Genomic DNA, 72,089 nt, shown 5'->3' on the forward strand with positions numbered 1-72,089 from the left:
GGCCATCTATTTTAGTTAGAGTCTGAATTTGGCTTTCTGTGTGTGTTTTAAGGGAACTTGGATGTAGAAACATGATTCCACATGTGCCTGGAGCTAGGTTTATGGGCAGAGGAAATGCATTAAATGAACACCATTTCTATCCTAGCCTTTCTTCATTTATTGCCAGCACTTCAATATTTAAATTTTTAAAAATCAAAATGATTTCACCTATATCATTCATTTATTTATTTTTTTTGAGATGAAGTCTCACTCTGTCACCCAGGCTTGAGTGCAGTGTTGTGATCTCGGCTCACTGCAACCTCCACCTCCCGTGTTAAAGCAATTCTGCCTCAGCCTCCTGAGTAGCTGGAATTACAGGTGCATGCCACCGTGCCTGGCTAATTTTTGTATTTTTAGTAGAGACAGTGTTTCACCACGTTGGCCAGTCTGGTCTTGAGCTCCTGACCTCAGGTGATCCACCAGCCTCGGCTTTCCAAAGTGCTGGGATTACAGCTGTGAGCCACTGTGCCCGGCCCACATATTTCATTTATATAAAGATTTATTCTATCTTTATAATACTACATGGATAAATTATAATAATATTTTAAAGTCTCACACATACAAAAACACTTATACCCTAAGGTTTTAGGGACTAAGATACCCACACTGTTATACGGTAACTGCTTCTGTGGTATAGATAACATTTTGACTAGGAAGAAACTTCCATTTCTCTAGGAAGAGGAGGTGTAGGACATGCTGGGCATGTCAGTCCTTAACATTGAGACAGGATCCACTGATAATCTTTTCATCCCATTATAGGAGAAGGTTGACAGAAAAGCTTCTAGCAATCCTGACCTTCATCTGAACAGGGCGACGGTAAGACCTTTGGGGTGTAGTCATCTGAGGGTCAAATAAATAAGACATCTAGGTCTTAGCTTGTGAGGATAACTGAGTTTGCATAGGGACAAGATTGGGTACAGACTGCGAGAGGAAAGCCGTGCTATTTCTATAAATAGCTAGCTCGGTTTGGCTTCAGTATCTGGTGTAGTCACTGGAGGGAAAGGAGAAAGGGCTGAGGAGGTGGAAGAATATGTAGAGAATGGGGGGATCTTTTAGAAGACTTCTGAAATGTTAAGTAAATATTAAGGTCAAGTGACCCAAAATATACAACTTAACTATTTTAGAGTTTGGAAATTAGCTTCTTTGAAATGATTCCATCTTTGGGGTTGTGATCATCTTGGCTAGGAAGAAAGATGTAAGGTGTTACCAGCTCTTCAGGCTATTTGTTGTAGCACAGGAAAATAACAAGGAAGGAAAACAGTTTATTTCTCTAGATTCCTAGCCCATGGTGCCATTATTCCTTCGGGATAGTTTGTTTGGATATACTTATAATTGGGATATACTTCTTGTACAGTTGCATAAATATGAAGAGAATTATGGGGAGGCCCTGGAGGGCTTCTCTCGGGCTGCAGCCCTGGACCCTGCCTGGCCAGAGCCCCGGCAACGAGAGCAACAACTTCTGGAATTCCTGGATAGATTAACCAGCCTCCTTGAGAGTAAGGTAAAAATGTCTGAAGGGCTGAATTCTACTTTTTAAAAAAAATTTTGCCATGGGTCAATAAAATAAGAATAAATAGGTTTAGGAGGTAGTGATCCTATAGAAGTGGGTGGGAGGGAAGGATTAGAATCTCAAGGAAGGCAACTAGTTTCCAGCTTCTTACCTATTTCCCCTTCTTTGCAGGGAAAGGTGAAGACCAAAAAGCTGCAGAGCATGCTGGGAAGCTTGCGCCCAGCCCATCTAGGCCCTTGCGGTGATGGGCACTATCAGTCAGCCTCTGGGCAGAAAGTGACCCTGGAGCTCAAGCCACTGAGTACGCTTCAGCCTGGGGTGAACAGCGGTGCCGTCATCCTGGGAAAGGTGGTATTTAGCCTCACCACAGAGGAGAAAGTCCCCTTGTGAGTTTCTCTTGGATTTCCCCCGTTTTACCCTTTTGAACTAATTGCTCTCACTTCCTGTTCTTTCCCTGGCAGTTGAGGAGATTGTCAGTGGTCACAGATTTGTGACTTCTGATTTCCTTCTGTGACTGTCCTATGGGCAGATATTGCCTGGGTGATGTTTAACAATCTTTTGATCAGAGGCTTTTATAGATTCTGTCACTGCCCATTTTTATCCCTGAGTTTGGTGCTATGTGGATTCCTATATCCATAGTTGAAATTTGGCAGGACATATTTTTTTTTATAAGACAGAAACCTCAAAATTCTTCTGTCCCTTTGCATTTTCATGATCATAGAAGTTGAAAGAGGACAAATTCTTAGTCCTGTTTGTACTTAGGTATACTTAGGCAGTTCTGAAATGTGAGCTTTGAGTCATAATTTAAAGTCTGGTTGGGAGATTGTCTTAGATGTCATTCAACAAATATTTATTGAGTGTTTAGTATATGTGTCATAGGGAGTGAGAAAAAAGAAATGTAAAGGACCCAGATGCAGGTACGTCTAGCAGCAGAGGAAATGAATTAAGAATATTAAGAATATTTATTTAGAAAATTTTTGGATCTTGAAAAGTTAGGGCTTAGTGAATGCCACCACTCCTTGGTCCTTCACTCGCTTCCTAATCCCTGGTTGACTGGTTTCCCCTTTCTCTTTTCTACTGAAATTGTTATTTTCCTAGGATCACCATTGTCTTTCTAGGCACTGGATCCAGCAACTTCTGTTGTGTGGTTCCAAAACATTCTGACTTCTCTCTCACTATTGCCTTTCATATCCCTTCTGTTCCATCTAAACAGAAATATTCACAATTCCCATTATATGCCCAAGCTTTCTCCATGGCATTTTCTAGGGGTTTGTGTGTTTGATGAGTTGAAGGGCAAAAAGATAGTTGAGAACAGTTTAGTTAACTAGAGCAAATCCTAGAGCCGAGAAGAATTAGAAAGGGATATAGACAAAGGTAGGTTTTGGAGGACCTTGAGAACAAATAGATATTTTGCCACTCCTTGGTTTCTCTTTTTCTGCCCAACTTTTAAATCTTAGGTTCCGAGGACTCTATTTTTGTTTTTTTCCTTTTTTCTCTTTATACTAGGATGGCCTGTAGTTGCCAACTTTGATCACTTATCAGTGGTTGCTTGACATATTGTGTAGAAGGATTTCGAGGCTTTGACTGGATTCATCAGGAGAGTGCTTTGCTTGATTGCAGTGTTTCCTGTGAATTCAGGTGTGTCAAGTGACGGCATGAGTGTGATTCTTCTCCATCCTGTCTATAGATCATCTTGCCTTGTGATGTCATATAAACCCAAGGCTTTGGCAGCCTCCTATATGCTCACATATATATCTCCAGCCCAAGCTTCATTTCCAAGTGTTGGATTCCTATAACCAACTGCCTCTGGGTTCCAATAAGAAATCTCTAACTCAGTATTTCAGTATTACTCACCTAAATCTTTCTCTGTAAACCTGCTTCTCCTCTCTGGATTCCTTGTGAATGAATGGTATCAACTCTCAGTCACTTGGTGAAGACTTTTGGAAGAATAGGCTTCTCCATTCTCCAAAAAGATTTGCCTTTTTTGTCCTGTAGACTTGACTTCTCTGTGTTTACCACCTTAGTTCACCCCCTTATCACTTCTCCAAATAGGTCTCCCCGATTCTCTGGTTTCCTCCAGTGTTCCACAGTGCTGCCAGAGAAATGTTTCTTAGATGTAAATCTGACCATTGCTACTTCTTATTTAAGATCCCTTACTGGTACTATATGTAGCTTTTGGGATAAAGTATGAACTACTTAGCTTAGCATACAAAGTCCTTCATGATTTGCTCCCTGCTTCTTTTTCCATTATCTTCTGTCTCTTGCCCACCTGTGCCTTTTGTTTCAACCGTGGAACAATTTTGTTGGTTTTAGAGCAGCTGTTTTCCTGCCTCTGTGTCTTTACATGCAGTTACTCTGCCTGGATAATCTCTAGCTTCTTCTTGGCATAGCTAACATCCTCTTCTGCCCCCAACATTTTGTTAGAAAAATTTTCAAACATACAGCTAAGTTGAAAGAATTTTACATTGAACATTTGTGTTCTCAACCACTTATATTTTACCATTAACATTTTATTTTACTTAGCTTATTACGTATCGGTCTGTTTATCCTGCTATCAGAGTAAATTGCAGAGATCAATATACTTTACATACTTTAGCATGCAGTCATTAACTGAGTTCAGTATTTGTTTCAATTTTTTCTTTTTATGTAAAATTTACATACAATGAAATGTACAATTTTAAGCTTACATTTCATAGCTTTTAACAAATGGAAAATATCTGTATAAGCCAAATAGAGATCATTACCACCATTCCGGGAAGTTCCCTCATATTCCCTCCAAGTCAATCTCTGTTCCTATTCCCTCAGAGGTTTTTAAAATTTTTACCAAGGATTAATTTTTCTGTGTTAACCCAGCTGGTTTTTTACCCTTTAAGATTCACTTTGAGCGTCACCTCTTCCAGGAAATCTTCCCTGCTTTCCAATTTTGATTTAGATATTTCTCCTCTGGGCTCCCACAGTCCAGTCTGTGGCTTCATTGAATTCAGCACAAGGGAAAAGTTATTCTGGCACCCATTACACTGTGCTGTAAGTGATGACTTCATTGTCTGACTCCTGCTAGACTATAGGTCATTCATAGCTGGATTGGTGTCTTACTGCTAAACACAATGCTTGGCACATATGTAGTATTTGGTGAAAGTCTGTGGAATTAAACTACACAGACAGTGATGGTCAGAGGCTTTGGTTAAGAGTATGATAGTTAAATTGATAGATCGGGAATAATGTTACAACTGTAACATGTTGGTCTAGTTCATCATTAATATTTGTTGAATGGCTTCAGTGTGCTTTGTCCTAAGTTCTTAGCAGAGTGACTGATGAGTTTCAGAAAAATGAAGACTCAGATGTACAAAGTGGAGGATGGTACCTCTCATAGGTTTTCTGAGTAACTGAGAAGAAGCATTTGTTTATTTTGTTAGTATTTTATTTTTAAAATTTAATTAACTAAGTTAAATTTTATATTTTATTTTAATTACCTATCACTGACTTTAAGTCCAGTATTTTGCTAGTATTTTTAAACCACTGTTTCTGCTCTTCTTTCCTACCCACATACCTTTTTGTTTTCCTCTCTCCTAATCTATCTTTACGTGGCAGTACATTTGGCCTGGTAGATTCAGATGGACCTTGCTATGCAGTGATGGTGTACAATATAGTGCAGAGCTGGGGAGTGCTCATTGGAGACTCTGTAGCCATCCCTGAGCCCAACCTGCGGCTTCACCGAATTCAGCACAAAGGAAAGGTGAGCAATGGCTAGGATTCTCTTCCAACTCGTAGGCTCTAAAAGTAGAACCAAGCTTATCTTTTTATAAAAGATATAGAAATAATTATATGTGAGTATGTGTGTAGGCTATGTGTATATATATATTTTTTATATATATATATAAAATCTATTTTATATATATTTTTTATATATATATAAAATCTATTTTATATATATTTTTTATATATTTATTTTTACTAAGAAGGTAAACTGGTAAGCAAAAAAATAAAAAAAATGGAGTGAAATAGTATCACTCAGGTGTTATATTATCACTCAGATATTACTGCCTTTTAACTGTTACTGTTAACAGTTTGGTGTATATATCTAAAGTCTTTTCTTTTCACAAATATATACGCATATATTTATATCTATATTTTAAATCATGAGTGGGATATTATATGCAAATGTTTGTGGATGTTTCCTATGTTTTTACATATTTCACCACATTGAGTAGACATGGGGTAATGAAGATGGTAATGATAGTTAACATTTATTTAACACTTAATTGAGTGCTAGACACTGTGCTAAGAGTTTTTATTACCTGCCTTGCCCCATTCAATTCTTACAAAAATCTTATGAATGTAGATATTTAACTACTGTTTAACTATTTAGATCGGGGTTGGCAAAGCCCATTGACCAAATCTGGCTCACTGCTTGTTTTTATTAATAATGGTTCTAGGCTGGGCATGGTGGCTCATGTGTAAAATCCCAGCACTTTGGAAGGCCAACGTGGGAGGATCACTTGAGCCCAGGAGTTTAAGACCAGCCTGGGCAACATAGTGAGACCCTGTCTCTACAAAAAAATGTTAAAAAGCTTAGCCAGGTATGGTAGCACATGCCTGTAGTCCCAGGTACTAAGGAGGTTGAAGTGAGAGAACCACTTTATCTCAGGAGTTTGAGGCTGCAGTAAGCCATTATTGTCCCATTGCACGCCAGCCTGGGTGATAGAGAAAGTCTGCCTCAAAAAAAAAAAAAAAAAAAAGGACAAAAAAGAGAATGGTTTCTATGTTCTTAAATGAAAAAAACTGACAGAAGCATAATATTTTGTGATATGTGAAAATTACAGGAAATTCAGATTTCAGTGTCCACAAATAAAGCTTTATTGGAACACAGCCTCGCTCATTTGCTTACTGTTGTCTGTGGTTGTTTTTGCACTATAGTGTCAGAGGTGACTTGTTCTGTAACAGAGACCATATGACCTACAAAGCCTAAAATATTTACTATCTGGCCCTTTACAGAAAGACTGTGATGACCTCAGATCTAGATTAGTACTTTTATAATAGAAAAAAAAATTAGAAACACAGTGAGGATTTTTATATCTTTGCTTGTATCTATGATTAGTTCCTTAAATGAATTTCTAACGTAGACTCCTGGGTCCAAAGGGTATGCAGAATTCTGAGGCTTTTGATATATATTGCCAAATAATTCTTTGGAAAATGGTACTAGTTAGTTGTCACTACCAACAGTGGATGTAAATAAGTGTTTCTCTGTAGTTTTTTTCTCAACTCTGGTTGGAAACCTTTGAAAAGTTATTTTCTAATTTTACAGGGAAAATATAGCATGAATATTATTTTAATTTATATTTCTTGTATAAATTGCCATTTTTTGTGTCACTTGTCGATATTTCTGTGAAGACTTAAAAAAAATTGGTTTATGAGAACTTTTAAATTTACTTTACTTGGACTTAAAAGAGCCTGCCTCTCATTGCCATATTTTTTGGATGAAGATTATTTAACATGTTTTAACAACTTAAAATACACTTGAACTGATAAAGTGAGCTGATACCCTTTTTGTTATTAGGAAAATGGCTACATTCTGTTTCATGTTCTATTTCCTCCTCTTGATATAAAAAAGAGAAATAACTTTAATTTGTATTTGGTGGATTAAATTAGGACCTTATAAACATTTGGACTGAGATTTTCTCAGGATTCCCACTGGCTCTGGTCAGCTGCTATGTGTATCTAGTTAATTATCAGGAAACACCGTGGGAAAAGGCAGCTTCTGTGAGAGTTGGTTGCATTCTTTTGTTAGGCAATGCCAGGAACCCGCCTTTTCTGGATCAAAGAGCTGTCTCATTCTTGTAGTGGCACTACATGACCTTACATGCTCCATGTTTTCCTTCTGAAGATTGAAAACTTTGGGAAAATTTCGTCCCCTTTGTTAGCTCAGTTTTGTCTGATGTGAGATGGAAGCAGAGGGGGTATACAACGGGGGAGGTGGTGCCGAAAGTTGCAAGTGGTGTATCCCCATGCTGGAGCTTTTTCCATCTTGGAATCTGTAGTGAACCTTTGTCTGTCTTTTCTAGGACTATTCCTTTTCCAGTGTTCGAGTGGAGACGCCCCTCCTGCTAGTGGTGAATGGGAAGCCTCAGGGATCCAGCAGCCAGGCTGTTGCCACAGTGGCATCACGACCACAGTGTGAATGACCTTCTTTGACTTGCACGCTCAACAGGGAGTGGAGGAGAGGAGACAAGGCCCTGGACACCAGTCCGGCCACATCCAGTGATTCAGCAGGGATGGGAGGAATGTTTTAAATGAAGACTTTCTCTTTCCCTGCCTGTTTTACACTTCGTATCTCTTCCCTCTCCTCTGTCCTCATCATGTTCCAGCTCTCTACAGGGCCACATACTCTTCTGGCATATCTCTCTTGTCTCTTCCACGGCTCTCTATGTTTTAAGCAAAGAGCATGGAATTGGTAGAAGTCTTGGGATCTTGCCATGGGACAGAGTCCCCAAGGTTCCTGTTGTTGCCTCCTTCCTAAGCCTCATATGTATATATCAGTTCAGTATTTATTGCTAAAGGAGGGGGCTTAATTTTGTAATGGCTTTTATTTTTAGCAATTTTTATTTTTATTTTTGAAATTTAGGTCCTTCCTCTTCTTTGGGGCTGGAACAGAATTAAATTTGTTTGAAAAAAAAAATACCACATAGTTTGGCCTGCTTTATTCTCCCTAGGCTTGTATTCTTGGTTTTAGGATCACTTCAATTTATTGGAGTAATACCCCCGTTTTTTTCTTTATACAAAGTAGTTTATTTCTCTCCCAGTTAAAAGAATTCCGACAATAGACAGCCCAAGGCAGGAATGGCAACTCCACAAAGTTGCTAGAGACCAGCTTTCTTCCATTTTCCCATTCTGTCATTCCCTAGGGGTGGTCTTCACTGTGGTCCAAGATGACAGAGCAATACTGTTCTAATAGTGTTACTAGGCTGAAGGACCAGAGAGAGTTAGATACTTGGTTTCTTTAGAGTCTAGTGACATGTTTTATAACAGTTTATCTTAATATCCTTGTGGTAAAATGGAGAAATGTGAGTGAGGATTAGTAACCAATTGAATTGGCCGGGCACAGTGGCTCACACCTGTAATCCCACCACTTTGGGAGTCCAAGGCAGGTGGATCACGAGGTCAGGAGTTCAAGAACAGCCTGGCCAAGATGGTGAAACTCCGTCTCTACTAAAAATACAAAAATTAGCTGGGCGTGATGGCAGGCATCTGTAATCACAGCTACTGGGGAGGCTGAGGCAGAGAATTGCTTGAACCTGGGAGGTGGAGGTTGCAGTGAGCCGAGATCGTGCCACTGCACTCCAGCCTGGGCGATAGAGCGAGACTCTGTCTCAAACAACAACAACTGAATGCCTATAATATATTAATGTATACAGATGAATTGAGAAGTCTTCTAGTGAAATGGCTCAGATCTTTGTTCTTGGTCCAGTCCTGTCAGTTCTTGATCAGTGCCTTGAATATCATTGATGACTCATTAAATTTATCAAGAATGCAGAGGCCTCCTCAGAGAATGGATGATAGAAATGCATTGATGAGAGAAGTTTATCTATCTATCTATCTAAGAAGTCATAAAGCCTGAGTCTAATAAGATAAAATTTTCAGTCCATTCTTTTGGTCCAAAAAGGCTAACATTCTCAGGTATAGCTTCAACATCATATATGAAAATTACTAAGAATCTTAGTAGATAAGCTAAAGTCAGTATGAGTAACCAGTCTGATATAGTTTGCAAAAACACTCTTCGTGGACTGCACCAAAAAAACCTGTGGTAGCAAGAGACAGTTTTTATTACAAGTACTGTCTGTTATACCACATATGGAGTCTTAAATTAGTTTTCGGTGTCATTTTGAGGCCTAGAGTCATATAAGAGTGATTAGGAGCTTGTGGGGTATAAAAATAACTTGAGAAATGGCTGAAAGCAACTAGGGAAGATGGGGGTAGTAGTATGTGTAAGCATTTGAGGCAGTAGAGATGTGGGACCCAAATACTGTTCCCCTTTTACTCAAGTTCTGAGTTGACATGTTCTGTGTAGGGCTAGAGAGTAGAAAAATGGCCAGTAGGTGGTAGCCAGAGAAGCAGTGTGTACAAACAAGTAAGTATGAAAAATTTGTACATATGGCTTCAGGAATAACTAGAATACCCATAAAATACCCACCTGCCTTAAAAACTAGAACATCATTGATGACTTGGAAGCCCTTGTGTACCTCTCCATGATCTCATTTGTTTTCACAGCTATCTAATATCTCATTGTATGATTATACCATAATTTATTCATCCTATTGTTAAAGGATATTTGAGTTTCTGGTTTTTCTTTTTTTACTATCAAAGCACTACACTATTAATATTCTTGTATATGTCCTGATATGTAAGTGTAAAAGTTTCTTTTACAGCAATGGCTCTTGAAGAGTGGTTCCCAGACCTGCAGCATCAGCATCCCTTGGAACTTCTTTGAAATGCAAATTCTCAAGCCCCCTACCCAGACTTACTGAATTCAAAACTCTGTGGGAAGAGCCCAGCAATTTGTGTTTAGCAAACCCTCCAGGTGATTCTGATGCACAGTAAAATTTGAGAACCACTGTTTAAGAGTATTGACATAGAATGGAATTGCTGGATCATAGAGTATATACATGTTCAACTTTTTTGAGAAGCACTAAACATTTCCAAAGTGTTTATATTAGTTTATGTCTGTACTATCAATAGATGAGTCACCCCAATGCTCCCCATCCTCTTCTGTGCTTGGTATTTTAGGTATTGCAAATACAGGAGATTTGAGTATTATTTCCTTGTGGCCTTAATTTGCATTTCTCTGATTATTAATGAGCTTGAGCATCTTTTCGTATATTTAGAAGCCACTAATATTTTCTCTCAGTAAAATGCCTATTCGTGTCTTTGCACACTTCTGTATTGGATGTCAAATTGATTTATATATTCTCTCTACTAATCGTATGTCTGCATACAGTTTTATCTTTTTTTTTATTCTGTTGGGTCTTTTGCTGAACAGAAGTTCTTAATTTTAATGTCATTGAATTTATCTATCTTTCATGATAATGCTTTTTGTGTTTTAAGAGGTTCTTAGCTCTCCTAAAGTCATAAGGACATTTTCCCTCTATTTTATGAAGTTATATCATTTTGTCCTTTTCTTACAGTGTGACTTTATTTTATGTTATGTAGAGATATAATTTTTTCATAATGAGTAAATAGCCCAGCACCTTTTATTAAAGAATCAATCCTTTCCCTACTGATCTTTAAAGCCCAGTCTGTCTTTTTTTTTTTTTTGAAATTGTCTAGCTTTTTAATTTTTACCAACCAGATGATTATAAAATATCACATAGTAGGCATAAATTACATTTCTTTGTCCATTCCTGTTTCTTCTTCTATGAAATGTCTGTTTTCTTTTGTCCAGTTTTTATTGGGTTGTCTTCTTATTGATTCCTTACATGTTCTGGATACTAATCCATTATAAATTATGTTTTCCAAATATATTTATTCAAATTTATACAGCTTGCTTTTTCATTTTCTTAATGCTGTCTTTTTTTAATTATTATTATTATACTTTAAGTTTTAGGGTACATGTGCAACATGTGCAGGTTTGTTACATATGTATACATGTGCCATGTTGGTGTGCTGCACCCATTAACTCATCATTCAGCATTAGGTATATCTCCTAATGCTATCCCTCCCCGCTCCCGCACCCCACAACAGGCCCCAGTGTGTGATGTTCCCCTTCCTGTGTCCATGTGTTCTCATTGTTCAATTCCCACCTATGAGTGAGAACATGCAGTGTTTGGTTTTTTGTCCTTGCGATAGTTTGCTGAGAATGATGGTTTCCAGCTTCATCCATGTCCCTAAAAAGGACATGAACTCATCATTTTTTATGGCTGCATAGTATTCCATGGTGTATATGTGCCACATTTTCTTAATTCAGTCTATCATTGTTGGACATTTGGGTTGGTTCCAAGTCTTTGCTATTGCGAATAGTGCTGCAATAAACATACGTGTGCATGTGTCTTTATAGCAGCATGATTTATAGTCGTTTGGGTATATACCCAGTAATGGGATGGCTGGGTCAAATGGTATTTCTAGTTCTAGATCCCTGAGGAATCGCCACACTGACTTCCACAATGGTTGAACTAGTTTACAGTCCCACCAACAGTGTAAAAATGTTCCTATTTCTCCACATCCTCTCCAGCACCTGTTGTTTCCTGACTTTTTAATGATGGCCATTCTAACTGGTTTGAGATGGTATCTCACTGTGGTTTTGATTTGCATTTCTCTGATGGCCAGTGATGATGAGCATTTTTTCATGTGTTTTTTGGCTGCATAAATGTCTTCTTTTGAGAAGTGTCTGTTCATATCCTTTGCCCACTTTTTGATGGGGTTGTTTGTTTTTTTCTTGTAAATTTATTTGAGTTCATTGTAGATTCTGGATATTAGCCCTTTGTCAGATGAGTAGGTTGCAAAAATTTTCTCCCATTCTCTAGGTTGCCTGTTCACTCTGATGGTGGTTTCTTTTGCTGTGCAGAAGCTCTTTAGTTTAATTAGATCCCATTTGTCAATTTTGGCTTTTGTTGCCATTGCTTTTGGTGTTTTAGACATGAAGTCCTTGCCCATGCCTATGTCCTGAATGGTATTGCCTAGGTTTTCTTCTAGGGTTTTTATGGTTTTAGGTCTAACATGTAAGTCTTTAATCCATCTTGAATTAATTTTTGTATAAGGTGTAAGGAAGGGATCCAGTTTCAGCTTTCTCCATATGGCTAGCCAGTTTTCCCAGCACCATTTATTAAATAGGGAATCCTTTCCCCATTTCTTGTTTTTGTCAGGTTTGTCAAAGATCAGATAGTTGTAGATATGTGACATTATTTCTGAGGGCTCCATTCTGTTCCATTGATCTATGTCTCTGTTGTGGTACCAGTACCATGCTGTTTTGGTTACTGTAGCCTTGTTGTATAGTTTGAAGTCAGGTAGCATGATGCCTCCAGCTTTGTTCTTTTGGCTTAGGATTGACTTGGCGATGCGTGCTCTTTTTTGGTTCCCTATGAACTTTAAAGTAGTTTTTTCCAATTCTGTGAAGAAAATCATTGGTAGCTTGATGGGGATGGCACTGAATCTATAAATCACCTTGGGCAGTATGGCCATTTTCACGATATTGATTCTTCCAACCCATGAGCATGGAATGTTCTTCCATTTGTTTGTATCCTCTTTTATTTCATTGAGCAGTGGTTTGTAGTTCTCCTTGAAGAGGTCCTTCACATCCCTTGTAAGTTGGATTCCTAGGTATTTTATTCTCTTTGAAGCAATTGTGAATGGGAGTTCACTCATGATTTGGCTCTCTGTTTGTCTGTGATTGGTGTACAAGAATGCTTGTGATTTTTGTACATTGATTTTGTATGCTGAGACTTTGCTGAAGTTGCTTATCAGCTTGAGGAGATTTTGGGCTGAGACGATGGGGTTTTCTAGATATACAATCATGTCATCTGCAAACAGGGACAATTTGACTTCCTCTTTTCCTAATTGAATGCCCTTTATTTCCTACTCCTGCCTGATTGCCCTGGCCAGAACTTCCAACACTGTGTTGAATAGGAGTGGTGAGAGAGGGCATCCCTGTCTTGTGCCAGTTTTCAAAGGGAATGCTTCCAGTTTTTGCCCATTCAGTATGATGTTGGCTGTGGGTTTGTGATAGGTAGCTCTGATTATTTTGAGATACGTCCCATCAATACCTAATTTATTGAGAGTTTTTAGCATGAAGAGGTGTTGAATTTTGTCAAAGGCCTTTTCTGCATCTATTGAGATAATCATGTGGTTTTTGTCTTTGGTTCTGTCTATATGCTGGATTACATTTATTGATTTGCATATGTTGAACCAGCCTTGCATCCCAGGGATGAAGCCCACTTGATCATGGTGGATAAGCTTTTTGCTGTGCTGCTGGATTCAGTTTGCCAGTATTTTATTGAGGATTTTTGCATCAATGTTCATCAAGGATATTGGTCTGAAATTCTCTTTTTTTGTTGTGTCTCTGCCAGGCTTTGGTATCAGGATGATGCTGTCCTCATAAAATGTGTTAGAGAGGATTCTCTCTTTTTCTTTTTTTTTTTTTTTTTTTTGAGATGGAGTCTCGCTTTGTCACCCAGGCTGGAGTGCAGTGGCACAATCTCAGCTCACTGCAAGCTCTGCCTTTCCGGGTTCATGCCATTCTCCTGCCTCAGCCTCTCCGAGTAGCTGGGACTACAGGCGCCCGCCACCATGCCCGGCTAATTTTTTGTATTTTTAGTAGAGATGGGGTTTCACTGTGGTCTCGATCTCCTGACCTCGTGATCCGCCCACCTCGGCCTCCCAAAGTGCTGGGATTACAAGCGTGAGCCACCGCACCCAGCCCCCTCTTTTTCTATTGATTGGAATAGTTTCAGAAGGAATGCCCAGTTCCTCCTTGTACCTCTGGTAGAATTTGGCTGTGAATCCATCAGGTCCTGGACTGTTTGGTTGGTAAGCTATTAATTAGTGTCACAATTTCAGAGCCTGTTATTGGTCTATTCAGAGATTCAACTTCTTCCTGGTTTAGTCTTGGGGGGGTGTATTTGTCGAGGAATTTATCCATTTCTTCTAGATTTTCTAGTTTATTTGCGTAGAGGTGTTTATAGTATTCTCTCATGGTAGATTGTATTTCTGTGGGATCGGTGGTGATATCCCCTTTTTCATTTTTTATTGCGCCTATTTGATTCTTCTCTCTTTTCTTCTTTATTAGTCTTGCTAGCGGTCTATCAATTTTGTTGATCTTTTCAAAAAACCAGCTCCTGGATTCATTAATTTTTTGAAGGGTTTTTTGTGTCTCTATTTCCTTCAGTTCTGCTCTGATTTTAGTTATTTCTCGCCTTCTGCTAGCTTTTGAATGTGTTTGCTCTTGCTTTTCTAGTTCTTTTAATTGTGATGTTAGGGTGTCAATTTTGGATCTTTCCTGCTTTCTCTTGTGGGCATTTAGTGCTATAAATTTCCCTCTACACACTGCTTTGAATGTGTCCCAGAGATTCTGGTATGTTGTGTCTTTGTTCTCGTTGGTTTCAAAGAACATCTTTATTTCTGCCTTCATTTCGTTATGTACCCAGTAGTCATTCAGGAGCAGGTTGTTCACTTTCCATGTAGTTGAGTGGTTTTGAGTGAGTTTCTTAATCCTGAGTTCTAGTTTGATTGCACTGTGGTCTGAGAGACAGTTTTTTTATTATTTCTGTTCTTTTACATTTGCTGAGGAGACCAACTATGTGGTCAGTTTTGGAACAAGTGTGGTGTGGTGCTGAAAAAAATGTATATTCTGTTGATTTGGGGTAGAGAGTTCTGTAGATGTCTATTAGGTCTGCTTGGTGCAGAGCTGAGTTCAATTCCTGGGTATCCTTTTTAACTTTCTGTCTCGTTGATCTGTCTAATGTTGACAGTGGGGTGTTAAAATCTCCCTATTTTTGTGTAGGAGTCTAAGTCTCTTTGTAGGTCACTCAGGACTTGCTTTATGAATCTGGGTGCTCCTGTATTGGGTGCATTTATATTTAGGATAGTTAGCTCTTCTTGTTGAATTGATCCCTTTACCATTATGTAACGGCCTTCTTTGTCTCTTTTGATCTTTGTTGGTTTAAAGTCTACTTTATCGGATACTAGGATTGCAACCCCTGCAACCCCTGCCTTTTTTTGTTTTCCATTTGCTTGGTAGATCTTCCTCCATCCCTTTATTTTGGGCCTATGTGTGTCTCTGCACGTGAGATGGGTTTCCTGAATACAGCACACTGATTGGTCTTGACTCCTTATCCAATTTGCCAGTCTGTGTCTTTTAATTGGAGAATTTAGCCCATTTACATTTAAAGTTAATATTGTTATGTGTGAATTTGATCCTGTCATTATGATGTTAGTTGGTTATTTTGCTCATTAATTGATGCAGTTTTTTCCTAGCCTCGATGGTCTTTACAATTGGGCATGTTTTTGCAGTGGCTGGTACCGGTTGTTCCTTTCCATGTTTAGTGCTTCCTTCAGGAGCTCTTTTAGGGCAGGCCTGGTGGTGACAATATCTCTCAGCATTTGCTTGTCTGTAAAGTATTTTATTTCTTCTTCACTTATGAAGCTTAGTTTGGCTGGATATGAAATTCTGGGTTGAATATTCTTTTCTTTAAGAATGTTGAATATTGGCCCCCACTCTCTTCTGGCTTGTAGAGTTTCTGCTGAGAGATCAGCCATTAGTCTGATGGGCTTCCCTTTGTGGGTAACTCAACCTTTCTCTCTGGCTGCCCTTAACATTTTTTCCTTCATTTCAACTTTGGTGAATCTGACAATTGTGTTTCTTGGAGTTGCTCTTCTCGAGGAGTATCTTTGTGGCATTCTCTGTATTTCCTGAATCTGAATGTTGGCCTGCCTTGCTAAATTGGGGAAGTTCTCCTGGATAATATCTTGCAGAGTGTTTTCCAACTTTGTTCCATTCTCCCCATCACTTTCAGGTACACCAATCAGACGTAGGTTTGGTCTTTTCACATAGTCCCATATTTCTTGGAGGCTTTGTTCGTTTCTTTTTATTCTTTTTTCTCTAAACCTCCCTTCTCACTTCATTTCATTCATTTCATCTTCCATCACTGATACCCTTTCTTCCAGTTGATCACAACGGCTACTGAGGTTTCTGCATTCTTCACGTAGTTCTCGAAACTTCACTTTCAGCTCCATCAGCTCCTTCAAGCACTTCTCTGCATTGGTTATTTTAGTTATACATTCGTCTAATGTTTTTTCAAAGTTATTAACTTTTTTGCCATTGGTTTGAATTTCCTCCTGTAGCTTGGAGTAGTTCGATCATCCGAAGCCTTCTTCTCTCAACTCATCAAAGTCATTCTCCATCCAGCTTTGTTCCATTGCTGGTAAGGAACTGCATTCCTTTGGAGGAGGAGAGGCACTCTGCTTTTTAGAGTTTCCAGTTTTTCTGCTCTGTTTTCTCCCCATCTTTGTAGTTTTTTCTACTTTTGGTCTTTGATGATGGTGATGTACAGATGGGTTTTTGGTGTGGGTGTCCTTTCTTTTTGTTAGTTTTCCTTCTAACAGGACCCTCAGCTGCAGGTCTGTTGGAGTTTGCTAAAGGTCCACTCCAGACCCTGTTTGGCTGGGTGTCAGCAGCAGTGGCTGCAGGACAGCGGATTTTCATGAACCGCAAATTCAGCTGTCTGATAGTTCCTCTGGAAGTTTTGTCTCAGAGGAGTACCCAGCGGAGTGAGGTGTCAGTCTGTCCCTACTGGGGTGTGCCTCCCAGTTAGGCTGCTCGGGGGTCAGGGACACACTTTAGGAGGCAATTTGTCCATTCTCAGATCTCCAGCTGCGTGCTGGGAGAACCACTACTCTCTTCAAAGCTGTCAGACAGGGACATTTAAGTCTGCAGAGGTTACTGCTTTTTGTTTGTCTGTGCCCTGCCCCCAGAGGTGGAGCCTACAGAGGCAAGCAGGCCTCCTTGAGCTGTGGTGGCCTCCACCCAGTTGGAGCTTCCTGGCTGCTTTGTTTACCTAAGCAATCCTGGGCAATGGCGGGCGCCTCTCCCCCAGCCTCACTGCCACCTTGCAGTTTGATCTCAGACTGCTGTGCTAGCAATCAGTGAGACTCCATGGGCATAGGACCCTCTGAGCCAGGTGCGGGACACAATCTCCTGGTGTGCTGTTTTCCAAGCCTGTTGGAAATGTGTGGTATTAGGGTGGGACTGACCCAATTTTCCAGGTGCCGTCTGTCACCCCTTTCTTTCACTAGGAAAGGAAACTCCCTGACCCCTTGCATTTCCTGAGTGAGGCAATGCCTCGCCCGGCTTCACCTCGCACACAGTGCGCTGCACCAACTGTCCTGCACCCACTGTTTGGCACTCCCTAGTGAGATGAACCTGGTACCTCAGATGGAAATGCAGAAATCAGCCGTCTTCTGCGTCGCTCACGCTGGGAGCTGTAGACCGGAGCTCTTCCTATTCAGCCATCTTGGTTCCACCCTCAATCAATAATTATTGTTTTTAAACAGTTTTTGCACCTTTTGAAGTAACTGTGTATATATATGTATATATTATATATACAGTTTTCCTTTTATTCTGTTAATACAGTGAATTGTATTAAATTACAATCAAATGTTCATTCATTCAGTTCATCATCAACATTGCTTTGCTTGTAATCTCAAATGGATACTATTTTATTATTCTATTTTCCTGAATTTGTATTTCTCTGTTTTTAAAGGAATTTTGTATTTTTGTTTTTGAGTGAGATTGGCCTACAATTTTTACTTCTTATATGATCCTTTTCAAATTTTGAATCAGAATTATTCTAGCTATTATGTGAGTGGAGCAACGTTCTCTCAGAGGAAACAATGGCAGTCTGTTTCAGATGACACTTTACTAATTTTTCAATTTTAATTTTCAGTTTTTGTGGGTAGATAGTAGGTGTTCAGATGACACTCTTGCACTGAGAAAATCAACAGTTTCTTTTCTCCTTATGACTTACTTTACCCATTTCTTCATGAGATTATATTTTCTACAGTTCCTCATGTCCAATATACATATATATATGCATTTAATTTTATATTACAGAATTAGGGAAGAAATTATTCAAGATAGACTCCTAGAAATACAATTATCAGTTCATGAATATGGACATAATTTGATAAATACAGCAAATTGCTTTCTAAAAGTTGTTCAGTAATTTTTGACCAAATAGAGCTTTCATGTTTTCAAATTTTCCATCTTATTTAGTAATATCCTTTTGTTTCACTCTTTATTAATCTCATAGGTGTGCATTTTTATTATCAGATCAATTTTTTGCTACTTTTGTTTTCTATTTGCATCTCTTTAAAAAATATTCTACTCATAATATTTGACTCACAAAACTTTATAAGTAATAAAATAAGTCTGAGAGAGAGGGTTAAATTCTAAAAACATATATCATGAGTAAGAGAACATATGCGAATGTTCTCTTGGCATGAGTCTTGGCTATGTGTCTTGATTTTAACCTGTTAGGAGATATTAACATACCTAAAGGAAGACTATATTCAGCACCAATTATGTGGATAAATAACAGAGGGAGTAATTAAGATAACGGATAACAGTGACTATCTCAACATTGTTAAGGTAGATATTTTTCTAACAAGCGTTCAGAGTCTGGTAACCTCACACATGCCAATCAAGTAACCAAAACTTTTCAACTTAACACAGATTTATCAAACCACTCCCAAGTAATCTGACTTCTGTTCTAATCATGATGCTGTGGTTAATTAATTTCACAATCATATTTTTTAATGTAATTTGATGAATTTCTTCTTCAAATTTCTTGCAATTAACAATTTGAGGTTTCTAGGTCTATGAGTATGGGGTCAAAACTTAAACTGTCACAATTCATTAAGTTAATGTCACTGATCTGATTTTCTGGTGGTTTGCCAGGTAAATGTCTTCTCCTGGCCATGTAATTCTGCAACCCTTATACAGATTAAGTCCTTTTTCATTATACATTTCTGTGATTCTCTGCTTCTTTAATATGCAATTACTTCTACAAGGCCAAAAGTCTTTCTTCATCTCTTTTATGTGTACACATATTCTGATATAAGTTAAGTTTTAAAAATTGCTCAAATGCATTGATTTGCTTTGGACAAAACTGAGCATTAACACACGGGATTATTAGGTTGGTGCAAACATAATTGCGATTTTCACAACTACTTTTAGTTGTGAAAACTGCAATTACTTTTGCACTAACCTAAAAATTCAGTGTGTGTTTTATTATATATTCTACTTGCCTTTATTGCCTGTTAATAAACATTTTATTGCTATCCTGATAAGCTTAAAAGCTTTTATGGAACAAGGGCCTATGACTTTTGCCTCTTTACTTAGATAGCTGGCACTGCCCATTATAATTCTATTGATAGAGACCTTTAATCAATGTCAGTTTAGTAAAGTAGCACCCAATGAAGTAATTCCACAAATGGAAAACTAAATGCAAAAACAAGATCAGATTGTTACAGAGTGCAATGACCCACATAAGCTAAGACTTAGAGATGGACAATCTAGTTTTTCACTGGCTTCCAACCTCATCACTCCAAATGCCACATTTGTAAAAAAACAAGTGTAGAAATCACCTGAATATCAATTGCTCTGGGTAGCAAATCCTTTTTATGGCACTTGTTGCATCTGATACATGCAACTTTTGATACATTAACAACTATGGTAAAAGATAGGACAATATTTGCCTCAGGGACTCACAATCTATTTTAAGTAATAAAAATAAAATACATAATCATATCTTTAGTTCAAAAATTACAAGTTTGAACTGAAATCTATCGTAAACAGAATAAACTCTTCAAGCTCAAATTATATGATGCAGTGATGACGGTGCCAGATTCTGTGGCTGATAAAATACTGAATCAATCATGTGATGACCCTCTTTCTCTTACTCTTTCCAATGTTTGTTGAGCTATTTCTGAAGTTTCAATTAAAGTTTGAGAAGAAGAGAAGCATGTGATATATTTTCTAATTACCAATATATATATTTTTTGCAACTACTTTGGAAATTACACTCCCAAATGAAATTAACTAAACAAAATCACTGGCTATTCAGATACCTTGCAGTCATCGTCAATTGATGACAGGTTATTATTAGGATATAATGAGGTTTGTAATTGCTATTTCTTCCAGAGAGAGTAAGAGTAGTCTTGTAATTTTAACTATGAACTTGGTTATATTTATCATCCTGTAATTGATACTGTAGCATTTTATATATTTAAATTCTAGCACAAATAATAAGTATGACAAAAGACAGGTTTAATAAGCATTAATGGCTTATTTGTGAATATAAAATTTTACCTTTATAACATTATTAGCCAGAATAATTATGAACTGTAACTGATGAGGTAAAGCAGCACTTTTTAGAGTCTTCATATCGCCTTTTATGTCAAAGCAAATTCTGTTTTAACTCAAATAATGCTAAATTATTCTCTATGTTACCCAGAGTGAATCACATGAACTAGCTAATCTTCTTTAATATAGAGCTGATTTTTAAATGCTGCAAGAGATTTTTTTTTTGACAGGGTCTCACTGTGTTGCCCAGGCTGGAGTACAGTGGCACAATCTTGGCTCACTGCAGCCTCGACCTCCTGGGCTTGAGTGATCCTCTTACCTCTGCCTCTCAAAGAGATATTTTTTTATGGTGCCTGTATAAGGGGAAAAACTGCTTATGAGTTTTAATACATGTAGTTGCAGCTTTAGGGAGGATGATGTGAGACACAGAATATAGGAACTGGCATTATAAGATTCTGCACTCAGTTTGCCAACTCCAGATCACCATATTCAGGCCTTCTAATTTAGTCTAGTAAAAAAACTTTGTGATACAAACACAATAATAATAATCACATATGTTAATTTCAAAGCCCAAAAGTAGGAATTTGTATTACTTCTTTGTAGTTGTCTAAAAACCCTGCTTGGAACCCACATGTCATCTCCTTAGCTTCCTCATGGCTTCCTTTATATCTTTATTCCTCAGAGTATAAATCATGGGGTTAAGGAGAGGAGTGAAGACAGTAAAAAACACAGAGATAAATTTATCAATTGGGAAGCTTTCAAAGGGCCAAATATAGATGAATATTAATGGGCCAAAGAACAGAAGCACAACAGTAATGTGGGCAGACAGAGTGGGAAGGGCCTTGGACATCCCATCGGTGGCTTGGCGATGCACAGTAGCAAGGATGATAGTGTAAGAAATGAGCAAAAGGAGGAAACACATAAGTGAGAGCAGACCACTGTTAGTGAGCACCAGAATCTCAAAAACATAGGTGTCTAAGCAGGCAAGCTTGATCACTAGGGGGAGGTCACAGAAAAAATTGTCTACCCTGTTGGGTCCACAAAAAGGCAGATTGACTGTGAATGCCAGGTGGCTGGCTGAGTGCGAGATGCCAGTGGCCCAGGAAACCCCCACCAGAACAGTGCACACCTTCCGGTTCATGATGGTCATGTAGTGCAGAGGTTTGCATATAGCAATGTATCCATCATAGGCCATGGCAACAAGAAGCACCATCTCACTACCCCCAAAAACATGCAAGAAAAAGATCTCTGGAAAGTGATGGTCTTGTGTTCGTTGAGGAAGTCTGCAAACATCTTGGGAGTGGTAAATGTAGCCTGACACACATCAATGAGAGATTGCTAAGAAGAAAGACATTGGGGAATGCAAATGAGAGTCTATAATTACTGTGATGATGATAAGGATGTTTCCCAACACTGCAGCTCCATAAAATACAGAGAAGATAAAGAAAAGGAAGACTTGGAGTTCCCAAGAGCTAGACAGCCCCAACAAAATTAATTCAGTAACCACTGACTTATTACTCCATCCATTAACTGAATCTGAGCTGCTGAAGTTATCTAGAGGGAAGAAAAGATAATTGAGATGGATTAAGAATAAGCATTTTACCATTTTGCAAATCAGATAGATGCTTTGATTCTAATCAATATAAAAATAAAATGGTGAGGATATAAGACAAAGAGTATTCACATGATTGTTAGGAATTAATATTTTCCCTGGGCTCACTTAATTATATGAATTATTATTTACTTTTGCCTTTATGCTTTGCCAAGATAGATAGATGGATACAGAGAGAGAGAGAGAGAGAGAGAGAGAGAGAGAGAGAGAGAGAGAGAGAGAGTTTTTATCTAACAGATAAACCTATATAGAAAGAGAGAAATTGAGAGACAGCAATATTTGCCATTGAATTATAAAATGTTTTTGTAGAAATGTGCAATACCTTAATAGAACTTTGAAAATCATATATACTGTACTTACACATTCAGATTATTAATAGTTGAAAATGAGTCTAGCACCATTTACAGAATCTTGAAGGGCCAGGCAATTTAGGCCAGGTGTAAAGATATGGAAATCAGTCCATTTACTTTGATAAATGACATCAAATAAAGGAATGGCATGAGGCCATGTATTTGAGGTGTCTGCAGCAATAAGGATAGATTGAAATTAATTTGTAACAATTAAACTAGTGTGAGTGAGATATTGCATTTGCTTTTCTGTATCAAAAATGTAAACTATACAACAGTGAGTTAAATAATTTAGCAATGACAGATGTATCTTCCTAGAATCTCAGAAGTGTACATCCTCTTTAATCAAAAGTGATTCTTTTAGTATCACAGTTGTACTCTTTACCCTTACCAATATGATTCCTCTTTTACAGAAGTTAAATTTAATATTATTTAATATGATTGGCTACCTGCTCTTCAATGATGGGACTAAATTATCGGGAACCTGCCCCGATAGTCACGTAGGTTCTTTTCTATTTTCCCTAAGCATCGGCCGGCTTGACAAATAAAGGGACAGGGTACAAAAGAGAGAAATTTTAAAGCTGGACATCCGGGGGAGACATCACATGTGGTAGGTTCCATGATGCCCCACAAGCCGCAAAACCAACAAGTTTTTATTAGGGACTTTCAAAAGGGGAGGGAGTGTGCGAATAGGTGTGGGTCACAGACATCAAGTACTTTACAAGGTAATAGAATATCACAAGGCAAATGGAGGCAGGGCGAGATCACAGGACCACAGGACCAGGGTGAAATTAAAATTGCTAATGAAATTTCAGGCACCATTGTCATTGATAATGTCTTATCAGGAGACAGGGTTTTGAGAGCAACCGGTCTGACCAAAATTTATTAGGCGGGAATTTCCTCTTCCTAATAAGCCTGGGAGCGCTATGGGAGACTGGGATTTATTTCACCCCTACAGTGTCGACTATAGAAGATGGCCACACCCATGGGGGCCAGTTCAGAGACCCACCCTCAGGGGAGTATTCTCTTTCCCAGGGATGTTCCTTGCTGAGAAAAAGAATTCAGCGATATTTCTCCCATTTGCTTTTGAAAGGAGAGAAATACGACTCTGTTCCCCCCGGCTCACGAGCGGTCAGAGTTTAAGGTTATCTTTCTTGTTCCCTAAACATTGCTGTTATCCTGTTCTTTTTTCAAGGTGCCCTGATTTCATGTTGTTCAAACACACATGCTCTACAATTTGTGCAGTTAATGCAATTATCACAGGGTCCTGAGGTGACATACATCCTCCTCAGCTTACGAGATGACAGGATTAAGAGATTAAAGACAGGCATAGGAAATCACAAGGGTATTGATTGGGGAAGTGATAAGTGTCCATGAAATCTTCACAATGTATGTTTAGAGACTGCAGTAAAGACAGGCATAAGAAATTATAAAAGTATTAATTTGGGGAACTAATAAGGGTCCATGAAATCTTCACAATCCACGTTCTTCTGCCATGGCTTCAGCCTGTCCCTCCGTTTGGGGTCGCTGACTTCCCACAACACTAAATGCAATTTCAGATAGCATAATAGATTTTCTAATTAAATTTATATTTGAACTACTTACCTTTGCTGATCATTTCACAGCCTCTTCTTTCTGTAATTGAGCTAATATCACAATAACAGAGTTTTCCAAGGCCTATTGAATAGCATCTCTGATGTAATTAATTCATTCAACAAATAATTATAGATTGTCTTTTCTGTACCACACACTTTTATAGACCCTGGAGAAAAAGCAATGGGAGAAAAAATAATAAAACCTGTCCCATCCTCATGTAACTTGCATCCTAAAGGTGTGGGGGTTGGTGGTGTTGGCACAGGCAATTAAAAATAAATAAGTAAAATACGTATTATATCAGTTAGTGACATCTAACTGACATGATATACATATTCATGAATCAAGAGGGGAGAAGTTGAGAGACAGCAAAAAGAGAAAAAAAGATAGTTTGGTAATGAAGATAACTACCTTTGTCAAAGGAAAATATTTATTGAATAGTGCCATGGAGCAAATAAAGCAGAACAAAGGAATATGGACTATAACCAGGTGATCAGTAAAAGCCTCACTAAGCAGGTTACATTTCAGAAAGACTAAAGAAAAATGAGGAGCAAGTCTTGAGGAATTCCACTTCAGACCAATAATATAGCAAGTATATGCAATACCTTATTTGTGAAAAATAAACATTCCCTTGGGAAACATCAGTGTAATTTTGCAAGTTTTTTAGAAATTAATTAAATGAAAATTTAGTTTTTAACCTTATTATGGACTTGACATGCAAAATTGGCTTTTTTGAATAATATTCTCTTCATAGGCTTAAGCATGTTTGTAATTTTAGGGAACTATAAGTTTAGTCTTAACATATGGATACATACTAACATTTTCTTTTTTTTCTAGAATGAAATATGGATATAAAATTGTTTTTCAAATTATGTATTGACATATGTATGTATGTGTATATATGTCCATGTACAGAATTTGAAAACGATTTTATAATTTTGATATAAGTGCATGATGCTAATTTTATCTAATTTTATTCAAAATAAAATTGAAACAATCTGTTTTCTCAAAGAAGAGCCCTTGAAAATGAAATTCATAGCCAGATCCCGAAGCTACATGGAGCTCCCCGTGTGTCTACAGTCATAGTCAATAGTTAGTTGAGACAGATACTCATGGAATGACTTTCAAATATTGAGATCATTAAAAATATAAAAATTAGTAATTGATTTTTTGGTATTACCTCACAGAATCAGATGCCTTTTAAAGTATCTGATACTGTAGCTATATGTATACAAAGCCTGACAAAAATGTGCAAAGTGAGAAGTGTATTAAGTCAAAATTGTCTAAAACCATTTCAGTTTGTCTGCAACTTGGTTCTACAAGTACAGGCAGAATTTCTCTAAAATCATTGTAAAAATATTTTTCCATAGTAAGAGATGATCATATTCCATATTAACAGTTGTGTGATTAGTCAGTCTTCTTGGAAAGGCAGAGTGTGAATTTCCTCAAGATGCCTTAATATAAGAACACACAATTTGAGATCAGATCTGGGTTTAATTTCTGGCTTCACTACTTACTCTGTGATAGTGTTTGTTCATTCATTCCAACTTCTTGAGTACATTTGGTGATTATGGGTCAAAAACTCTGCAGGCCCAGAGAGATAATGATGACCAAAGCAGATAGGATTAAGGTCCTTGTGCAATTTACTGGAATTCTCTAAACTTTCGAGTCTTTATTTGTGATAGTGTACATTTCAAAGAGCTGTGTAAACTATAAAGTATTTTCTAATTGAAAATTACATAATATAGTTTTACTTTCTTACAAGTAAAGCCAATCTGAATGGAAAAATATTTGCTTCTGAGAAGATGAACAAACTAAGAGACTTTAAAAGACAAAATAAGAGTAAAATGAAATATTAGAATGAAGTCATTATTTGCTAGAATAAACCTATAATTTATTAAAACATTGGAATACAAATCTGACAAAAAGGAAAGTAGACACTGAAGAAAAACCACATAGCGTTCTTTACAATTCTCCATTCACCCGTTAGCTACCTCCAACCTTTAGCATTCTTCACCTCTAACTTATTTTAAAAAAGTAAATGCAGTAAACTAGAGCTTGCTAGAATAATGTTACAAATGGATATCATTGTGAAATAGGGGATGACATTCTTTGATGTTTCATTATTAACTCTACTTCCAATTTCAAATACAGAGTTAAATAATGCCTTGTCTTGGACATCAGGTTATACTGGAAATAATCTTCTCTAACGGGGTTAACACCCCATCCTTAGTACCCGATTTGGAAATTAATTGCAGGTCTCTGCCTAAGGTAATGATAAACCGAATGTGAAATAAAACTTTTATTTAAAGGAGAAATGTGAAATTTGTATGAAGTACGTTCTGGACTCAGAAATTAATTTAAGCAAGGAGCTTTAACTAAAAGCATTCTGGTCAAACAGGAAGGAAGAAGCAAAGGTTAGAAGGCAAGAGGTCAAATTGTAGAAGCTTCTGTGGCTCAAACTCTAGATTGCACAGCCCAGATTAACAAATAGATACATGTAAAGGTCTTAGTGGTACAGATGTCAGACATGAAAAGAATCAATCAAAGTTGTAGAAGAGAAAGAAGATAGTTTGGTAATGAAGATAATCATATTTATGGGAAGAAACTGGCTTGTTACTATGTAGATAATTAAATTGAATAAAGGCTTTTGGGTACGACGAGATTGATTTAGTTATCTTGCAGTGATATGTGACCAATAATTACCTTATTATCCTTACAATGCTATAAAGTAAATATTATTATAATCCTAACTTTGTGTTAGAAGCAGCTACAATTTAGTGCTAAAGTTAGCATCACAAGGCACACTGGTAGTCTGAAGGTTTGAATGTGCAAAGAACATGTGTTTAACTGCTATATATTGCTTAATTAAGGATCTGATTACTGAAAACCTCTATCTAAGGATGTCTACCTGGTCATTAAAATAATTTTTATTAGCATTGTTATTATTTTAAGAGACAGGGTCTCGCTCTATCACTCAGGCTGTAGGGCAACTATGTGATCATGGCTCATGGCAGCCTTGACCTCCTGGCCTCAAGTGATCCTCCCACCTCTAAAATAACAAAGTTGCGCCGAATTATATTCTCTGCTCTTTCTGAACTATACATCTACATGCTCACTTTTATCTTGCTACTTCAATCCCATGCTTGTGTTAGCAGTGACAATAATCAGCAATAATTCGCTGTTTTGTTTTATATTAGGCTCTCACACCCAAACCCCAAGTCCTCATGCTCAAAAACCCACGTTGGCTTGACTGTGGTAATAACTTTAGCCCAGAATCCCTTTATCTCTCTGAATGGCAACATGTACAGTTGCTTTTAAGCTTGATGCGATTAAATTCCACATACCAACTTTGAGATAAATCTCAGGAAAGTAACAACAGGGTGAAGAGAAGAAGCTTCCAAACTTTTTAAAAATAATTTTAAAAAGAGTATCACAGGAGCCTATAAAGGAACTATTTAAATATCATGACACTCCCCAAAGTCTCAGATAGCCAATCCCATGAATTGCGAAAGCCAATTAAAAAATGAACTTTGTTAAGTGAATTCATCTTGCTATGGGAGTTATTAACAGTATTTTGGTTGCTTCTCCCCCATATCAAGATGGTAAGAACTTTTAAATCGTTTGCCTATAATTGCAAATGAGAACATATGTCATGAGAGAGAAATGTAGTGACCTCAATGTTGGCAACAACTACATTTGCCCTCATTTAATGTTCTGCCTCTATCCACGTGCTTTCTTTGTCCTTATCTAAAGTGACTGTGCCAGTAAGCACTAGCACACATGCACAGGGCCTGAAGAAAATTCGATCCAAAGAAATGTAAATCCCGCAATGGGTCTAAGAAAATTAGAATTTTGTTTCCTCTAATCTTATACTTCTTCCTTTTCTTGAAAATTTTTATATCAAAGGTTTTCAAATTCCATACAACACAATATTTTGCCAAAATTATCCAATATTTTAATTATCACTACACAGTACTTGACCATACAACAGATTCAGAAAAGAATCTTAGACATAAGTGGGTAAAACTGCCCAGATATAAAAATAGGTTGCTTTCGGATATTGTGGAAACATATCCCATTAGAGCTGTAGAAGGACTTAGGAGATCTACAGAGAAGAGCAGGGGACAAAGACAAAAGTAAATGTTGTGACACAGAGTGAGTGCCCAGGAAATTTGATGAGCCTAATTGAGGAGAGGAGCCCAGTCGTCAGCCCAGACTGATAGACCACGTTTGTTCTTCACATCTTCTCTTTAATTTTCACAGGCATTTCAATTCTTCTGTTTCCAAATCTAGTCCTCCTTTAGTCTCCCTTAACCCAGATAATGGCATTTCTATTGCCCCAGTGGTTTCAGCCAGAAACTTCGCTCCTTCCATTTTCTCACTCCCACTTCCAGTCCTGTTGTGCCTTTCTCTAAAATATTGCCAATCCATCAAAGCTTTCTACTACAATTTCCCTTGTCTAAACCTTCCCTTTCTTTCTCCTTAAATGTTTCAAAGGCCTTCTAATAATCTCCAACTCTCTGCACTGATTTTTTTTCCAGTCAATTTCTCCTGAATGCTCAGAGCAGTCTTTAAAAATAAGATAAATCTTTAAAAATAAGATAAATAAGTCAAACAACTTTAAAATCATAAACATGCAGCCATTCCTCTGTATACATGGGTTCTGTGTCTATGGATTCAATCAATCACAGATCAAAAGTATTTAGAAAAAAACAGTTCCACAAATCTTCAAAATCAAAACTGAAATTTGCAACACACCAAGTACTACACTGAATTCACTTAAACGAAGTGATATGTAGACATTGTATTAGATATTATAAGTAATTTAGAGATGATTTAAAAGTATACGGGAGAATGTGCATAGGTTATATGCAAATGCTACACCACTTTATACCAGGGACTGACGCATCCATGGGTTTTGGTGTCTGTGGAGGTCTTGGAACCAATTCCCCATAGACACCAACGGGCCATCATAGTCCCCATTGCTCTAGAAATATAATCCAATCTCTATAATGAGCCCTTGCTATCCTGTATTTTACATATTAACCTTCAGCTTCATCTCTTCTTACTCATTGGTCATTCACTAAATTCCTGCTTTCATTTTCTGGAACACGAAATCCCTTTCCACTTCAGGGAGTTTCCATTTCCCTTTTGTCTGCCTGAATATTGTTTCTTTCGGCTCTTCTATTGTATATCCTTCCCACAGGAACTAAATAAAAGGTTATTCATTACACAGAGCACAGAGAGGCTTTTTCTGAGCACCGTTCACCCCTCTTCACTCCTTTGTTTTTTCTCATCTCACAACATTATTTACTACCTTCATAACACTCATTAAACTTTTAATTTGCTCATTTGATTTTCTTACATGTTTTTGTTTCTCTCTCCTTCCTGCATCTCCACTCCACGACTGTGGGACTCATGTGGGAAAAACTGAGTGTCTTAGGATCACTATCATCTCCCCAACACCTGGCCCAGAACCTAGCAAATAGTAGATGCCCACAGAATATTGATTCACTGAATAAATGAATGTACAAGTGGCCATGAGGTGGTTACTTTTTACCTTTCAAAAATACCATAAAACTCCTTAAAAAATGAGAATGTTATAATGGGGTCATATATATGCTTTTATTGACACTGGCTTCTTTTACTCCACATAATGCCTTTGAGATTCACCTCAGTTACTCCGTGAATCAATAGCTGGTTCCTTTAAATTGATGAGTGATATTTTGCACTGACTCTGGACTTGGCCATGTGTCTTGTTCTGCTGAAAAGAATAATAGCACAAGAGAGTTTTGCATTGGGACTGCCCTCTATTGTTACTATTGGAATATTAAGGCCACCATGGAATTGAACCTAAGCCAGTCTTCTGGAAGACAAGAAGCAATGATGTCCTGGTAAATGTTTAGGAGGTGGTTCTTGGGGTAAAGGGGGCAGAGAAGGCTCTGATTTGTAGTATTTTCCAATGTCCGTGGTACAAATACTCCCACTATGGCAGATTTCAAGCCACCAAGTGTATAATAACTACCTCACAAAACCCCTGATAATATAAAACACACTCTCATTCAGGTATAAGTCAGCTCCAGCTGATGACAGATGAGAGACCATGTGGAGAGAATTTGGGGCCTGGCTGACAGTAAACCAGCTCATGTTGCTAACCTGGCAACTACCGGACATATGAATGTGGTCAGTATAGATTGTCCAGCTCACCCAGACTTACCAGACATCCTAGTAGAGGTCAAACATATTGGCCCAGACCAGAAAAGGTACTCACCTGGTTTGTGAACAAATATAAAATTGTTCCTAGTTTAATTCAATAAATTTTGAGGTGGCTTAATATGGAGCAAAATCTAATGAATACAATTGGCTATCATTTCATTCCATATCACCTATGGGTATCTTGAATATTATAAATAAACAAATGATAAGCAGCTTCTGAAAAAAATGAGTCTGCACAGCACATGAAAAGTAGTAAAATTTTTGTTTTGCTGAGATAAGTGGCTATGTTGTTGTCATATTGCTAGTGTACTGCTAGGTTCATGTGGAACTTGAATTTTTTTTTTAAACGGTGAAAATATGGGTTGTAATACCAGGAGTAAAAATGAACTGTTGACGCTAGCATCCCATCCCAGTTGATGTTGCATTTTTTTCTTTTCATTATGTGTTGTTGTGACAATTGTTATAGAAAATTTCACACAAGTTTCCTGTAATAAACTGTATGTTAATACTAGTGGTCAATGTTGAGAACCAGACCCAAAACTGAAACCAAATATTTGAAACACAAAGATTTAGAGATGCTCTGCTCCTTTTCTTTTAAGAAAAGACAGAATTTAAATCATCCTGGTGGCATAATAGGAGCGGAACTAATTTTTTAAATTGAATTTTAATGCTGGATAATTTGCATAGAAATGAACCAAAATAGACCACTCAGAATTAGGTCTCTTCTTGTACGACTGGACAGTAAAGAGATTTAACCATTATGGACCTACGTAATGATAAGGGGAAGAAAGCACAGAAAACAGCCTTGATCATCATTCTCACACCCTAGAACAAGATATTTGGATTTTCTTCTTTACATGGGCTCTTAGGATATGTATATATGTACTGTATAAACTCATTTCCTACTTTGTAAAACGAAACCCATTACCATTAGTATGAATTCCTTCAACTTTCTCTCTTAAGTATCTAACTTTCTAAACACATCGTCTCCCAGCTATAAATTCATCTCTTCCCATTTATACCCTAAATTCTTGAAATCAACTATTACATCATGTCAGTTGTCCCCAGGTCATCATTTCCCATTGATTTCTCTTGAAGTTTTCTTTAGTTGTTTGTTTCATTCTCCACCATTTTCTGTTCTAGGCCCCTGCTGGCTCACTATCATGGCTACATTATCTGGGCTTTTCTGCCTCTAGCCTTTATTGAGATTGGAGAATAAAAGGAGCTGGCAGGAGATTAGAGGGAAAAAGGAGAGAAAGATCTGGATTTTACTTCTGTTTCTCCTCCCTGCCACTTCACTAGAATTCTTCTAGTAATCTATCCTTGAGTATTCATACCTTGTAGGTCCCTTTATGGCTCTAGCTCTCAACAATTTCTAACCCTCTTCTTGTCTCTTCAGGCAAAGAGTAATAAAGTTTCCTGCTGGTTCTGGTGTTAGGATGCCTCATTTAATCCTGCCAAGATTTTTATAGATAGTTGATTCTCATATTATGTTGAAAACCTTTGCCAAATATGTTTTATGTTTTCTTCTGTGACCTTGACTAATACACTTCTTGACCCATTGTAATGGGTCTGCTTCTTGCTCAACACTTACAAAAATGTGACCCACCAAGCTATTTCACTAAATAAATGGCTTCTGGGCCGGGTGCGGTGGCTCACGCTTGTAATCTCAGCACTTTGGGAGGCCGAGGCGGGCGGATCCCGAGGTCAGGAGATCGAGACCATGGTGAAATCCCGTCTCTACTAAAAATACAAAAAATTAGCCGGGCGTGGTGGGGGGCGCCTGTAGTCCCAGCTACTCCGAGAGGCTGAGGCAGGAGAATGGCGTGAACCCGGGAGGCGGAGCTTGCAGTGAGCCGAGATTGCGCCACTGCACTCCAGCCTGGGCGACAGAGCGAGACTCCATTTCAAAAAAATAAATAAATAAATAAATAAATAAATAAATAAATAAATAAAAATAAATGGCTTCTGGTTTTAGGGGGAATTTTGTCATTCTCCTGTGACAAGGTGCTAAAGGTAGTTATTTTTTTAAATAGCATGGTTTTTTTTCTGTATATTTTTCTATGTATTCAATTACCTACTGAGCATCTCCACTTGTTTTTATATGCACACTTCAAATTCATTATGGACAATATTCAACTTATCTTTCCCTTATATGACAAATAATAGACATTTTTTTAAATGAATGAACTCCTGGAGTTGTATATTGTCTTGCTAGCTCCTCAAGCAAGAAAATTTTGCACTAATTTTGTTTCTCCCTTACTGTCAAATGTAGTCAAGTAATAGGCGTTATCTATATAAACTTTAAATATTTCTGAGTCTGTTCAATTCTATTTTACTATGATCCTCATTACGCACTGGATTGATGCAATAGGTGTCATCAACTTATCTCATTTTCTTTATGATTTTTTATTTGTAATACATTTTCTGTAATCAATCAAATTGCTTAGTCTAAATATATAACATTAAACCTCCGAAAATACCTCAATCTTTCCAGTGTCCTTTTAGCAAAGTTGAGATTTCTTAGTAAGACTTACAACATCATTCTAAAATTCATTTTTCTACCCAGGCTTATATTTCGCTCTCTTTGTCATTAGTTTGAGTAATTCTAGCTAATGTAACAAAATATCATAAAATTTTAGGTACTTACACATGAAATGACATATCTGCTCATGTAACCATGCTCAGTAGTGTTATGGTTGGTGACTGGTCACCCATCAGTGATTGAGCAACCCAGGTTTCTTCCATCTTTATTTTTGAAAAGTTTTATTTTGCTTTTAATTGTCACATAATTGCACATATTTATGGGGCACAATGTGATGTTTCAATACATGCATATATTCAATAATGATAGAATCAGGGTATTCAGCATATTCATTATCTAAAACATTGATCATTAGTTTGTGGTAAGGACTTTTAAAATCCTCTCCTCTATTTTGAAATATGCAATATTAACTATAGTCACCCTGCAGCCAATAGAACAAATAAGTACTTGGGTGATGAAATAATTTGTGCAACAAACTCCCATGACACAAGTTTACCTATGTAACAAACCTGCACATGTACCCTTGAACTTAAAATAAAAGTTATTTAAAAAAAGAAATGCTACTGATATTTTAGTTGATGCTGTATCCTGCAACTTTACTGAATTTATTTATCACTTCTTAGAGCTTTTTGGTTGAACCTTTATATAAAATCTATGTATAAAATCATGTCAACTGCAAATAGAAACAATTTGACTTCCTTCTTTCCAATTTAGATCCCTTTTATTTATTTCTCTTGTCTAATTTCTGTGGCTAGGACTTTAGTACTATTGAATAAAAGTGGTGAAAATTGGCATCTGTGTCTTGTTTCAGATCTTAGAGGAAAAGCTTTCAACTTTTCTCCAGTTAGCTATAGTTTGTCATTTTTGGCCTTTATTGTGTTGAGGTACATTTTGTTGAGAGTTTTAATCAAACAGCATTGTTGAATATTGTCAAATACTTTTTCTGTTTATCAAAGTGATAGATTAGCTTTTGTCCTTGATACTGTTAATGTGATATATCACATTTATTGTATTATGTAGGTTGTATTATCTAGAATGAATCCCATTTGATTATGGTGAATGATCTTTTTAACGTGCTGTTAAATTTGGTTGGCTAGTGTTTTCTTAAGGATTTTTGCATCTATTTTTATCAGAGATATTGTTCTGTAGTTTCATATTTTGTTGCACCCTTGACTGGTTTTTGTATCACAGTTACGCCAGCATTGTAGAATAAGTTTGGACAAATTCTCTCATCTTCAATTATTTTGAAATAGTTTGAAAAGTATTGATAACGTCTTTTAAATGTTTGGTAGATTTCAGCAGTGAAGCCATCCTATCTGAAGCTTTTCTTTGATGGGAGACTTTTTATTATAGATTCTATGTTGTTACTCAATATTGGTCTCTTCAGATTTTCTACTTTTTCATAATTCAATTTTGGTAGGTTGTATATGTATATGTTGGCATGTGGTTGTTCGTAATAGTCTCTTATAATCCTTTGTATTGCTGTTACATCAGTTGTAATGTACACTTTTTTATCTCTGATTTTATTTGAACCTTCCCTCTATTTTTCTAAGTTAATCTAACTAAAGATTTGTTTCTGTTCAAGGATTTCTGTATTGTTTTAGTCACTATTCCACTTACATCTGCTCTCATTTATTTCTTTTTTCTACTAATTTTGTGTTTGTTCTTGTTGTTCTAGTTCCTTGAGGTATGATGTTAGACTGTTTATCTGAGATTTTTTGTCTTTTATGGTGTAGGTGTTTATTGCCATAAACTTCCCTCTTGGAACTGCTTTTGCTGTATTCCGTAAGTTTTCATAGACTGTGTTTCCAATTTCACTGGTCTCATGAAGTGTTTGAATTTTCTTTTTAACTTATTCATTAATCCATTTGTTATACAGGAGTATGTTGTTAAATTTACATGTATTTAAATGGTTTCTAAAGTTTTTACTGTTAGTGAGTTCTAGTTTTATTCCATCATGGTCAAAAGAGATACTTGATTTTGATTTTTACAGATTTGCTGAGATTTGTTTTGTGGCCTAATTCTGATCTACCCTGAAGACACTTCCATGTGCTGATGAGGAGAATGCATACTCTTCAGCTGTTGAGTGGGATGTTCTGTGAATATCTGGTAGGTCCACATGATCTAGAGTGTGCTTTTTATTATTATTATTTTTTTTTTGCTGAATTTTTGTCTAGATGATCTGTCCTTTGCCAAAAGTGAGATATTGATGTCCTCTATTATTATTGCATTGGAGTCTATCTCTCCCTTTACATCTAATAATATTTGCTTTATATGTCTGGGTATTCTGGTTTGAGATTAATATATATTTGGAGTTGTTATATCCCCTTATTGAATTGACCCCTTCATCATTATATCATGACCATCTTTGTCTCTTTTTACAGTTTTTGACTTAAAGTCTATTTTATCTGATCTAAGTATAGCTACTCTTGCTCTCTTTTGATTTCCATTTGCATGGCATATAATTTTCTCTTCTTTATTTTTAGTCAATATGTGTCCTTACAGGTGAAGTAAGTCTCCTGTAAGCAGTATATAGTTGTGTGTTTTTAAAATGCATTCAGCCATCTTTTAATTACAGAATTAAATACATTTATATTGAAGGTTATTATTGATAGGTATGGATTTACTGTTGCCATTTTGTTCATTGTTTTCTGGTTATTTTGTAGGTCTTTGTTTCTTTCTTCCTCTCGTGTTTACTTTTGTGGTTTCATGGTTTTATTCCATTTTCTTTTTCATTTGCGTACATGCTGTAACTTTTTTCTTTGTTGTTACTCTGGGGCTTACATAACAAATCTTACAGTTCTAAAGGTTTATTTTAAGCTAATAACAATTTAACTTTGATTGCCTGCAAATATTCTAGACTTTTACCCTCCAACCCAATTTATAATTTTGTTGTCTTAATTCACATCTTTTATATAGTTTATTTCTTAAAAACTGATTGTAGCTATGGTTATTGTTGACCATTTTGACTTTTAACCTTCATACTATATACCACCACTATAATAATGTAGTACTCTAAATTTAATTATGTTTACTTCTACCAGTGAGTTAAATACTTCCATGGTAGTAATTAACATTCTTTCACCTCGTAGTGGCAATTAACATCCTTTGAAACCATCTTTTAAGCATTTCTTATAAGGCTGTTCTAGTGGTGATGAATTCCCTCAGCTTTTCCTTGTCTGGGAAAGACTTTACTTCTCCTTCATATATAAAGAATAACTTTGATGAGTATACTGTTCTTGACTAGAAGTTTTATTTTTTTCTCTCAGCACTTTGAATATATTATCCCATTCTTTCCTGGCCTGCAAGGTTGAGAAGTATGCTGAGAAATATGCTGATCGTCCAAAGCAGCAAGATACAGCCATGAAGTCCCATATGGGGGGATTTCCTCATAAGAAAATGTCTTAGGCTGCAGGAGTTTGTGAGGCTGCTCTGTTAGCTTGGGTACAATCACTGGGCATGAGTGCCTGTTCCTTGGGGAACAGGGTGCCACATGGGCTCAGGTGCTAAGGTTACAGCTGTTCTGTTGGTCCTAGGCTCTGAGTAGACAGAGCCAAGATACTGCAGTCACTGGGATGGAAAGATGGAGTGCCTCCTTGGCAGTTTGTTTCCATGGGGCTAGAAGTTGTAGCTGCTCAGCTGCAGAATGGTGTGCTGCCATGAGTAGGTGCGGTGTAGTGGCAGTGAAGTCTAGGGTATGGGAAGATACAGTGGCTACTGGCCCCCAAATGAGAAGGCACCCTAGCAGTGGCTTCAGTCTGAAGATGCCATTACATGGCAGCAGCTTGGATAATAGGGCAGGAGGAGACACGATGTGGGCTCCTTGTTTGGGGTAACATAGACATGTGAACTCCAGGCAACTCCTCAGGCTGGGCCTGGGACCTGTGAGGACTCCAGTGATCTCCATGAGCAAAGATTGTGGGTGTCCACATTTTAATTTGTGTTGCTCAGGGCCTCCTGCATAACTTTTCTCTGTAAGGAGAGTACGCCCTGGCTCTGACCTCATCCCACTAGGAGAGACAAGATGGTAAAGGCAGAGTGTTCCATTCCCTTTTGTATATGGCCATCCTGAGTCTCCATGATCCACAGGGTCTCTGCCATTTCCGTTTTACCCCAGGGCTCTCCTTCATATATGTTAGTTGAAAAGTGGTTATTTATTTGTTGTTTTGGGCCTTTTGTGTGGTGGCTGAGGAGGAGGTTGAGTGTTAGGCACTTCTAGTCAGCTGTCTTGTTGGCGTCGCTTCCTCTTGCATCTTCTTGATTTAAGATTTCTTTGCATATGTAACAAACCTGCACATTATGCACGTGTACCCTAACACTTAAAGTATAATAATAATTAAAAAAACATTTCTTTAGGATCCCAGAGTCTTCTGCATCCTCTTGGCAGACAAAGGACTAAAGAGTTAAGTCAGACTCAATTATTACTAACTTAGTCAAATTATTTCTTTTTGTGGTAAGAATATGATATTTTATTGGTAAGAATAGGACATACGGACTTACTTAGAAGAAAGGTGACTAAGAATTATAGTTCTAGAAGGGGAGCTACTGTCCAGTAACAGCTCTAAACTCTAGAAGAGGAAGTAAGAAAATTGACGGATACTTAGTTCCCTGTAATTTACCGTCTCCTATAATCTGAGCTTTTAATTTCTCCAGTGCAGTGGTTATCTCATCATCCTTTGCAGATAGTTGCCTTTGTAAGTAGATTTCTGTACAAGGGAGAACTTCACTTTTCTTCTTTGTCTACTAACATACTTCAGGCCTCAGACTTTTCTTACCTGCTCTTAAGTCTTTATCAAAGCAATTTAGACTCTATAGCTGTTTGTTTAACCTGCCTTTTCCACTAGGATTGGGATATTTTTCATTTTCCTCATCATTAATTTCCCAGTAGTTAGCAGAAATTCTGGATAGAATAAAAACTTTATTAGTATTTGTTGAAGAAATTCATACCTCATTTAAGCCTGTTCTTTATGCATTTAATGTTTAGCAAACTCTTTATTGAGGTGTACAGAAACATAAAAAATCACAAATCATAAGTGTATGTATAGTTTGATGAATTGATGAATTACCATATGTGTTTGTTTCCTATAGTAACAAATTACTACACAATTGGTGGCTCATAAGAACAGAAGTTTATTTTCTCTTACTTATGGAGGATAGAAATTCAAAATCAGTATCACTGGATCAAAATCAAGATGTTAACAGAGCCACAATCCTTTCAGAAACTCTGGAGAAAAATCTGTTTCTTGCCATTTCCAGCTTCTGGTGTCTGTGAGGACCTGCATTTTCACTATCGTCTTTAATGATGATTGATAACGTATTTTAATGAAGTTTAGTTTGTCTCTTTTTTTTTCTTGTATTACTTTTTCATTGCATGAGTCTTGTTTCCCAATTTGGTAGAGGGTTCTTAAAATTTAGGTTCAGACTTAGTGTATCCTCCAAGTGCCTAGACCATCCAAGCCACAGAGCTGTTGTATGTGCGTGCGCTCTCCCTCTGCTCTTTCTCTCTCCCTCTCTCCACACACACACACACACACACACACACACACATACACACACACACGATTACCAATCATAGATTTACCAGGTGTCTGTTTTTAAGAGCTTTAATCATCAAGTCTCTGTATGTCCAATATAGACTCTGTTAAGTTTAAAGTTATTTGTGTCATATTTAAGAAATCCTTGCATATATAAAAGTCATGAAAACATTCTCCTATATCTTCTAAAAGCTTGATTTTTATGTAGAAATATATATTATTTTGAATTATTTTTGTGAATTTAGAGCCAACCTTTTTTGTTGTTGTTTGTTAAAGGTAAGAGTACAATTGCCAAGCTTCATATTTTTGTTTCTTCTCTTCATTATCCTATTTCTCATAGATCAGGTGACTATGTACTTGCTTTTTGTTCCCAGAATCTCTAGTGTGTTTCACTAGCATGTTTCTTTTTTCTTTACCAATACAAGATTTCAATATATAGTCTTTTGTTTAACTTTTATTTTTATTTCATGGGCATATGTGCAGGTTTGTTTTATAGGTAAATTACATGTCACAGACGTTTGTTATACAGATAATTCTGTTACCCAGGTAATAACCATAGTACTCACTAGGTGGTTTTTGGATTTTCCCTCTTCTCCCACCCTTCTCTCTGTAGTAGGCCCCAATGTCTATTATTTACTTTTTTGTGTCCATTCATACTCAGTGTTTAGCTCCCACTTATAAGTGACTACATGTGGTATTTGGTTTTTTGTTTCTGTGTTACTTTGCTTAGGATAATGGCCTTCAGCTTCATCTCTGTTGCTGCAAAGGTCATGATCTCATTATTTTTATGGCTGCATTGTATTCCATTGTGTATATGTACCATGTTTTCTTCATCCAGTCTGCCATTTATGGGCATCTAGGTTAATTCCATGTCTTTGGAAATGCAAAGAGGCAAGAATAGTCAAGGAAGTTTCAAAAGACGACATACTCTACCATATATGAAGACTTCTTGTGTCTTCTTTCAAATTTGAAGAAAGTCTTGATATTTTCTGTCTCATTCTCAGTCTTAAAGGAAATATATTTTAATTGTGATATAGTCTCCGAATTGTGACATAAAAAATCTTTTTTTTTTAGACACCCATTTTGTAGAAATTTGTTATGGCTGCAAACAGTTTCAAAGATATTTGAAATTTTCTGTGAATAATGTGGAATTCATTATAGCCAATTTATTCTACTTTAAAAAAAGTAGGCTTCTGACAAATGTGTGTATATATATATACGCGCGCATATATATATATACACACACACGTATATATATACACAGACACACACACACACACATATATATGTTGTTGATGGCACCAAATACCTAGAAAATTTTGTAGAAAGCAAAAATTTATGTCAAATAATCTAAAGGAAAACAGAAAAAATAGAAATAAAATAGTAAATAGGGAAAACTATAAATACACATATATAATAACCAAATTATAAATTACTAAAATACTTAATACATAAGATAAAGAAAAGCTAAAAATGTATAACAATATGGTGAAATCCATGTTGTAAAAGGTAATACTTTTTCTACTATGTCAATGTATGTTGTAATGTTATGAATAAATTCAGAAATTCAGTATGCCTGTAAATTTTGATGGTCAGGTCTAAATCTATCATGTATTCAATTGAAGAGAATCACAAGCTTAGTAACATGAATAACATTTTATGCACATTGGAATCTCTAAATCTTTATAAAATATTTTAAAATATTACTAAATATTTTCAAGACAATTTATACTTTAGAATTATAAACAATGAAAAAATAGTTAACATTATATTTAAATAGAACCAGAGACTGACTTGATGCAATTCTCTTGCATTTAAAACAAACAGCCAATTCTGTAACTCAATAACCCATATCTCAGGCAAAGATGGTTGGCAAGACACTGTGATATACTGGAGGGTCTTCATTCTAATTCAGGATTATGCTCCTTCATAGCGATCCCTAGTTTTTCCAGGAGTTCACATGACGGTTTCTCAGCTTCCACATGGCTGATTTAACATCTTCATTCCTCAGAGAGTAGATGATGGGGTTTAACAAGGGAGTACAAACAGTGTAGAACACAGAAAGAAATTTGTCCACCGAAAGTCTGCTAAAAGGCCATATACAGAAATAAATGCAAGGCCCGAAGAAAAGAATCACCACTATGATGTGGGCAGTTAATGTAGGAAGAGCCTTAGATGACCCACTGGAGGACCTGCGCCAGACACTGATCAAAATGATGGTGTAGGAAATAATTAAAGCCAGGAAACAGCTCAATGATATAGGCCACTGTTCGTTAGGGTCATAATTTCCATTTCATATGTATCCATGCAAGCCAGCTCTATCACCAAGGGAAGGTCACAAAAGAAGCTATCCACCTCATTGGGACCACAGAATGGCAGGTCCACTGTAAAAGCCAAGTGGCTCACAGAATGAAGAATGCCCACTGCCCAGGAAATAGACACAAAAATTATACATAGCCTCTGGTTCATAATTGTACTGTAGTGCAGAGGCTTACATATGGCTACAAATCTGTCATTTGCCATAGCTACAAGCAACATCATCTCACTCCCAACAAAACTGTGAAGAAGGAATATCTGGGCCATGCAACCCTCAAAGGAGATAGTCTTGTGCTCCACAAAAACGTCTACAAGCATCTTGGGGGTGGCAAAGTTAGACTGATAGATATCAATGAAAGAAAGATTACTGAGCAAGAAGTACATAGGAGAGTTCAAATGGGAGTCAAAAGAAACAATGACAATAATTAAGACATTGCCTAGCACTGATGTCACATAGACTAGAGAAAAGATGGCAAAAAAGAAAAGTTGAAGTTCCCAGGAATTAGAGAGTCCCAAAAGTACAAACTCAGACACCATCGATTCATTTGTGTGAGCCATGTATCCAATATGCAGTTACCTAAAAAAAAGAGATCAGAAAAATGTCACAATGATTGGCATTACAATACCTCTAGTTTATAAACAAAAGAAATATAGTCAATTATAAACAAAAGAAATAGTCAATTTAATTAGGTTATATATATTTACATATGTAAATACTCAGTTGACTAATATTTAACATCCATGACTGCTATGAAAATTGAAAGACTGTGAAAAAGAGGATTAGATATGAATCCCTGTCATAATTAGAAAAAACTACACATACTAAAAAAACGAAAATATAAAATCAGAAACAGGAAAGTATAAGTGAAATACATTAATAGTATAAACGTTAATAAGATTAAAGAGATTATGCCAAAGTGGTAAGATAAGTTTTAGCTCGAATAATTTCTATTTGTGCTAAAACTTCTCTAAAGTTTGAAATTTGCTAGCCAAAAGTGAAGGAAAAGTCTATTATTTCAAGTGAAATGAATAGCATGAGTAAAGAATCAAAGGTAAAAATATAAAGATGTACTTCATTCAGGAACCTGTTAGTGGAGTGGCCTGGCTGGAGGAGACGGCATGCTAAGAAACAATAAAAATTAAATTAATGAATGGTAGATCAAGAGCAAATCGTGAATGCAATTAGCCTTAAACACAAGACTAAATGGAACTGAGAATCATAGTGTTCTTGGAAGTATTTTAAGAAACAAAAGAAGCAGCCAGGCACGGTGGGTCATGCCTGTAATCCCAGCACTTTGAGAGGCCAAGGCAGGTGGACCACCTGAGGTCAGGAGTTCAAGATCAGCCTGGCCAACATGGTGAAACCCCGTCTCTACTAAAACCACAAAAAAATTAGCCAGGCGTGGTGGTGGTCACCTGTATCCCCCCCTACTCAGGAGGCTGAGGCAGGAGAATTAATTGAACCTGGGAGGTGGAGGTTGCAGTGAGCTGAGATCACACCACTGCACTCCTGCCTGGACAACAAGAGTGAAACTCTGTCTCAAAAAAAAAAAAAAAAAAAAAAAAACGTAAAAAGAAGAAAAAAGAAAACGATAGAAGCAATTTACTGTAATAGAGAAGGAAGAGCCAATGGTGACACTCTGAAAGTTTCTCTGAAGGTCAAGAACACTTCCTTTCAACCTTTTAACAAATAGTTAATCAAAGTTCACCGTCTGTCACATAAAAAGCAATTAACTATAAATGACACAATAACCAACAACGTGTTTTCAGTCTCTTTCTTCTGACTGTGTTTTATCTTATACGTACCTGACAAACTTGAATCTGTCAAAATCTCTAACACCTCTCAAGAACGGTCCTTTAAGAAATATCTCATATAGTTCATTTCAAAGGCATAAGAAATTCTCAGGAAAGTTAACTAGTAAGTAAATTTGCTCTTAAATGTTTTTTGACATTTTGCTCAACACATGTGGCCACTTGGTCACAGAGAAAACCCTGCACACCCTTCCTGAAGTGGTTCAGGAAACATTTTTGACCTTAGCTCTGTGTGTCCAACAGTACACAACAGATATTTATTTGTCCTTATACTAACTGAAGCTCTGCACCCCTCCATATTCCTCAGTGGTTTGTTAGAACCAGTTTATTTAGAAATGACCAAAATAATAAATATTTTATATTTTAAAAGTTAAAATTGTATAGGTAATCATAAACCAAATTAAAAAGTGTTTAAACTGTTTTCAAGCTTTCATTATGTAGTTTTAACCTGGATGTTGAAGCACTATATCCTACACTTTCAGGGCCTTCCATGTTTGCATTGGTTATGATATGTAGTTTTAAGTAGAATGCAGGCCAGGCACGGTAGCTCATGCCTATAATCCCAGCACTTTGGGAGGCCGAGGTGGGTGGATCACGAGGTCAGGAGTTCGAGACCTGCCTGGCAATCATGGTGAAACCCCGTCTCCCCTAAAAATGTAAAATTAGCTAGGTGTGGTGGCACACACCTGTAGTCCCAGCTACTCAGGAGGCTGAGGCAGGAGAATCACTTGAACCTGGCAGATGGAGGTTGCAGTGAGCCGAGATCATGCCACTACACTCCAGCCTGGGTGATGGAGCAAGACTCCATCTCAAAAACAAAGAATGAAGAAACCTAAGTTACTCAAGAATGTAAGCAGATCAATGAGGCATGAACTGACCTAACTACATGTTTCCATGATGGGATCTCATTTCCATGTGGAAGATTTGGAGCAATGCTGGCATGTCTAATCATGTGTATACATGAGCAGGGGAAATGAGGAAGCAAAGAAACATTGAAAAGGAAAGATATTCCCATTCCTAAGAGTAAAAAAATTCCTAAAGAGCTATAGTTATGAATTTTAAAATATAAAATTTGACACCATGAGGAACTGCTTATAGCATTCACTTCATTGTGGAAAGCCTATTAAATACAGTTATGTAATGGAAGAAAAATTATTTATTTTCATAGGTTATTAAGCAAAAAAAATCCTTGACACAGAGCATGCAAATAAATTTAGATTCTACTACTACTGGTATAGAATATATACCAGTTCTTTATACAGTAATAACGAACCATTGTAATTACAGTAAAAAATACTCCATAATTGAAATGTCATTTGTGATAAGATTTGCCACTTAAATGAATCACACAGTATTTTGTACATACATATATTATAGCAAATATTAGAAAATGTGCTTTATATAAAAATGATAATATTGATAACATTTGTAGCACTTTCTATGTTCTAAGCAGTCTCCTAAGCATATGGCATGCATTTGTACGCATTTCATGCTCAAAACAACCCTTCAAAGTAGCTACCGTTCAAATATGCATTTTATAATTGAGGGAACTGAGGCACAGAGAAGCTTAGGCTAAGTAAATTGCCCAAGTTTATACTACTAGTAAGTTGTATACTTGTAGTAATGACTCCTAAAGTAGACTGGGAGATGATTTTGGACAAAGAAAGCTAAATCTTATGCATGATAGAGTGGTGGGGCTCTGAAGTGGGACAGGCTTGGATTCAATCTGAGTTTCTAAAATTTCTAATGGAATGAACAGTTCCTTGACTTTTCTCAACTCCTTTTCTAACATGTGAAATGGTGATGTCACTTGTAACATTTCAGAGTGGAACATAATAGGCATTTACACGGGAGTGGGGATTGAAAGAGATGAAAGAGGGTGCTCAAGAAGACAAAGGGGGAGAAAGAGGGAGAAGAGAAGGAGCAAGAGTAGGAAGAGGAGGAGGAGGAAGAAAAAAGAAGGAAAAGGAGAAGGAAGAAGAAAGAGAATAAAACATGATTAACAAAAAATTGTTAAATAATGTTAGTGGTATTATTCCTTTTTCAAAAATCATCTTATCTTTGAAAAATATATATTTTTGAAAATATCCAAATTTCCCACAAATTATATCTTTTCAATATCTAATAAATGATAAGGTTTTTAGTCTTAATTTTTCAAAATATAGGAAACAACTAGAAATTCCTCTTCAAGCTAACTTCCTGTGATTTTTTCAATGCAAGTAGAACAGATCAGGTTCAACATTATATCTCATTTTCTTCTTAATAATTAAGGTAGTTACCCAATAGTATAGACAAATAGCATTTGCTACTTTCTAGCTGCGTGACTGAACTTAAAAGATAGAACTGAATTATCTCTAAAGCTAGTTTCATCTCTAAAATTGTAAGTGCAGAGGCAATTATGGAAACACATGGAGTTTATAAAAGTCAGCATTCCTTGAACAGTCCACAGAGCACCGAGAAGCTTCTGCATTATTGAATCATTCATTCTCTCATTACCACTATACCTCAGAGATAGGAGTGTTTTCAGATCCCAAAATACACCATCAGAAAATTTCCCTATTCTTGGTGTAAAACCAAGTTGGATACGAAAGGGTTGCTGTTACATTAATATCTACTATACAATGTGTCAATGGAACTCTGAAATCATAAGCATGAATAACTTTTCCTGTCTTTATTTTAATGTATAATACTTGACGACCTATAAGCCTAGAAGCAAACAATAAAGGATATACTACTGACCATTACTCTAGTGTGTATATCTACACCTTTCTTCATTTGGGGCAAATTTTGGTAGTCAATAAATATTTGTTAAACTAATGGCTACAGGGTCACTGAACAGAAAGCATAAATGGGTCAGAGAAGGGACAGATAATGGTTGTTAACATATGTTCCTCTGTTTATCAGATTCTGATCCTCTTCTTACCAGGGTTGCCCAAAAGCAGTGCAGTGGAAGAACGGTATAGACAGAGAAGTGGAGAACAGGAATGTTGTTCTTCCAGAGGGAGTTTTCAATTTCAGACAATAACTTCCACTTTGCTATCTTCTAGTTGCTGATTTTGCATCTATAAGAGATCTCATTAATTATTTCTCTAGTGTAACAATATGTTCACAATGAATTTATAATACTTACACTTCGAAAAAGTTCTCCAAGTCTTTGACTTCTTCCTTATTTTCTCCAGTTTGGTGTCCACTAGTTTGTTTCTGTTTCTCACTTTCTGCTATGAGTCTTCATACTGAAGATATTTGTAATATAATCTTAACTTGATGCATTTTAACTTGGTTCCCTACACTGTGCCATATGGAAGGAAGCCTCTCAGGTCCTGTCCTGAGGTAGTGAGGGCTCTGATCACCTTGCACTCAACCGAGCAATTACAATATCTTAAGGCAATACAATATAAGGCCTTTTAACCTCATTCTAGTAAACTGATTTCATTGGTGAAGGAAGAAATCACCCTTTCGAGATCTGAGGTCACTTTCCAGTGGGAGTAATTATGTTTTACAAAATAATTTTCCAGAAATGGAAACGAAAAAAAAGTTTACTTGTTTGTTTGTTTGCCAACTAGTGTATACATATGAAAGCAAAAGATTACTTGATTTTAACTGAGGATCAGTCAGCAAAGGAAGTATTCAAGTATTCAACTCCTAACTTTCTGTTAATGAAACAATCACACAATCTTAAAAATGATCACCTCGCCTCAGGGTGTTTCCTCCAATTGCAAGGAGCCCACTACTTCATAAGACAGTTCAATCTGTGCTCCACTGTTTCTACCGTCTGTAATTTAAAGAGTAAATCTATTAGCACTTCAATATTATTTTTCTTCAAATATTTAAAGAGGCTCTCATTTATTCCCTATATAAATTTATTTCTTTCCCAAAATACATCAACAGTCTTTTTCAACTATAATTGATATAAGTTTTCTAGATCTCCACAGGTTCTGATGTAAGTTTCAAGTGGTCATCTTTAAGTAAAAAAATTGAAGGTAAGCTTCCCTATTACTTAGTGTTTCTATCTTCCTATGTATCCTGTGTGTGTGTGTGTACACCTTAGTAAAACGTTCACATATATAAGCATTTGAGCACAATGACACATATTGCAGCACTGACTGAAGGAGAGAGATACTGGAAAAAACCTAAGTACATATATATATAAATTTAATATAATTGTTAAATAATATTTTATACATGAATATATATGGTTAAAAACATAATGTTGAGGGAAAAAAAGTTAAAGATTGTAAAATTATGTTCAAACTTTTATAAACCAAATCAATGGACACACTTATGAATTAAAGTTTTAAAATATCCAGGCTACAAAGAAAAATTCAAAAGCATAAAGCCTAATTTAGCATCTTAAGGGAGATATACAATGACAGACAGTTAAGGGACTATCACAATAGTAAAATAATGGTAGATTTCAGCAGCAATGATTCAGGGAAGACCCAGTGTCAACAAGCATCTGTTTTTACCAGACAAGCATAATCTTGACTGTTTTTCATGCTGTCTGGCTTCTAATGGTTCTGCTCATCTTATGAGGCTATTTCTCTAAATGTACTGTCAAACATGCAGATAATGCCAAGTCTTCCTAATAATTACATTTTGCTCAGGATGATTAGAAATAGTTTCTTTTGATTGCATAAAATAATCATTATTAAAATAGCCTACAAAGGTTCCTAGGAGATAAATTGTGTGATAGTAGACAAGAAATATTTGCAAGAGAAAAATAACTAGAAGTAACTTTACCAAAAAAAATAAGAAAAGCTCCAAGGTGAAATATTTTGGTCCATGTTCTCTGTCTCTCTCTCTCCCCATACACACACACACACACACACACACACACAGTGTGATATGTCTAAAATGTATATATTATTTTTAATTATATATATTTGTATATAAACAATAAATGAAACAGAATAGTATCCAGAAATATAACCAAATATATATAAATTATAGTTTATAATAATAGTTATTTATAATAATTTAAAGAAATTTAGATTACTACATAAATGAAATTCATGGGAAAAAGTAAATTTCTATCTGCATAGTTATAAAAGCAAAATAAATTTTCATTGGATCAAAGATTAAGTTTTAAAAACTAGAAAAAAGCACGTGAAGTTTTTTTATAATCTTGGAGTTGGTAAGGCCTCTAAAACATGATATTAAGAAGCCATAAATATATGGCTATGTAATGGATAGAATTAATTGACTTAATCATTTTTAGATTTGATATATCAAAAAACCCACAATCAACATTAAATAAAAAGGCAAACTATAAAATATGTGCAACACATATGACAGACGAGACTAATTCCTTGTAAATCAAAATACTGTTAGTAATTAAAATAAAGAAATATCAATAAGTAGAAAAATGAGCAGATGCACAAGGAGTTCAAAAGAACAGAAATACTCTACAACTGTGACAATGATAAGACCTCTTTACCTTACAGACTGAAAAAATGTCAACATAATTTGGAGTAATTTGGGGAGGAAATATGTTAATTCATTGTCAATGAAAACCTAATTAGAAACATACATTTTTTACTTAGTGAATATATTTAAAGCAGAAAACAGGTAACAATTTAAGAGACAAAAAATATGCCCAATTAAAAATAAAAACCCTGTTTCTTATTTAGAGAAATGTAAAATAAACAAATAGGAATTTTTTTAAAAAAACAAGCTTTTTGTTGTCAGTTAATTGGCAAAGATGGCAAAGAAAGGACATGAATTAGAGCCACATTGGAAAAAGACAAACATAATTGAAGTCACAGAAGAGAGCACAAGGCTAAAACAATAGCTGAAGAGATCCTGGCTAAAAGCTTTCCATAACTGAAGTATACTTCTAGCCGTAGAAGCAAGATATTCAATAAACCACAAGCAATAAATAAATAAATAAATAAGCAAGATCATAGTAAATCCTAGAATTGTTGGGACAGGAAGCACAAAATCTGCAAGTGGATCAATGGGAATGCTGGAGAGAGAGTCCAATCTATTCCTTGTTATCTGATTGTATTTTAGCTACTGGTGACAGAAAATTGCAAATTAACTGTCATTTCAATGAATATATTACTTTGGAGTTCACCATCTCAAAAAATGTGAGCATAATCTCAACAACAGCCTCTTATCTGAGGCTTTTAAAGGCCATTCCAATCTTGTTTGTGGCTGGAAGCTTCCCAGAAAAATGGATCCATGATATGTCTCTATTGTCACACCTCTTCACTGTAAATTCAATACATTCCAGTTTCTTCACAGTAAATACTTTTGTCTATAATTCCAGAGACAATCTTTGTGGAATCCTATATCCATATATCAAACACTCTGTGTGCCCTGGAATTGTGTCTGGGGAGAAGGACTACAGGTAGAGAAGGAAAACTCACATCAGGAGTAGGAATGAATTCCAACAAAGACAAATCACTACCCCCCCTTCAGAGGAAGGAGTGTGATACAGTTGATTTGCCACCAAATGGATGTGGTCTCTCTGAGGAATGGCACCATAACAAGGTTGCAGCGTGACTCCCTTCTACCAACAGACCAAGCATTCAGGAGCTGCAGTAGTGGTATGAGACTAACCTTGATAAAAGAGAGTCCATGTTTTTGGTCCCTGATAGGCATTGTTGTGAAGTACAAAAATCTACACACTTAGAGCCCATTCACATAGGTTCACCCTCATTCTTCCCTCCCAGACTACTTTCCTCCAGTTTTCAATTTTGATCTTCAAGACCCCTAACAAGCTAGCAAAGCCATTTTTTCAAAGCCCACGAATTCATGTTTATTTTTACTTATGACCAATTCTCCATCTAAATCTGATAACTAAGTGCAATGTTTATGGCTCTGGCCAATAAGAGAATTCTTCCTCCTGAGTGTCCGTGAAGGTCATCTGAGTGAGTTGTAATGCAGCAGCAGTCCATTTTTTGGCTTGCACCAAGACATAGAATGAAGTCATCCATAGAAACTCTCCCACGAGGCCATAATATTGAGCTTAAGAAAATATATTAATGCCACAGAAATACTTGATAAGGGATTTAGCCTACCTGTTCATGCCAATTACTAGTGCCTTTATACCTGTTTCAGCGTGGTCCTACACATGCCATTTCCAATGTGTGATGGCTTGCTGCCGTGGCAGCTAGAAATTATGATTTAATAAATCTGATAACAGTTCATGATGAGCAGTGCTTGTCACATAGGCAGACACTTGGAAATCAATGGTCAGGTACTTAGTCCCTGATAAGACCCAACAGCATACTAAGATCTATTTTTTAAACAGTAAGCAGTTGTCTTTTGCAGTTATTTTTTCTGGAATCCTAAAAGTATTGTTATTTATCTAATTGACTTTTGTAAATAATCTAAACAATGTCCTTATGTATCATGGATATCTCCATTTCATTGGATTTCTGGTTGACATAGCCTGAATGGCTGGGCAGTTTGCACCGAAGACCAGAATTAGTACTGGTACCCACTGAAAACTGGAAATCCCATGAATCAACCTAAAATTGATCTAAAGTAATATTTACAAAGCAGTTTTTATGCTGCCTATAACATTCAATGATCTTGCAAGAACTGTGCCTCTTTCTCAGTGGTAAAGAATATAAAACAAAATAATGTGTATTTTATGTAACGAGAGGATACTCTAGCCTGCTCTAGTGTATTGGACTCAGCACCTAAATGATTTGGCAGAATTCTGAAAATATCTAAGGGTTATTGCTAACCTTCTTGTATGTCACTTCCTACTCACAGGTCTAATCAGTGCATGCCTTCAATGTGTGACTAATATGATGTTCTATAGATTATCGTGACCATTAAGTTCCCTCAGGACAATATTATGACAGAGAGTAAAAGAGTCTGAAAAAGCTGAACAAACTATAAATGTTCAGAAAGTTATGGAGTAAGAAATGTGACTTTTTAAGGGTGAGAACTCCACCACAAGACAAAGTTGAGAGGTTTTCTACAACTTTTTGTTGACATGTTAGTAGTTTTATGATATCCTTCATGTACTCGATATGAGGTTAAATCTATTTGAATTTCAAGATATTGCAAATACAACATATAATATGGCAAGGGTCTTTTCCATGGAAAAGTATTTATGATGAAATGTAGATTTGTTTAAAAAGTAAAACACCTATGGTGAAGTACTGGATCTTGGCTCTGCTGACAGATCCATTCCACCCACACCCCACCTTTATAGTTCCTCTAAAGACCACCCTGAAGTGCCTTTGCAATCACCTACTCTGTTTTTTCCTGGAGGACTCTGATACTCTGTGTTCCTGGAAAATGTACCTCTGATACTTTCCTCCTTGTCCTGTGACTAACTTGACTCATACTATTGCCAGTTGTCTATACTTAGTCAATGGAACTAAAGCTTCTTCATCTTTTATCCCGTTGGCCTTTTGGGGTACTGTCCCCACTAGCCATGACACCGTCTCTCTGTAAAGTCTGAGGCATCACATCAGCTCCTTCGAACAGCTTCTGAGCTGGGTACTGTCTGAAGGACTGTTCCTTGTCAGAAGGACTGCTCATCAACTTAGTTCATAAGCATAGCAGAAGTAGCTTAAATTGTCAGATCTCAGGAAACAAATAAAAGTCTGCCCTGGGTTTGGTAGCATCCCTTCTTACTTTTTAAAATATTCAGATTATCAAAAGCAATTTAGGAATATATTCATCTACTATAAACAAATCCCCTAATAAGGTAGAGTTTGGCTTAGCCGGGGAGAAATATGTTAATTAACTCATTGTATGGGTTATCGTGAAGAGGAAGCCGTATAATACAGAGCCTGTGTGAACCAAAAAGGTTTTTTTTTTTTTTTCTTTTCTTTATTCTAAGAGAAATAGCTAAAAATTAAAAGACTGAAGAGATTGGTGACTTGATCAAAAGCTAAGTAATCTGTTCAATGTCACAAAATAGTAATGTAATCAATGTTCAAATCCCAGTTTTTGACAGCCAACTCAAGACACTTTCCTTTACACTTTTTCAATTGACTAGAGTTATTTCCACATTTACTAAAATGTTCACTTCTTCTGCCATTTTATTCAGTTAAAGGTATTTCTCTGTCAGTTTGTCAGCATTGCAGGGAAAGTCTATAGGATCTGTAAACCAGAGAGAAAAAAAAGAATTTTTAATACTCTCCTATTACTTTGAAATGTGTGTATTAAAAAGTTGATTACCAAGTTATATTAATAGTTGCTTTATTTTTTATATTTTAAACAAAATTTAAGGTGGGATTCTATAGTACATAATATCACAATCCTAACCGAAGTACAATGCTATGTGCCGTTAATAGTTTCCCTTAAATAAGAATTAATTAAATTAGAAATTCATTGCTATTAGCATTAGGAATGTCTCGTTTTTATTGGAACTAGAGTAATTTGAAAAATTGGTGGAAATAGTGCTGCAAAAAACATACATGTGCATGTGTCTTTAGAATAGAATGATTTATATTCCTTTGGGTATACAACCAGTAATGGGTTTGCTGGGTCAAATGATATTTCTGGCTCTAGATCCTTGAGGAATAGCCACACCGTCCTCCACGATGGTTGAACTAATTTACACTCCCACCAACAGTGTAAAAGCATTCCTATTTCTCCACAGTTTCACCACCAGCATCTAATGCAAATCAAAACCACAGTGAAATACCATCTCACACCAGTCAGGATGGCGATTATTAAAAAGTCAAGAAATAAATTTGAGTTTACCAAATGATAGCATTCACTTTATAAATGCTATCTTTTTTTTTTTTTTTTTTTTTTTTTTTTTTTTTTTTTGATACGGAGTTTTGCTCTTGTTGCCCAGGCTGGAGTGCAATGGCGCCATCACGGCTCACTGCAACCTCCGCCTCCCAGGTTCAAGCGATTCTCCTGCCTCAGCCTCCCGAGTAGCTGAGACTATAGGCATGTGCCACCACGCCCAGCTAATTTTTTTTAAAATTTTATTATTATTATACTTTAAGTTTTAGGGTACATGTGCACAACATGCAGGTTTGTTACATATGTATACATGTGCCATGTTGGTGTGCTGCACCCATTAACTCATCATTTAGCATTAGGTATATCTCCTAATGCTATCCCTCCCCGCTTTCCGCACCCCACAACAGTCCCCGGTGTGTGATGTTCCCTTTCCTGTGTCCATCCAGCTAATTTTGTATTTTTAGTAGAGAGGGGTTTTCTCTATGTTGGTCAGGCTGGTCTCAAATTCCCGACCTCAGGTTATCTGCCCACTTGGGTCTCCCAAAGTGCTGGGATTACAGGCATGAGCCACCGTGCGCAGCCCTATCACTTTTTATATTTTCAAGCATGTCATAGATGAATTTCACTTTAGTGCATAAATCGATGAAGCTACTTTTTTTTATTCAACTAGCTCCTGATTTCTCTCATTAACATATTTGATGAGATGCTTCTGAATGCTTCTGATTTTTCGATATCTTCAAAATACTTAAAAGTATTTGTATCTGTCAGAGTCTAGTCAGGAGACAGAACCCACATGAGGAATTTGAACAGAGAATACTTAATATAAAGAATTAGCAACTGGTAATAGGAATTAGCTACTACAAGGAGAATAAAAAGTAACACTAAAAAAACACCCTAAGAGAGAATTGACATCTTTTACAATACTGTTTTTCTATTTATTAATATAGTGTCTATCTTCACTTATTTAAGTTTTATTTACTAATACACTCTTCATTACTACCTTTTGTTAAGTTTTATAATTTTCTCTAAATGCACATCTTTAAATTTGTACATAAGCTTAGAGTATTTGTTGTTTTGCAAGTTACATTTTTTACGTAAATAATTGTAATTTTTTGTTTACATATTTTTTCTTTTTCAACATTTATTTGTAAAAGATGTCAATTCTCTATAAGTTAATAAATATGTTGATATACAATGAATGTAATAAATATCTTTGTATGTCAATTAGCACATGAATCCAATGCAATTACAACAAAATCCTGAAATAATATTTTAAGAAATCTGACAAGCTGGTTGTAAAATGTTTACAGAACATAAAAGGGATAAACTAACAAAGACACTGTGAAAAATAAGAGATGAGAGAACTTAATCTATCAGACATCGATTTATTTTAAAACTGTAGTAAATTAAAACAGTGTAATATGGGTGCAGGGCTAAACACATACATTAATGAAACAGAATAGAGTCTAGTAACAAATCCATACATACACTGAAGCTGAAAATATAAGAGAGATAGTATTGCAAATTGTGGGAAATAATGAACTATTAAATAAATGATACCAAGTCTGATTTCTACATATTTACAAATATATACAAATAGATTCCTAGCTCCCAAAATGTACAAAATGAATTACAAAGGGATGAAATTCTTAAGTATAAAAAGCAAAATATGTTTTAATTTACAGAAGGAAATCTAAATGTCTTTATGATCTTGACAGAGAGAAGGATTTCTTAAATCAGACACATACACACAAAAAAGATACCAAAAATGATTCACAAATCCAACCACACTAAATTTTCTAAAAATTATTACAAAGGCCGTTTGAACAGCTGAGAAATTTTACAACACTCTTGAAATGAAAAAATAAAATAGAGTGATGGGGAGCAGATCATTGGTTGCCAGGGTTAAGATCACAGGGGAGACAGCACAGGAAAGTTTCTTTGAAGTGATGGAAGAGGTCTGTGTCCTTATTGTGGTCGTCGTGGCTACATGAATCTGTTTATGCAATGATATTTCATAATACTATACAGTAATGGTAAAAAAAAAAAGAGTACATGTAAAAACTGATTAAATCTGAATCTGAATAGCCTTTAGTTTACTTTGAAAAAAAATACCATAGGCCTAAAGGAGAGAAACCAAGGAAGAAATAAATGTGGAAGGGTGATGCCCTGCCCATCGCTGAGTTTCAGAACTCTTTGGATAGAACATGAGTGAGGTGAGGCCCCCTGGATGGAGAGAGGTTCTCTGGGTTGCACTGGACCAGAGCTAGTCCACAGAAGATGAACTGAAAATGGGAATCGGAGAATTTAAGGCCAAGGCTGGCAATAAAACTTGCTGGAGGATGAGTACCACTGGGTGCCTGAACATAAGCCACTGGCAGCTGCACTGTAGGAACAAGAAAAGTGGCACAAATGAAAATCTTGGTGCTGAAATAGTTCAGCTTTCTAGATTCTCCTCTCTTTTCTACGACTCATAATCTAAAAGGAAATTAGAGTTATCTAGCCAATCAGAGACAGCCTTTTAAAGGACAGGTTTAAAATGGAAGCTTCTGAGTATGTATCATTCCATATTTTAAAGCATTGCTAGCTATTTGAAAACCGTATGGGATAGGCATAATTGATGTGGGGGGAGGAGTCTCATAACCTAATAATCTCCTCTTAAACTTAAGCAGTTATATTAAATTGTAGATTGGCTATTTCCTGAAGTTGGCAAGATTCAGTTTCAGATTCTTAAATACTATTCATCCACATGGAAGTTTTAGGCATGTTGTTAAGAAAACTCATAAAACCTGACAAATGTTTGAATGTAGGCCCACCAAAGAATTAGGTTCTCGTTGATTTTTTTCATGATATTTACATTTACCCGTAACAAAAGCAGTAAATGCATACATATTATCCATCTAGTGCCCATATTTTATTTCTAGAACCACTAATCTAAACAGATATTTTTCCATGTTTTTATATTTAACTTTCACTTGACACCTAGAAAAAGATTTGTTAATGTTCATTAAGTGTTCTCTGTATTATCTTCTTCACTACTTTCCCCACAATTGAGATACACCACAAAAATACATTAAAATATTAAACACAGTATTGACCTGAGGAATTTGAAGGATTTTTGTCTTAATGAAGGGAAGTTCTCACTACTAGTGACATTTCAGAAATTCTCCTTGGCCTCAGGTAATGGTTCACATTTTCCTTATGGCAGCCTTCATATCCCTATTTCTTAGTGTATAAATAATGGGGTTTAGGATGGGGATGAAAACAGTGTAAAATATGGCAAGAAATTTATCCAAAAGATAGATGGTAAAGGGCCACACATAGATGAAGGTGCAACATCCAAAGAATAATATTACTACTGCAATATGGGAAGCCAGCATAGAAAATGCCTTCGCCATTGCAGCCGAAGACTTGAGCCAAACTGCAACAAGAATAATGATGTAGGAGCTGACCAAGAGAGAGAAAGTGCTTAGGGAAAGAACTCCACTATTGACCACAATTAATATTTCAATGATGTAAGAGTCCAGGCAGGAAAGTTTGGTCACTTGAGGAAGATCACAAAAAAAGCTGTCTACTACATTAGGTCCACAAAAAGGCAGGTTCACAGTAAATGATAACTGGCTTAATGTGTGCACCAAGCCCACAGCCCAGGAGATCATTATCAAGACAGTGCATGTCCTTTGGCTCATGATGACCACATAGTATAAGGGTTTGCATATGGCTACATACCTGTCATAGGCCATTGAAACAAGTAGCACCATCTCCCCTCCAGTAAAAAGGTGAATAAAGAAAATTTGGGCTATGCAGCCACTGAAAGATATGGTCTTGTGTTCACTCAGAAAATCTGCAATCATTTTAGGGGTAGCAAAAGAAGCCTGACAAATGTCAACAAAGGAAAGGTTTCTCAAGAGAAAGTACATAGGGGAGTGCAGGCTGGTATCAGAAGTCACTGTGAGGATAATGAGAAGATTTCCCAGCACAATGACCATATACAACACAGAGAAGAAAAAAAATAGAAAAGCTGGAGTTTTTGAGAACTACAGAGTCCCAACAGTACAAATTCAGACACCACTGAAGAATTGGCCTTATCCATGGTTCCAAGCTGCAGACTTGTTCTGAAACAACTCTAAAGGAGGATAAATAGAAAGGAATCAGAATTTGAATTAAGAATACTTTTAAGGTAAGGGATTCTGAGATCTCAGATATAATGTGCATTTGCTGAATGCAAAAATTTTGAAGAGGCCATAATAGTATGTCTGGATAGGTGGATAATAGGAAAGAACTTAGGTACGTGTCTAAATAAGGCTTAGTAATTTAATCAGTATAATTAGAACCCCTTGAGTTTTTGGATAGTCCTTGTCTTTTATACAGTAGGAAATGAGCTTACCCAGGAGCTGACTCATGATGACAAGACTAGAGGAATGACCTAGAGTCCAGCTCCACAAGCCTCATAGGTTGACAAAAAGTGTTTACATCTGCTTGTCTTGTGGTCATCTCACATCATCAATTATACAACATTCTTCTTAACTTTTGAAGAGATATTCACGGCTTGATTATTATTACATGATGTAAAGTCATACAGATTAACTTTTGGCTAATTATTTTATCTGAGCTTTAATTCCACACCTTAAAAAAGATGGGAGATGTAAAAATACCTACTTTACAGAAAACTTTAGAGTTCAAGCAGAATAACTCATGACATTCTACTATCAAAGTAATTGGATTGCAACATATGATCTTAATACATTGAACACCCCGTATTAATAGAAATTTACCTTCGTGCTCCTGCAGGAGTCATTTACAATTAGGCAATTCCTACTAAACAGATACTGATGAATGTATATTATACTGGCCTATAGTTCCAACTGAGTTCATCAATTAGTTATCCAATAATTTCTTAAAACACATATTATGGCTTACCTGAATTATCTAAATCCTATTTTCTGTTGATTATCCAAGAGTGGAACCTAAATTTTTCATTTTCTTTGCCTATCAGAATTAGATTTCAGCCCACTTACATTCTCCCTGCTAGAGTTCTCCATGATCTTCTTAAAACATCTTTATAATTAATGCTGGAAAATGAAGTTTAAAAAAATTTCTGGATAGAGAAGTAAAAATGATTATAAACCTCTCATGCTCTTGAAAATATCTAAAAATTTGCATCTTATGTTTTTCACCCTGTAAAGACATACCCTTACTGTATAAATCTAGTTCAGTTGAACTGGAAAAACTTTAAAGAAGTGCTGTTTTAGGAAACCATATTAGTTCTGACAATTAACTGTTGACAACAGTCATGGTAAGAGACCTGAGAGAGTAATGATCTAATTCTAGTCCCATGTGAGAACGTGAACATCTTTTTCTGCTAATTTATTTCATACAAGAAGCCAGAGTCTTTCCTTTGTCTCTAGTCTCTCATTTAGATGAATGCAGTTGCAATCCACACTGGGAAGCCCCACAGTAAACAATCATACTGTGTACTCTATTGGAAGAATGTTCAGAGAAGCATTCCACTGAGCCACATTTTGGATATACATTATTGTAAACTCTGGAACTATGGCAAACAAAAAGATGACTCATTATAATTGTTTAAAGCATTAGTAACAACAAATCAGTGTCTATAATATACAAGAAGGCGATAATTAACAGGATTCTGAAATATGATGTAATCACTTTATCCCATGTGTGACTCATTTTGTTCCCCCATTTCTTAAAGTGTCCTTGCTCAAGTTCATGTATTTATTACATAAAATGATCAACTCTACCTAACGAAAATGTTTATTGTATGAATGTGATGTATTAAGCTAAACATTGAGGCAGATTTAAATATAGTGAATGACGAATCAATTTTAAAATTTACAAATGAAGGGCAAAGAGAGCTTGCGTTTGTTCAGACACTGCTAGATAGCATCTACTGTGTATACATGTTTTATCAAGTGATCTTTACAATAGGCCTTTGGAAAAGGGGTTATTAAACTGCAGAAGAGAAAAACAAAGATTAGACATGTTTAGTAATCTGTGGTCAGACAGCTAGTAAGGGTCAGACATCTCAGTGGGGATTTGAAATCAGATAATAAAAATAACATTTAACATTTACTAAGCATCAAAGTGTCAGGCACTGTTCTGAGCTCTTAATATATAGTAACTGAATCTTCCCATAACACTGCATGGTAAATGCACTTACTAATTCTATCTTACAATAAGAAGTCAGAGATACGGAGATGATAAGCAGTTTCCCTGAAGTTCCATAGCTGGAGAGCCATTAAACTAGAATCTGAACCCTGGTATTTGACTCCAAGGCCAGCTCTTGCCACATTACAACATACTGTTTCAGATGTGAATATAAAACCCATGCCATTGACACTATGCTACAACTGGAAATTCCCTCAATATATGCTCATGATTCTAATCTTTTCATCTGCTATGAGGCATTGGTTTGTCAGTTGAGCCAGTTTCCCACCTTTGGCATTATTGACATTTGGGGTTGAATTACTTTGTTGAAACAGACTGTCATGTGACTGCTGTAGGTGTTCAGGAGCATCTCTGGCATAACCCATTAGATGCCAGCTACACTTTCCCCCCAGTTATGACAACCAAAAATGTCTCCAAACATTAAAAAATGTCCAGTTGAGGAGGTGAAAAATGACTCCCAGTTGAGAACCACTGTGCCACTGTGTTAAGCTATCTTTGGCTTGCATTTTTAGTCTCTCCCTGTTTCATTTAACTTTTCATTTCATCTTTTCATCTACTAACAACTGCTCAGATTCACTCATCAAAGAAATAAGAAAAGGAACTCTCCTAAACTCTTCTATTATCTTTGATTGTTTTTTTCTCTTAATTTTTCTTTTTTTTTTTAAAAAAAATTTTGTGTAGGAGTGTCTACATGTTTCTCTCCAAGTCTTTTTTACTACTCAGACTTTTAACATGCTTAACTATGCCTTTTGCTGGCACAGTCAGGAAAACTACTTTATCAAATGTCCCCAAAGACCTGGTAATGATAGCTAACTCTTAAACAGAATGCCTCTTGGTTTTCCTTTCAGAATTTTTAATATTAGCTTCCTTTATCCATGCTACTGCCCCTTAAAAGTAGATTCCAAGAGGTCCTAGCCTCTGGCATTCCAATTTTTTTTCCTTTTCTCTCTGCATTTCTTGAACTCTTCTTTATCTCTTTATGTCCTTATTAATCTATTTCTGCTCCTTGTTATCTCCCTTTCTTTGGCATTCCATTCATCTCCTTGGCATCAGTCATTTCCTCTGTTATGACCTCGAATTTTGCAGTACTGTTCCCCCCACTGCCCCCACATTCCAATATTCCAATCTGTTTCTGGCACTTTTTGAATGTGACTACACATAGCCATCTCAAACTTCAGCTCTCACAATTTCCCAACTCAACTCAACTCTTTTCCTTCAAACTCTTCTGAATTAACTGTAAGAGAAAACCTGCCTTTCTCCTGGACCTCACTCTTCCACTTGAAACATCTCATCATTCCTTAAGCATATATATATAAAATTTAATGTCCTTAGCATGAGAGCCAAGAATATATAACCTGGTTTTACCTATGCCATACCCTGCTCTCTACAAAAAATAAGACTACTCAACATTTATTAAGCTGATAGACAATTCCTTATCCATTTTTTCATGTCCTTCACAGATGTCTATTCCAACACAAATGTTACCACCTCTAAAAGCCTTCCTAGAGGCTTAAGTTGAAATTTCTATGTCCTAATGTTTCTGTAGCACTTTGCTTGCATATGCATTGTATCTTCTCCCAAGGTATAGTGAATTATGCTGGCTTGGCATACATTTTGAATACAAATTCCACTTTCTCATACCAGAAGCCGAGCTCAGTTACCCTTGATACAGTTTCCAGTTCTACACTACGTTCAAATGGTTCAAGCTGGTGGCCAGAGATAAAAACTAGAGGCATCTCTCCCACCTGGCCAACTGCGCTCCCTGCTTTCCTGTTGCTTTCTTTAAATGGACCATTCAGTCATTTTTCCGGTGAACTTAAAGTAACCCATACCCTGTTCCCTCAGGTATACTGCTAAATGCGAGGCTTTCTCACCCTCCCTCTACCTGATTCTTCATTCCTACATGACTCTGGGATGAAGGACTGTCCTCCCAACTTATTGCACTCTCCCTGCCTGATTGCTAAATAAACATCATTGAACTTTTTTTCTATTGCAGTGACGTATTCAATTTGCATCATCCACTTGAAGAACCAGGGGCTGGCCCAGGCTGAGATTTCCCTGGAATGCTTGGGAGAACACAAGATCAGGCTCCCAGCCTCCAGAGTGCTGGTCTGGTAGACATCAACTAGACATAGGTCAGACAAAAGCTGCAGGGGCATCTGCCAGTATAAAGTTTCCTGTGTGAGGAATTCCCTGGTCATGACAACTAGGCATTAAGCCTTTCACCAGGTAAAAATATCCCATAAAGACAGACTGGAAACACCCACAACAAGCTCATTTTCATTTCTCATTAGGACAGGATTACTAGCCACTCTGATATGGAACCCCAATTTAGCTGGGGACTCTCAAAACATAAAGTAAGACTCCCATTGTGGAAGAGAAATATTATTATGATAGCTAACTCTATTATTTCTCTTCCACACTGAAACTTCTTGAATTATTGTGCTTCTTATGAATCATTCACAGGATTTGGTAGAGAGATGTGTCAAAAGTACATTGTCCATAAACGTGTTATAGTATTAATGGAAATATATTTCACCCTGTATTTGTCATTCACTGAATAGTTTTACCTTCTTACTTTCCTGTGCATAGAGTCCTTCCCAGTGAATGGCCTAGAACTCTGCAAACCATAAACCACCTACATAAACTCCATCTTTACATGGAGCAAAAATATTTCACCTAATTGGTAATGCAGTGTCCTAATTAAGTAATAAAAACCAGTGCCAACAATCAACCAGCTAATGCAAAAAGAATGACATAACTGGTTTGAGTTGAAGCATGGAGAAAATAGTTTATATGTTATATTGGAAGTAAACCATACTTTAGTTACCAACTTTTTAAAGTTATAGAAATGATGAGATGCTTTAAGAAGAATAAATTTGCATTTTACTTCTGTAGGGTTAAATAAATCCTGTTATATACTTTAAGTGCAAATAAAAATAAATTATGGATTGTACTATAACTACAGACCTATAACATGAGCTTGGTATTTAACATTCTCATGACTTTTTTGTGTAGTTTTACTCTACAAAGTAATATATAGCCTTGATTTGCATGCCTATTTAATTTCTTTAGGTAATAGGTAAGAGTGTCATGATGGATTTTCCTAGGTGCAGTCAGAGTTTTTCATAAATTTCCCAAGTGTCTCCCCAAGTATACTTCATCTATTTACATAATTTCTCACAAGTTATCCCTAGCATGAAAAGACACAGACACATGAACATCCTCATCTTTTCTAAATTAATTATTTATTTTTTCCATAAGTTATCGGGGTACAGGTAGTTAGTACCTTTTTCTTTTGTCAAATTGTAAGAGTACCATGAATTTATCTAAGTGACCAATTGCAGCTTTTAAGATTTAGTATTAAATAGCCAAGGTTCATCTTCCAATGGAAATTAATACGTTTCACCAGATATTCTCATTCGAACAAGGCAAATAACGTCCCACATTGCTGAAAACTACAATGAGGCCGATAAGGCCATAGGAGAAAAAGTGAGAGTCATTCAGCCCTTGGGCACTACATGGAGTAAAGTATGATCTGCCAATCCTATACAAATGAGCCTGGTACACCAGAGAAAATGTGTGAGAAAGTACATTCTTTTGCCTAAGTGAGAAATACTTTGACTTGGGAATGGAAGGGCATACTGGGCCTCACATGTGCAATATGGAAGAAAGGGTAATTAATTAAAACTTAAAGGACATGGGTTCTTATTCTCAATTCTACCAACAAAGAACATTTTATTGGACAAATCATTGTAACTCTTAGCTTTAGTTTACCCTTGTACAAAATGATTTGTAATATTTCAAGGACACTAAAAATGAAGAGAACTATTAAATGACTTATTGGCATATTTACTTAATTTCATACAAGCAGTATCATCCTTCATGTATTATTTGACAATTGAATATTTTTCTACTCAATAATTGATTTTTAACAGTTATCAATAGTGATACACATAGTTCTAGTTTATTCATTTTAATTCTGTAGGATCTCCATTATATATAAATACATTGCACTGCATGTTTGTCGTTTTTGGTGAATAGACACCTGGATTCCTTCCAGTTCTTGTTATTATGAACAACATTAAAATGAGCACTTGCATAAATAAATATGTGCTAGAGGTTCTCCAGAATGCACACTTGAAGAGTAATTGCTAAATTGTAAAAAATTCAAATCTTCAAAATTACTATTAGATATTTCTAAATTATTCTACAGAACTATTTAACAAATTTGAACTTCTTTTCATTTATCAGTTTAATGTCTCTCAGGTTTGAATGTACCCTTCAATATAGGCTATGTGTTGAACAGTGGATTTTTATTTTTTTAATTATACTTTAGGTTTTAGGGTACATGTGCACAACGTGCAGATTTGTTACATATGTATCCATGTGCCATGTTGGTGTGCTGCACCCATTAACTCATCATTTAGCATTAGGTGTATCTCCTAATGCTGTCCCTCCCCCCTCCCCCACCCCACAACAGTCCCCGGAGTGTGATGTTCCCCTTCCTGTGTCCATGTGTTCTCATTGATCAATTCCCACCTATGAGTGAGAACATACAGTGTTTGGTTTTTTGTCCTTGTGATAGTTTGCTGAGAATGATGCTTTCCAGCTTCAACCATGTCCCTACAAAGGACATGAACTCATAATTTTTTACGGCTGCATAGCATTCCATGGTGTATATGTGCCACATTTTCTTAATCCAGTCTATCATTGTTGGACATCTGGGTTGGTTCCAAGTCTTTGCTATTGCGAATAGTGCCGCAATAAACATACGTGTGCATGTGTCTAGCAGCATGTTTTATAATCCTGTGGGTATATACCAGTAATGGGATGGCTGGGTCAAATGGTATTTCTAGTTCTAGATCTCTGAGGAATCGCCACACTGACTTCCACAATGGTTGAACTAGTTTACAGTCCCACCAACAGTGTAAAAGTGTTCCTATTTCTCCACATCCTCTCCAGCACCTGTTGTTTCCTGACTTCTTAATGATCACCATTCTAACTGTTGTGAGATGGTATCGCATCTATTTAATAAATGGTGCTGGGAAAACTGGCTAGCCATATGTAGAAAGCTGAAACTGGATCCCTTCCTTACACCTTATACAAAAATTAATTCAAGATGGATTAAAGACTTACATGTTAGACCTAAAACCATAAAAACCCTAGAAAAAAACCTAGGCAATACCATTCAGGACATAGGCATGGGCAAGGACTTCATGTCTCAAACACCAAAAGCAATGGCAACAAAAGCCAAAATTGACAAATGGGATCTAATTAAACTAAAGAGCTTCTGCACAGCAAAAGAAACTACCATCAGAGTAAATAGGCAACCTACAGAATGGGAGAAAATTTTTGCAATCTACTCATCTGACAAAGTGCTAATATCCAGAATCTACAATGAACTCCAACAAATTTACAAGAAAAAAACAACCTCATCAAAAAGTGGGCGAAGGATATGAACAGACACTTCTCAAAAGAAGACATTTATGCAGCCAAAAAACACATGAAAAATGCTCATCATCACTGGCCATCAGAGAAATGCAAATCAAAACCACAATGAGATACCATCTCACACCAGTTAGAATGGCCATCATTAAAAAGTCAGGAAACAACAGGAGCTGGAGAGGATGTGGAGAAATAGGAACACTTTTACACTGTTGGTGGGACTGTAAACTAGTTCAACCATTGTGGAAGTCAGTGTGGTGATTCCTCAGGGATCTAGAACTAGAAATACCATTTGACTCAGCCATCCCATTACTGGGTATACACCCAAAGGATTATAAATCATGCTGCTATATAGACACATGCACATGCGGCACTATTCACAATAGCAAAGACTCGGAACCAACCCAAATGTCTAACAACGGTAGACTGGATTAAGAAAACGTGGCACATATACACCATGGAATACTATGCAGCCATAAAAAATGATGAGTTCATGTCCTTTGCAAGGACATGGATGAAACTGGAAACCATCATTCTCAGCAAACTATCACAAGGACAGAAAACCAAACACCACATGTTCTCACTCATAGGTGGGAATTGAACAATGAGAACACATGGACACAGGAAGGGGAACATCACACACTGGGGACTGTTGTGGGGTGGGGGAAGGGGGGAGGGATAGCATTAGGAGATATACCTAATGCTAAATGACGAGTTAATGGGTGCAGCATACCAACATGGCACATGTATACATATGTAACAAACCTGCACGTTGTGCACATGTACCCTAAAACTTTAAGTATAATAATAATAAAATTTAAAAAAAGGAAGTACCATTTTAAGATTTTTATTTTTGAAGTGTATCTCCATCTGGGGTGTGCATAATTTGTAGAAAGGCAAGACCTAATTTTGAAATGAAAGTGTAAGGAATTCAATCAAGTCTTTCCTAACAAAAGTAATAATAAACTGGAAAAAAAGTGGTTGGAAACAACTATTTCAGAATCCTGGATATTGACTGTTAAGAACTGAATGTTTGTGTCCCCCGCCGCCAACCCACAACCCATATGTTGAAATCCTAACCTCCAATGAGGTGATATTAGGAAATGGAGACTTTTGGAGATAAATCAGCTCATGAGGGTGGACCCCTCATGGATGGGTTCAGTGTCTTTGTAAAAAATACTTTAGAGAGATTTCTAGCTCTCTTTCTGCCAAATGAGGATATAAGGAGAAGTTGATGGCTTGCAACCTGAAAGAGGGCACTCACCAGAACCCAACCAGACTGGCAGTCTGATCTCAGGCTTCCAGCCTCCAAATCTATGAGAAATAATTTCTGTTGCTTATAAACCATCTAGTCTATGCTACTTTGTGATGGCTGCCCAAACTGACATTAAGACAAAAAGAAGGAGAAACCTGTATTTGTGAAAACCTAATGAATATCAGATAAGAACAGTAGAAGTATATGGTATTTTACCCTATGGCTTCTTGCATTATCACTACCCCAACAAAGTCCTTTGGCGTAAAACTTCCAGCAGGGTGGGGAAAGTGGTGGAAATCAGCTGCTTTTCTGCCAGAGGTGGCTGATATAATTTAGAGCTGGAAACACAAAATCACATGCCCGGGGTGTTGTCTAAAATATTAATGATCTTAGTGTCAAAATGTCATGAAATTCAGCACTGGAGTTACTCTAATATTGACATATTGGATAGAACAAGCAGGAAACTAGCACATTTACGAGATATTTACTAGAGAGATCGGAGAAATGAAATAGTGATGCTGAGCCTTGATAAGTTTCCACATATCCCTGAAAGTTCAAACAGCTACCCACACTCACAAGACTGCATGAATGCTCAGAAGAAGTCAGGGAAACCCATAAATATCTACTTGTCCCTGGATGAATACAAAGCCTTGCACATAAGCAGCATAGACAGAAGGATGTGTGGATGAAAGCAAAAGCTGGAACAACGTCTAAACTGCCTCTCATTGACAAAAGATGAAAAACTGAGTGGCTCAAGATAATGCAACACAACCTCTCTAATCATTGAGTGACCATTAACCATGCTCAACCAGAAGTGACCTCTAGTACACCAAGATTAAATATAAGAACCAGAACTAGCAACAAGAAAAACCCTAACAGAGTTAGGTAGCCGTATATTTCAGGTATTTCTGGTAGCCGTATATTTCAGGGACACAGATTTTACAGAATTAGTCCTGTTAGGTGACTAAACAAATAAAAATAATACAAACAGTAATAGCAGCAACAATAACTTCTCAGAGAGAAAGAGAAAAGAATCAGGAGTTGCTACAATATATTGTCTAAAATGTACAACTTTAAACAACAAAAAAGAGACATGTCCTGTGAGGGTTCAGTCAGGCTGGTGGGAACAATTTTAGTTATAATAGCTACAAACCCTCTTGAAAGGCCTGAGAGTTTGCAAAACTTTGGTAACAGATCTGGCTGAAGGCAGCCTAGTCCCTTTACCCTTAATTAGATAAATGAAAGTAAATACAAGGGAATGTGGGGGAGTTTGTCTAACCAGCTTGTTTACTCATGTGCTCCTAAGACTAACCTTTGTTCTACCATGGGTGCTTAATTTTTTTCTACTTGGGAAGTCTGCAATGTCAATTACTCTCTAGTGGTGTTGACTCAAGCCTTTGTCAATTAATCTCTACTAAATAAATGCAAGTCTCGCTGGCTGCTGACTCTTTACAGCACTCTTCTTGGAGTCTGTAAGTGGCCCAGACACTCAGCTGGACTGGCAAAGCAGAATATCTGTGCCAGTGTACATTATTCATCCATCACTGAGTCAAGGTCTGCAGGACAGACCTCCACAATGTCCCACCCCCCCAAAAAAGGCAACTGTCTCAGACAGAGGAAGAAAAATAGTCAATAGAAATTACTGATAAAATGTCACAAATGACAGATTTATCAAACAAACACTTCAAAGTAAATACTAAAATATATTGAAATAACTAAAGAAAAACATGTTTTGGAATTAAAGGAGGTTCTGGTTCAAGATGGCTGACTAGAAGCACCTAGTGCATTCCATCTCATGGAGAATAAACAAAGTGGCAAGTGAATACTAACTCTTAGGATCACCTAAGAGATCGTGCTGGGATTCACCAGAGAAGCAAGTGGACATGTGGAGAACAGAGAGGAGTGAAGCCATGAAGCCAAGTAACTGCCCACCTGGGACCATGCAGAGCTGGGGGAATCTCCCTAACATAGGAAAAGAGTAAGTGAGTGAGAGTCCCCTGGGGATCCACACTTCTGCCATTGACATTTGTAATCCCGAGCACAGGAAAGTCCCCTAGACACCCTTACCCCACCCTCCAGACCAATACAGAGAGCCACCTGGAGTCTATGCAGAGTCACTGCTCAAGCCCACATGGAATTTCACTGGCCTTTGATCCCTGAGCAGCCTGGTGCCAGCTGCCACTGCCCTGCCAAGAAGGGAAGCAAGGTACTTTTGCATGTCCATTGGATAGATGTTATAGCCCAGGTACTGAGGAGCAGCCAGACTGCATACCATGTGACCCTCCCCTCCACTGCTTCTCACCAGGGGGTGCGCACAGGTTTAGGCCCCCAGCACAGCTGCCCCACCCCCACTTGAACACTGTGGTCACATCTCTGCATTCCTCTGGGAGCAAAACCCCCAGAGGTAGCTGACAAGCCTTTTACAATCTCTGCTGGCACTTTCCCCACCCCTATGGGGGGAGCAAGGAGGTAGGGCACATTTGCAGACCTCTAGCACTAGACAACACAATGGAGATGCAAAGGAGCAGTGGGCAAACTATGCCCCAACAACTTGCTGCCTCCACTGTTCTCTGCCAAATGGGGTTTCCACCTTCCAGCCTCCAGCACACTCACCCCACCCACATCTGATCACTGTAGCCATAGCTCTCTGTTCCTGATTACATAATTCCCACAGGAGTTCTCACAGGTGGTTGGCAGGCCTTTTGTGATCACAACTGCCTCTGTCCCTACCAACCCCAGGTCAGGGAGGGAACAAGGAAGCAGAGTACCTTCCTACACCTCCAGCATGAACAGCTCAGCGGAGGTATGGGTGAGCAGGGGGCTGCTGCATGGCCCATAAACCCCTTCCTCTGCTGCTCCCTGGAGAATAGGACTCACTGGCTTCCAGCCCCCAACACACCCACCCTACCCCCACCTGAACACTAAGGCCACATCTCAGCTCCTCTGAAAGCCCAATTACCTGAGGTCAGCAACAAGCTTTTCACAGTTGTCACTACCACTGCCTTCACCCCCTACCACTGCCTCCACCTCTACCACCCCTAGGCCAGCATGAGATCAGGGAGGTTTGGCACTTTTGCTTGTCCCTAACAGTGAAATCCAGTGCCACTTGTGTGAGAGGAAAATGCAAGTGTACCATGCTCCCCACAGCTGCCAATCTCCATTGTCCCAGCTGAAGAATCCTGCCCTCACCAGTGAAATGCCCACAGTACAGATGTCTACCCCTCCTGAACATTTTAGCTGTGGCCCAGAACACTTTGGAAAACCCAACCCCATAGGCACGTGATCTTCCCTTGGGCTTCCACTGCCTAAAGGTTCCACCTGCCCTCACCTGAGAGTTCTGCCAGTGGTCAATGGACTAGCCTGCCTCTCCCCATCACAGCCAGCACCTGAACTCTGGGTTAACCTGACTCAGGTCCAGCCCCTTCAGGACTCATACACACTATCCAGTGGGCCCCCTAGAGGCCTGGGAACTAGGGAATTACTTAGCCCATTCCAACACTACTGGCACCTGACCACTTCCCCAGGGTCTGAGGTCAGGCTGATCCAACCAGTCACCATCACCACAAACAACATCCACCCACATGTGCCCAAAGGTGGAGCCCTGCCTCATCCTCATGAAGCAGCAGCATTACCACATAAGAGAACAGGTGAGCCATAAAGCTATCTGTATTGGGCAGAGTGAAGAAGTTCCACCCCCAAACCACTCCGAGAGTTACAAGATAGGTAATTCCCATGGCTCTCCACCACATTGTATTCTGAGGATAGACTACAGTGTGCATCTGAACTGGGAGTCACAAGCCCCAGGACAGGGCATGATAGGGAAACAGATCATGTTCCTTCTATCTAGGACATGGAGATGGTGCAATCCCCCTCAGCCCCCACACAGACAGAGCATTTTATCAGAAGCTCCCCTCAGCCACCTTCACCAGGGCTGGTGCCCATAATTGCCATTGGTGTATTTGTGGGCAAGCCGGGGGGTCCAGCTCTGCCAAGGTGTGGCCCCTGACCCCATGGAAAAGAAAGCTCAGGGTGCCTAGCCCTCCACTGTCTAGCCCATCACCAGAAACAACACAGAGCACCTCACAATAAACAAAGATCAAGTACTGATATGGTTTTGCTCTGTGTCCCCACCCAAATCTCATGTCAAATTATAATCCCCATGTGTCAGGGGAGGGACCTGGTGGGAGGTGATTCAATCATGTTTCTCCCATGTTGTTCTCATGATAGTGAGTGAGTTCTCACAAGATCTGATGGTTTAAAAGTATGGCATTGAAACTGCCATTGCAAAATTGTGACTTAGACAGTGAAAGAGATCTAACTTAACTGACTCCATCTTGCTTCTAACCTCCAAAATGTCCTTGTTCATTCCTGGGCATAGGCAGAACTAACTTTGAGAGAAACTAGTTTACAGTTTGTAGTTTAAAACAAAGATGATAACAGTCCTCTCCCAGTTTAGACTTGCTTCTTGGCCGGGGACTAGATTGCCTTTGTAGGACACAAGATTAAAAAATGGGGGTTTAGGACTTACGTAGCTGGAGGCTACAAGTTTCTGACCCTTCCTACACTGTTCCTAAGGTCATTGCTTGGGATATTTTGCAGACCCTGCACTTGATAGATCAGCTGGCACCATCTGGATTGATAAATTGGCTCATCTGATCTTGTGGCCCCCACCCAGGAACTGACTCAGTGTAAGAAGACAGCTTTGACTCACTATGATTTTATATTGAACCAGTCAGCACTCCTGGATCACTGGCTCCCCTCAACCCACCAAGCTGCCCTTAAAAACTCTGCTCCCTGAATGCCAGGGGAGACTGATTTGAGTAACAATAAAACTCCAGTCTCCCACACAGCCAACTCTGCATGAATTACTCCTTCTCTATTGCAATTCCCCTGTCTTGAGAAATCGGCTCTGTCTAGGCAGCAGGCAACATGAACCCATTGGTTGGTTACAGCATTTCCCTCCTCTCTCTCTCTCTCACCTGCTACCATATGAAGAAGGTCCTTGCTTCCCCTTTGCCTTCTGTCATGATGGTAAGTTTCCTGAGATCTCCCATTCTTCCTGTTAAGCCTGCAGAATTGTGAGTCAGTTAAACCTCTTTTCTTCGTAAGTTACTCTGTCTATGATAGTTATTTATAGTACGTACTCTTTTGTTCATGCCACAGCTGTCTCTTACCTGTAGGCTCCTGTAGGTCAAACTGCATGACCCAATATAAAATGAGCCAACAGAAGTGCATAGGGCTATAGAAGCAAAGCCAGAAGACCTTACACAACATACTCTACGGTCTCACCCCACAGGGAGGTGGGGGGAAAGGAGGGGGAGAAAAATAGGGCAAGAAAAAAAAATCTTATCTATATGAAAATAAATTCAAAAATCGGAAGTGGCAGTCTCTCCTGATGAGAAGGAACCAGTGTAAAAATTCTGGCACCATAAAAAATCTGAATGTTGTGACACCACCAAGGGATCACAATAGCTCTCCAGCAATGGACACTAATAAAATGGATACTCAGAAATGACAGATAAAGAATTCAAAGTATGAATTGCAAGGAAACTTAAAAAGATCCAAGAAAAGGTTGAAAATCAACACAAACCAAATACTAAAGCAATCCAGGAAATAAAGAAAATGATGAGAATTTTTTTAAAAAATTAACCAGAACAAATAGAATTAAAAAAACACTAAAGGCATTGCAAAATACAAGTAAAAGCTTTATCAATAGACTAGACCAAGCAGAAGAAAGAATTTTAGGGTGTAAAGACTGATCTTTTGAACTAACTCTGTCAGACAACAATAGAGAAAAAGGAATTTAGCAAAATGAACAAAGCCTTCAAGAAATATGGAATTATGTAAAGTGACCAAGCCTACAAATTATCGGCATTCCTGAGAGAAAGAAGAAAAAGTAAACAATGTGGAAAACATATTTGAGGAAATAATTTAAGAAAATGTTCTAATCTTGCTAAAGAGGTAGACATTCAGATAAAGAAATACGGAGAGGCTGGATGCAGTGGCTCATGCCTGTAATCCCAGCACCTTGGGAGGCCTAGGCAGGCGGATCACTTGAGGTCAGGAGTTCGAGGCCAGCCTGGCCAACAGGGTGAAACCCCATCTGTACTAAAATACAAAAATTAGCTGGGCATGGTGGTGTGTGCCTGTAATCCCAGCTACTCGGGAGACTGAGGCAGGAGAATTGCTTGAACCCAGGAGGTGGAGGTAACAGTGAGCTGAGATTGCACCACTGCACTCCAGCCCAGGTGACAGAGTAAGACTCTGTCAAAAAAAAAAAAAAAAAAAAAAAAAAAGAAGAAAGAAGGAAAGAAAAAGAAAAAAAAGAAAAAAGAAAAGAAAAAGAAGTACAGAGAACACTTGCAAAATACCATATAAAATGAACATCACCAAGGCATGCAGTCATTAGACTATCCAAGGTCAGTGCTAAAGAACAAATCCTAAGGGCAGCTAGGAAAAAGGAAGAAATTACCCTCGAGGAAAAACTGATCATACTAAAAGCAAACTTTGCAGCAGAAACCCTACAAGCCAAAACATATTAAGGACGTATTTTTAGCCTCCATAAAGAAAAAACAGTTATCCAAGAATTTTATATCATGCCACTAAGCTTCATAAATGAAGGAGAAATAAAGTCTTTCCCAGACAAGCATTAGCTAAGATAACTTGTCACCACTAGCCTGGTCTTACAAGAAATGCTCAAAGGAGCTCTAAATATGGAAACAAAAGGATGATACTGATCATCAGAAAAAGGATATATAAAAACAAAGCTCTCAGATCCTAGAAAGCAACTATACAATTGAAACTCCAAAACAGTTAGCTAACAATACTATGTCAGGATCAAAATCTCACATATCAATATTAACCTTGAATATAAATGGCCTAAAGGCCCTGCTTAAAAGATACATGATGACAAATCAGATTTTAAAAAGACAACTCAGCCATCTTCTATATAAAAGAAACCCCCTTACTGACTAAAGATACATTCAACCTTAAAGTAAAAGGATGGAAAAAATATATTTTGCACAAATGGAAAAGAAAAACAAGCAGAAGAATCCATTCTCATATCAGATAAAAGACACTTTACACCAAAAAAAAGTTTAAAAACAGGCAAAAAGGCATTATATGATTATAAGAAAAATGTTGAAAACCAGAAG

General features: G+C 37.2%; 1 protein-coding gene and 3 pseudogenes across 1 annotated transcript in view; 1 reads left to right on the forward strand and 3 right to left on the reverse strand.

Annotated features, from left to right (window-relative positions):
* The window catches only part of TTC5 (tetratricopeptide repeat domain 5), a 16,426-nt gene extending 8,214 nt beyond the window's left edge, over positions 1 to 8,212 (forward strand). The window contains exons 6-10 of the mRNA XM_003280884.3: positions 799 to 855; positions 1,394 to 1,540; positions 1,721 to 1,935; positions 5,138 to 5,282; positions 7,609 to 8,212. Coding sequence (XP_003280932.1) covers positions 799 to 855; positions 1,394 to 1,540; positions 1,721 to 1,935; positions 5,138 to 5,282; positions 7,609 to 7,728 — 684 coding nt within the window. The 3' untranslated portion in view covers positions 7,729 to 8,212. The remainder of the gene's footprint in view (positions 1 to 798; positions 856 to 1,393; positions 1,541 to 1,720; positions 1,936 to 5,137; positions 5,283 to 7,608) is intronic.
* Positions 8,213 to 21,027: 12,815 nt separating this feature from the next.
* On the reverse strand, positions 21,028 to 27,052 carry LOC115833630 (annotated as a pseudogene).
* A 13,130-nt stretch (positions 27,053 to 40,182) lies between these two features.
* LOC100590845 lies at positions 40,183 to 41,117 on the reverse strand (annotated as a pseudogene).
* Positions 41,118 to 55,231: 14,114 nt separating this feature from the next.
* Positions 55,232 to 56,136, reverse strand: LOC115833635 (annotated as a pseudogene).
* Positions 56,137 to 72,089: the final 15,953 nt, after the last annotated feature.

This window comes from Nomascus leucogenys, unplaced genomic scaffold, assembly GCF_006542625.1.
Source record: "Nomascus leucogenys isolate Asia unplaced genomic scaffold, Asia_NLE_v1 Super-Scaffold_361, whole genome shotgun sequence".
Classification (NCBI taxonomy): domain Eukaryota; kingdom Metazoa; phylum Chordata; class Mammalia; order Primates; family Hylobatidae; genus Nomascus; species Nomascus leucogenys.